The sequence below is a fragment of the Phalangium opilio genome, unplaced genomic scaffold, assembly GCF_054372755.1.
Source record: "Phalangium opilio isolate 3A_F unplaced genomic scaffold, DU_Popi_V2 ptg000043l_1, whole genome shotgun sequence".
Lineage (NCBI taxonomy): Eukaryota > Metazoa > Arthropoda > Arachnida > Opiliones > Phalangiidae > Phalangium > Phalangium opilio.
The window spans coordinates 5,473,789-5,539,347 of NW_028324167.1; the positions used below are offsets into that span (position 1 = coordinate 5,473,789).

At 40.4% G+C, this 65,559-nt stretch overlaps 2 protein-coding genes and 1 long non-coding RNA gene across 3 annotated transcripts; 2 read left to right on the forward strand and 1 right to left on the reverse strand.

Annotated features, from left to right (window-relative positions):
• The first annotated feature begins 5,503 nt into the window (after positions 1-5,503).
• On the forward strand, positions 5,504-6,120 carry LOC149677910 (uncharacterized). Its single transcript, XR_016366439.1, has 3 exons — positions 5,504-5,533; positions 5,605-5,712; positions 6,043-6,120. It is a non-coding gene; the product is annotated as an uncharacterized LOC149677910 (long non-coding RNA).
• Positions 6,121-10,260: 4,140 nt separating this feature from the next.
• On the reverse strand, positions 10,261-13,341 carry LOC149677911 (uncharacterized). The gene is made up of 2 exons (XM_089837407.1): positions 12,804-13,341; positions 10,261-11,248 (listed from the first exon to the last, which is right to left on the reverse strand). Exons 1-2 carry the CDS (start codon positions 13,339-13,341, stop codon positions 10,296-10,298), a joined length of 1,491 nt encoding a protein of 496 aa, XP_089693533.1. The 3' UTR covers positions 10,261-10,295.
• A 5,192-nt stretch (positions 13,342-18,533) lies between these two features.
• LOC149677912 (uncharacterized) lies at positions 18,534-21,193 on the forward strand. The gene is made up of 4 exons (XM_089837408.1): positions 18,534-18,689; positions 18,732-20,031; positions 20,257-20,418; positions 20,841-21,193. Exons 1-4 carry the CDS (start codon positions 18,534-18,536, stop codon positions 21,191-21,193), a joined length of 1,971 nt encoding a protein of 656 aa, XP_089693534.1.
• Positions 21,194-65,559: the final 44,366 nt, after the last annotated feature.

Here is a 65,559-nt window from a genome sequence, read left to right on the forward strand (position 1 = left end):
ATAACGGAATTTTTAACTATCACTACTGTTACCTATGCTTACGAAATAAATAAAGCATAAATTCATAGCATAATACAAAGCAGACTTCGAAGACAGAGGATATATGAGGAAACCAGGATGGGAAATAAGATTGACGGGCCTGGTGCACTATGAAAATTGTTTTGACCAAGGCTTAGAGAAATTAATTCACCATGCGCACCACGATTAGAAGCATTAAAAGGCAAAAACAACACACTGACTGCATACATTTTTAGTAAATAACATTTTTCACTACAGCTGTTTTCGGGGCTCAAGCGACCAAGGCTTAGCGCAATTTCACGGGTTTCACCGCCTTAAAAAAAGTGGCAAGTTTAGGAATAGATTGTGGGACAATAAAAAGGTGGAAAATTATGAAATTACGCTTATATTAAAGCTTGAAACCTACTTTATATTATATTTAAAATTCATCCATCAGCAAATCCTCAAAAAATATGAAAATGACAACGAAAAAGGATCCACTCTCAAATTTTTTCCCCTTAAAAAAATGGCGGCCACAAACGGGGTAATTTGTCACGGACTCACGGCGGCAATATTAAAGCAGTCACTACCGATAGGCCATTTCAACCAAAAGGCATTAAGAAAAAAACAATCGGATTAATATGACGCAACTAAACGCAAAAAAAGGCCAATTTTGGTCGCGCTGATATTTTCTAGTAAATCAGTCTATCCATGCTTAAATAACGCAGATTGGGGTAATTTTGAAAATTTAAAATTAAACATACTTAAACTTAAAATTAATCAATGAAAGCTGGAAAGCACAAATACTAAATATGAGGCTTTCATTTTACACCGTTTTCAAATCAAACAAACGTATAGTTATATCATGACGGCTACAACAAGATGGTTATCTGTAAAATATTTTCCCATGTTATTTCTATGGGAAAATTTCGAGGTTTTCGTCAAAATCTATGATTATTTTTATGGAAATGAAAACCACCCTTAGCAACTTTATTTTTTATAAGAAAAACTAATGGATGGATCTTTTTGAAATTTTAACCACATATTTAGGGCCCGAATTGTAGTTCTGTGGAATTTTTTCAAAGCAGTTAATACGATACAAAAAAAGTTATAACCAATCAAAAAACCATCCTTATACATTGAAGTCGGTATGAGGTCTTATCTAAGAGAGCTATCGCTCTCCTAGAAATAAAAGAATTCCAGCCATTTCCCTCCTAAAAGAGGAAGGTAGTCTCCTAAATATTTGGGGGAGATGCACTACCTCTTTCGGTTGTTTCTCAAACCAGTGCTACAACTATTTCCGGTAAGAACCTGTTATAGACCTCAATGGTCGATGTAACTAAGAGGGAAAGACACGGGGGTAAAACTTTGCCTTCCATTTCGCTTTTTGGCGCCTTCGATGTTATCTTTTTGTATCTTGAGAGTATGCAGAGACGGCAGCCCCCTTGTATGTCCCTATACTGATTGTTGCCTACCCCCTATTTTTTCCATCGAAAAGGTTTTATAGAAGGTGCTGTAACCACGCTTGCGATATTTATAAAGTCGCCCCAAGTGGCCATAAAAGCCTTGGCTATAACTAAGAATAACTACTACGGTTTCTTAGTTTAATTCATACTTTTATTAATCTAAATTAATTACTAAGTGATAATTAAATACCGACTTGTATTTACTACAACTAAAGAATTAAATAATAATTACTAATTAGGATGAAGTCCAATAATAGGGCAAAGCCCTTCGCTCGAGCGAACTACTACATCTTAGTAGTGAAGAAAGAAGACTGACTTAATTATGATAAACAGTCGACGTTTATATAGTACGGGAAAGGTCAGAGGTAACACAGGGTGTTAATCCTCTATGTAACCTTACACCCCTGGAGTAGAAACTCAGGACGTCCCTTAATTAATACGGAAGGTTACAGTGCCAACAATACTATTTTATCTTGCCTCAGGCTGGGATAAATCAAAGAGAGTATAGAGGGGAAGTGGAAAGTGGGGCGAAATTGTTGCCCTTTCTTTTTTATCGCGTAGTGCAGAGGAGTTTCAGTTTATGACGTCAATATTTAGGGCAACAATTATTTTATCATACTTGTGGAGGGTAGGAGCTTCCACTCCTCCCCTTTATTCTCTTTGGTTAAATCATGGATGAAGAAGGCGCCGGAGGAAATTTGTTTTCACGCTATAGGAGCAACTCCCTATCTCAAGGATGGCTTATTCTGTATATGGTCTGTTACAACATCGGTTGTCAGCACGCGCAAAGCTAGGTCTCTATGTAATCTAGCCTTGCGCGTGCTGACAAGAGACAAAAAAACGTCAGAATTTAAAGTATCCACAAGTTACTTTCAAATATGTGTGAAGTTGCCTACAGTCTACGAGCCTACTTCACTTATTTGAAACTAAAAGCCTAGAGGTCCGTGCACTCGAGCAAAAAATCTCGCGGATATTTTAAATCCTGATGTTTTTCATCTCTTGTCAGCACCCACAAAGCTAGGTTGCATAGAAACGTAGATTTTCGCGTGCTGACAACCGATACTGTAACAGAGTATAGGTAGCTAGCTGACAGAATAAGCTGTCGTTCTTTATCCATGCGGGCTACGTGTACAAACAGAAATAACTAATAACGATTTCATTAAACGAAGAAGACAAATTTTAATTTTAAAATAATGGGCGCAAATTAAAAATTATTTTTCCTAAAAACCCAAGGTCCACGTTTTATTCTACGACCCCCATTATTCCCTATTTCCGCTTCTTGGAATCCAACGTAAATTCCATCTGGAGCGGGATACTCTCTTCTTATGCCTAGAACGCAGCAGGCTGGTAAAGGGGTTCTGTTCCCAACACCTAACCTGCCATAGAGCCAAAGGCAAAGGTTTTGGTATCCTTGATACTTCATATTTATATTGGCGATATTGAGTTCTTCTATATCATTATAAATTTCATGACGAATTCGCATGACCAATACCAGCACTGCTGGTTCTAGAAAGAGTAGCCTATAAATTGGGCGGCGCACAATACAGTGGTCTCTGTATCCGCAACAGACATTTTCGGTGGCTGTGGGCATTTCCGCACAATGCCCACATACACACCAGTTTACGGGCGGTGGATTCGGGGGACTCGAACTAGGGGGGACCTCTTGCGGAATCTCCCATTCTGAACACGCGGCCATGGAATGGGTGGCCAGGGGGGTGTCAATTGGTTTGTCGATGTCGGGTTTTATTTTATTTGAAGGTTTGAAGGGGGTAGTTATGTGGTGTATTGATGACGGAAATTTAAATTTTTCCGGTTCTTCGGAAACGTCGTCCACCCTTTCAATCACTGTAAAATTATTTAAATTATTTTTCATCATTAATCGAACAATGGTAGCAATGTTCGAGAACGTTTGACCGAGGGCCTAATCACTGTCATAGTACGTGTACACCGATTACGTTTATTTATTTTAGCACTGTCAAGCGTACGAATCGCGGGTTGCTTACTACGAGTGATTGATCCCTCGGGTATATCGTTGTTATGGTCTCCCACATCCTTGTTAAAATAAAAATTCACTGTTTCATCTAACTCATTTCACTACAAAATATCCTCAAATGAAAGGTATCTGGCCCCTTGAACCCATCATTATAATTTCTTTTCACTCTACCTTCTTCTAAGAGGCCGTCCTGCTCAATCACACGCTGTGCGAGCGCAAACGCAAAGGTTTTTAATTTATCCATCGGCATTGTATTTATTTTATCCTTCAAATTAAAATAATGATTAAATTTAAGACCAGAAACTAAACCAGGCTTTGTACTTTATTTACCCAAAATTGTTCCCTTTTGGAACGCATTAGTCTCTCTGCTTGATCCTCAGAATGATTCAGCTCCTGAATCGCCATATTCATTCTGGGATCTCGCATAGCCATTTCTTTTACTTTTTTCAACTTTTTAGGGGCGGCGGGGCAGCTGACACATTCTTTTTCTTAATTATCTAGAATTGAACCATATTTTTAATCAAAATCGCAATTGATTCGTATATTGGGGGTGGGGTGGGGTTGTACTTACAGGCGTCAAGCTCTTTTTTTCGGTAACCACCGATTCTTCTTCTACACCTAATTCTATTGACGATTCTTCAGAATCGGTTTCCTCGGGCACACATTCAATTGGGGACAAATTAATTTTCGAGGTTTTTTTATGGTACCGCCTGCATTTTGGCATTCCAAAATTTTCCCCCCAAACAACTCCGCAGGAGCATAAATTGGAGCAAAATGCTGCAGCTTTCTTGCAGGGGCACCTGTTCGAATGGCATACAGACCTGCAAGAACAGCATTCGGCCCATGGTTTTTTATTCCTAATTTCTGCCGTAAAATCGAAATCGGACATTTTTAAACTTGAACTTTCTCAGTGAAAAATCAAACCAGGAATAGAATGTTTGGAGACTTGTAGCTATAGTTCAATGCCTATTTTCCAACCCTTTGCAATTGGGAAGACCCGCTTTTTGTACTTATGGGAAGGGGTGTGGCCAGTGTCAATCTCAGCTGCACCATCGCTAATCCTTCAGACTACTTCTCTCATCTTAGATAGATAAACATGGGATGTCAAATTTTGCCCCTCAATTTTGTAACGGCCGGCTACTTCACTCGGCGTATAGACGCTAAAAGCCCCGCATCTACATACTCTCCAACCCTCTATGCCTTTAGGGTGTCCTATTGTCATCTTAGCTGGGGTATTCCTCGTGACCCTGACCTCCCGGACTAGGATGCCATTAGGCACTAATTGGAGTTTCCAAGAATGTACCTAAATTTATGGCTTGATGACTTGGCGGAGAGATGTTAAGAAACTCTCTCCGAATGGTTTTATGACAGGGTTGACTTGGGGGATTCTGTTGTTCCGAATAATAAAAACGAAGAGTCACTCCTACATTCGCTACTTAAAATCGCGCTCGTAGAGAGACTTGCAACGTTACAATTTGACTAATGGTTTCTAATATAACATACTTTATAATAACACGAATATAAATATGTTGGCTTCACAAACAATATATAAATTTTATTTTTATGGAGGTATCAAGAACATTTTATATGCCCAGCTGTCGCGGAATATTGGGAAAATATGCAAAAAAACATGTTTCAAGAAATGGCAGGGAAGCAAGATCTCATAATTGCAGGAGATGGACGAAATGACTCTCCCGGCCATAGTGCCATGTACTGCACATACTCCCTAGCCAATTATGAAACTCGGAAAGTGCTAGCTTTTAACAATAGAGATGTCCGTCATGCTGATGGCAAAAGTCCAAACATGGAAGTTATTGCTTTAAAACTTGCTGCGCAAGAAATTCTTAATTACGGGGATGATTTTAAAATAAAAATTAAAGAACCAGTCACAGATGGGCATTCTTCAATTAAAAAGGAATTAAGTAAGTTGATAAGTCAATGGAATTTAGAATCCATTCTCAAACACCGGTGAAATTGTAGAGAATTGTTGCCAGCCAGGAGCCTTTTTTAATATAAATTGAAGCATTCCCATGACATATGGCACGGAGGAAAAAATATTTTAACAAAAATCATGGAAGTAAGTTAGTTAAAAATAAAATCAGGTTATTATGTTATTATCTAAGCAACGAAGTTCACCCATACTTTTAGGCCTCTCGACAAAAAGGATGTGAACATCTAGCGCATTGGGCACCCCATTTGAGAAACCATTTTTGGTATTCTGCTTTATCCTGTGAAGGCAACTCGCAATTTATGAAAGTATGAAATTATCAAATTCAAAGACTATATTGTTCTTAAAAACGAGGGGCTACTCACTGAGCGTAATCCGTGCACATGTTGTACGCTTGACTGTACGTGCAAGCATTAAAGCGCTTCCCTTAATGGAGATTTTCTAAACGCATTTCGAGAGTGATTAGCCTCTCGCCGAAAAAAAAAGAAAACTCGAGAAAAACATAAAAATATAAAGAGCGGGGGGGAATCCCTAGGGGACTAAAAGAACTTCGAAGTATTCGATGGCTTTTGAACATAAATCTATCACGATAAGTCTTCATCCACAGAAAGTTTTTAAATTTGCCAAAATTATCCTAGGAAATATGGGGAACTGCCTTATTCCATGTGACAAATGTTCACTTCTGGAACATTCCCAAAGCAGATCGATTTGGTTGTGACCATGATGATTTAACTGAGTATCAGTTATCCAGTCATCCATGGTTAAAACAAAAAAGCAATGCTCTTCGTTCCCTTAGAGGATGAGTTTTCAATGAAGAATTTACAAAGAAAATGACTTATTTTTGTAATTTCAGGTTTGTACAGTGTGATTTAATATTTTAATATTTATTTTTAACCAAATATTTGATGCTGTAGGCATACTGGGTTTATAGAAAATTTGCACAGTCTAATGATAATGTATTCACCAAAAAGAATATCCTTAGGGTAAGAAAGAGTGCCTACGAAGAATTAATGTCGTTCGGTTGTTCTTCAAAGTATTTGTTCTAGATTTCAGGGTTACTCTAAGAGAATAACACTTGCTGTAATAGACCACAATTTTCATGTTGGTAGGAAACAAGCAGTTTCGAAAGATGGAACCCTTCGGTTAGACTTCTTGAAGTGACTAATGAAACCTTCTTACTTAAAATTATTGATTTATAATTTTGATAGCGACACTCGACGCTTTAGCAAGCGATCCAAAGTGTGGCATACAGTAAAGGTACTGGAACGAAAAACCTATGGATATATGCCAGAACTTTTAGAGCGAATTTTCCAAAAAAGGGCTATTTTTAAAGTAAGAGTAGTATTATTACTAGTTTTCAGATTGGGGTCGTTCAATATACTTTTCTGTTAAAAGGATAATTTGAAGAAAAAGACTCCTCTTGGATCGGATGATCCGAAAAAAATTCATCCTCATCGAGGAATGGTAGATGCACCAAGCAAGGAGGAATTAAGAGAAAAACACACAAGTCGATTTCAATAAAACACACAGAAAATAATACTACCATAGGAAGCTAAACTTTGATAGTAGCAGTGCTTTATTGAATTTCCCTACATTCCCCTTCACCTGTGAGTGACTAGGGAGTTTGAGAGGAAGGGGCCCCATTGGCGCCATGAAAATTGAAAGAAACGTCTTATCTTATCATGATCTAGTCTTGTCCTTTGAAATATTTGAGGGAAACAACTCCTACTCTTTGGCTTAGCCTTTATTCCTTAGCTCTTGGCATTTCGAACACCCAAAGCCAAAACCCCTATTTTTAGCGACATAGATTGGGTCCAGCAAAAGCCTTTGGCAACACTTCCCAGAAAGGAAAAAAACTCATTTCTTTTGTAAAGCTTTGTGAAAGGCTGAGGGGAATGAGTTAGGAACGTTGGAAATGGGAAATTACCTTCCCAATTTTTTTGGGGGGGGGGGAGTGGAAGGTAGAATTTGTTTTTCTCTCAAAGAGAGATGTTTGGTCAAGATTCCCGACCCAAACATGTAAAAGGGTGACTGATTAGAGAGAACACTGTAAAGGTTTGTCTCATATTTGAATTTTCTGGATTTTTAGGACACAAGATTTGCAGAAGACCTCAGTAACAGTTGGTCTAATTATTTTTAATTCTTTCTTTGGTTGTTTGAGGGGGCTGCTGTTTTGCTAAAAAAAAATTAAACAGGGTTTCAGTTACTTCTTATTGGACTTTTTAGGAATGGTATAAAATCAGCGACAAACAGAAGGGGCGCTGTGTAGAGGCATGGTTACTTGTCTAATTTTTGTTATTTTTTTGCCCTCTAGTATCTTTTCTTCTTAGTTATTGGAGTTTTTAGGAACATGTTATGTTAGCGACGAACCGCATTGGCGCTATGTATAGGTACAGTCTCTTGTGTAATGATTGTTTTTGACCTCGGGTATTACCTTTTTAGTTGAAACTACTCATTAGCGACCAACCGCTCTCTCTCTCCTCTTTGATGAAGCAACCAATAAAACTGACAAATTGGACGGCCTACAAGAAACTGCTGCTACTCGAGGGGCAGTTCTTTTCTTCCATTAATTCTACAACATCGCCTTATTAAATCTGATTACCAATATTACTTTTCTTCCACTGTGTTGATTAAATCATGATCAAATGATTTGATTCTTAAATTCAGATTAATGATGCACTCGGGACCCAAGTGAATTGCCCCTCGGTGCTACTGTAAAGCGATCGTTATCTCGGACAAGTCAAGAGGGCATTCAGATGGATTTCTAAAGGGATTTAGATAGGTATTATTTCTATGGGCGCTGCCATAACCGGTTGGCGGCCTTTAGTTAGGGCCTGGGATTTCCTAGCCTTGACAGACCAACCCTCTGAAAAGAGAGCGAGGGCGGTAATGCCCAAGGTCGTTTAACTTAAATAATGTCCTTTAGTGTACCCAAATTCTCATCCCCCATTCCCTTCCCCTAATGTAATGCTAGAGAGGACTGGTTTGTACAGTGGAAGGCCCACGTTTTCCCAATCCCTTCAAAAATCCAGCGTTCGTGTGAAAGACTCAAACAGGTTGGGGGAGGGAGCTTCAACCACCTCTTCATTGGTGACATGCCATCCTTTTTTCTCGAGTGTTTGAAATTTTGAATCCAAACGGTCGCAAAGCCAACGCTCCTAGTCGCAGCTCGCGGGGTCCAGAATGCCTTTGTCTCATGAGGACAAATAGATGGGTGTATGGTAAGTATCGAATTCCAAATTTCTATTTTTTATATTTTTGAATTATATTTCTAACTCTGTATATACATTGATTTCTACAATATCCAAGTGCACAATTCATAAACAGTTGCCTTTTCTTCTTTGTTCTCCCGAGATTTGTGAAAATAGTGGCCCATTCCTCATAATAATAATTATTTGTTTTGGAGACTGTATTCTAGGAAAACAATACATCTCATTTGTGATGTGTGCTGCTAATTATAATATCTTTAGGGGAAACATCTTTGGGAGTGACCTTCTATGATTGCTGTGTGAGAGGGGTGAGATAGTGAGTGCTAGAGAGAGTGAATATATAAGCTAGATAGTAAGAGACCGACATTTCGCCATGATATGGTATGTTTTCCAACGGTTTTCCATTTTAATATTTTTTGAAACATGCATAAGGGTAAACATCTCTCATGTGTGGGAGACTGGGAGCATATGATTATTGTTCTAGTTTACCGAGAAGCATCTCTACCTCATCAGCTTGGCACAGCAGTGGCGCCGTGTAACGGTACGTAAATTATATAATATTTTTGAATTATTGTTCTAGTTTACGAGAAGCATCTGTACTCCTCGCCTTGGTACAGCAGTGGCGCCGTGTAACGGTACGTAAATTATATAATATTTTTGGATTATTGTTCTAGTTTACCGAGAAGCATCTCTACCATGTCTCTACCTCATCAGCTTGGCACAGCAGTGGCGCCGTGTAACGGTACGTAAATTATATAATATTTTGGAATTATTGTTCTAGTTTACCGAGAAGCATCTTTGAAGCGCTGCCTAGGAATTCCCTATGTCAGTAAGGAGACCACGCACTAAAATCAATAAATTGTGTATGGCCCCCATTGTTGTCTGTTGTGCAGTTATATTCTTTGTGATCCAATCATTTTTAAAATTATGTTAAATGTTTTTGTGAATAAAATATAACTTTCTGGGAAAAACAAATGTTTCCTTCATACTTAGGAACTGTTTCCTTTTGCCTTATTAATAAAGGCAGAAGTACTTCTGAGAAAGGGTATCATATTGTATTCTAAAGAATAATCCAAATAAAGTCGCCTAGTAGGAATTTAAATTTTCACCAAGTCAGAAATGCAACTAGGCCTATATGTCATTCTCAACCTATCCTAAAATATCCCTAATTTCCACAGACTTTATTGGATTGCTTTTAGTCACTGAGGCTGATGTATCAAAAGCTAAAGGTTTTACATTGTTAATGGGGCTCCACAAATATACATAATGAGAACAAAGCAAATACTGATAACATCTAGTTTGTACTCTTAATCTATTTGGTCATCACGCAACGTCAATTTATTATCTATACAGATGGCGCCACAGTGCAAAAATAACTTAGTATGAAGACTAATAACTACCATGGACTAACCAGTAATGCCAAAATCTAGCGCTTAGTCTTTGGAAATTGGAATGCCATTAGATAGCAGCACAATTTGGACCAATTTTTATGGGTGAAGGGTAGGGGTAGGGTTTTAGGGGCGCATTCCCCTTTTTAAGCCTTGGCCATATTTAGTAAACGTATTAAAATGATTGTTAGGCTTAGCTGAAATTCGATTGAGAAAAAGAAAACCTTTCAACAACAACGAGTATTGGATATTTAGTATAGAATGTTGCTATATTTATGGCGATAAACTCGCACACTAATTACATTTGAAGCGTTTTTCACCACTGTGAATACGTTGATGTGCGACTAAACTACTCTTCCACGTGCTTGCAAAGTCACACTGATCACATACGAAGGGTTTTTCACCGCCATGAATGCGTTGATGCGCGATCAAATTACCCTTCTGCGTGCTTGAAAAGTCACACTGATCACACTTGAACAGTTTTTCACTACCATGAATACGTTGATGAACGATCAAATTACTCTTCTGCGTGCTTGCATAGTCACACTGATCACACTTGAAGGGTTTTTCACCACTGTGAATACGTTGATGTGCGACTAAACTACTCTTCTGCGTGCTTGCATAGTCACACTGATCACATACGAAGGGTTTTTCACCTCTGTGAATGCGTTGATGCGCGATCAAATTACCCTTCTGCGTGCTTGAAAAGTCACACTGATCACATACGAAGGGTTTTTCACCACTGTGAATACGTTGATGCGCGATCAAATTACACTTCTGCGCGAATCCATAGTCACACTGATCACACTTGAACAGTTTTTCACCACTGTGAATACGTTGATGTGCGACTAAACTACTCTTCTGCGTGCTTGCATAGTCACACTGATCACATACGAAGGGTTTTTCACCTCTGTGAATGCGTTGATGCGCGATCAAATTACCCTTCTGCGTGCTTGAAAAGTCACACTGATCACATACGAAGGGTTTTTCACCACTGTGAATACGTTGATGCGCGATCAAATTACACTTCTGCGCGAATCCATAGTCACACTGATCACACTTGAACAGTTTTTCACCGCCATGAATGCGTTTATGTTTGATGAAATCGTTCTTATCCTTGCAAGAATAGCCACATTGTTCACATTTGAAGCCCTTTTCTTCTTTACCCATTCTAATACGACGTTGTAGAGCCTTTTTATATTCAGTTGAATATTTGAAGCCCTTTTTACGTTTCTTCTTCAATTTCCCTACAAAAAATATAAACCATAAACATCACCTTCTCAAAATAATTTTTGTTCAATCGTTTTAACTTATTGCGAGATCTAACTTATGTTTAAGAATGTAGGACTGATTTAATTACTAAAATAAGAGGTTCAAAATTTTTATGACATTTGTTGTAAGTTCCTCCATGTGGAGGTTAGACAGTTCCCGTAATCTTACCCCTAACGATTATAATGGAGTTGCAGACTTGCAGGCAATCATTTGATGATGAATAGCGAAATTCCGTGAACATTTAGCCCCCCCCTCCCCAAAAAATAATCCGTAAACCCTACCAAAAAATTGCAGTTAGCAACGTAAAATTCTGTAGCAATATATAAAAATTTTTAAACATCAAACAGTAAAATTTTGAAGAAAAAAATCAGATGGAGACAAGTAAAATGTTTCATGTTCTTTCGAAGGGAGTCCCAGTAGTGTGTTCTAAAAGCTAACCACAACTAAAAATAAACCTAAGACGAGTGAAAATCCTACATAATCGGTTCCGTAGTCTTTATACATAAAAGGTTGTATATCTTTAAAATACGAATAATTTCACGTTGACACAAATTTACTAATAGTTTTAAAGGTCTACACATTTTCCAATGAACCCATTATTCAATTTTTTATATTAAGTTCTTATAATAACTAGTTCGCCCAGATTTAGCCCCCCCCCCCAAATTTCAAACCCTAGCGACGCTACTGCTTTGCTCTCAAAATATTCAACGGGTTTTTAGGGAATCAAACGCTAGGTGACGCTGCATGATGACAAGTTACCCCTTTAATTCGTCCTCGCACCCCCTCTCTATTGTCAAAGTATTTTTGGCTGAAATAAGTACCAGCGATGATAAGAAAAGAGTGAAGACCCTTGGGAAAGTCTCATTATTCAAGAGGCTGAAAGGTCGTTAAGTGCTACAATTCAAATATACGTTACGTAGAATCTTAAAAATAACATAAAAAGTGTGAACGTTTTGTCCAACAAATTTAAATATGTTCCATATAGGACGTAAATGAAGTTTTTTTTTGGCTGTGTAGTCTTCAAATCCATTCTATTTACAGATGCTTTTACCAAGTCAAGAACGTTCATCCTAAGGCACATTGATGATCACGAACAAGGGTTTTTCCCCCCCATTTGTAAAGGGCTTGTTGTTTGACCAAATTAATTTTCAGTGTGCTTGCAAAGAAACACTAATCACAGTTGAAGATTTTTTTCCTGGTTCGCGTTTTAATGTGACGTTATGGATTTCATCCATACTATTTTGAATTAATATAACCCAAGATTAGTGTTCATCTAAGTTTAAAGCGGAATTAGATCCTAAAACTGAACACTGATTTTCCGGCAGGGAGTTCGTGTCTCCCACATTCGCGATTTTTGAAAGATGAAAAAAAAAAATACATTCGGATTTTACTAAGCAAATTGAGAGCGATCTCAGAGCATTCAAATGGAATACGCGACTAGACTTTATACCGAGAAGTCGGAAATAGTTGCTTAGAAATATGACTTCTCAATCTGGGTACTCAACACTATAAAAGCTTAAAATGACTTACCTGCATTTTCCGAAGGAGGCGATGAGGTTTTACCTTCTGGAATATTTGGAGCGACATCTTCTAATGTCTCCGAGTTGTACACCGAACAATTATTTTCAACTGCAATTGGAACTCCGGGTAAATCGCTTTCCATAGAGACGGAGGTCAATTCTGATAGTTCATTTGGGTTACGTTCTAGTTTAGGAACACACACTGGCACACACAATGAGCTCGGATCGACAAACAGTTCCACACTTTGATTTTGTCTATCACTATCCTTCGCATCTGTCAAGGCGATTTTGGCTTGGTTATCAAGATCGTTTTCTAGGACTCTTTCTAGTGAATCGCCTTCGACATTTGCATCAAGAGAAAGATCCAAATGTTTCTCGGTTTCAACATTCAATTCAGGAACACGAAATTTCTTCGATTGAGTTGAATTATCCTCAGTGTCCCCCTCTGTCGAGACACTTTGCGATTTATGATAAGAATCGTTAATGGTAATATTGTTTTCAAGAGGTTCCCGTGGCAAATCGCTTTCCGTGTTTGTGTCAGGAGACATTTCGAATGGGTTTTCAACCTTAATTTTAGGTGAAGGCGCACTTTGAGGCAAACTGTCACTGTATTTCAGTTTAAGGACGCATTAGGCCAGGACAGATAGGCCAAAAAAGGGCTTTACCTAGAACATTTGAACATAAAGATGAAAATTGGTACATGTGTTGTTTTTGACCCAAAAAAAATTATACTAAAAGTCCCCTGCTGTAGAGCGCGAGCTTTCGCCGCCATCTTGGAAAATGGCCGCCGGTAATGCTAGCTACAATGTATTCCACGTTCTTCTTCAAAAATTATAAAAATTGGTACACATTATGAGTGGAACCACATGAACATCATGGCAAAATTTTACAGCTCTGTGTTCAATAGTTTGGTCACCATATTGGAAAATGGCCGCCGTGAATGCTAGGTACAGTTTATTTCACCAAGTTGTTGGAAAATTATGAAAATTGATAGGCATTATAATCAGAGCTGTGCGAACCTCATAGTAAAATATTGAAGTCATTCATGAGGTAGTTTGGCCGCCATGTTGGAAAATGGCCACCGGGAATGTCATTTAGATACAGTATATTCTGTTAAAATGATAAAAATTGGTTGAAGACCGTCTAAACATCATACTTTAACATTGAAGACGTGCTACTGATAGTTTGGGCGCCATCTTGGAAAATGACTACTTGAAATGCCAAAAATATTACCGATATATAAATTTTTTCGATATTTCTTTATTGAGTAGATGATTTTCATGAACGTATTAAACGCCATAAAAATAACTATTTTCGAGTCTTAATTATCGACCCATCTTAAAAATGGTCGCTGAAATATTACTATCCTAAAATCTGGAAAAAACTGAAGGAAAGCCATATTACTCGGATTTTGGTTAGGGAAAACTGTTTCATATGAGGTATATACATTCTTGTGCCGTTAAGGATTAGATTTAAGACGCATTTTTTACATTTCGTTCATGTTGCTCGTCATCGTGAAGACTTTATATTACGGCTAATACCTTGACAATGCCCACACATTGCTCAACAAGCTATTACCGATCGTCTACATTCACAGTTCTTTATACAAAATGTTCTGTAGACTGCAGGTCCAAATAATGAGTCTTATAAGTTCATCTGGTGCCGGAATGAGAATGGTGTGAATGGGTCTTCGAATTTCACGATCGCGAACCTATCCCCACTGTTCGGGATTAAATCGTTTCCTAACTTTTGTTGGACTTGAAGATACGCTCCGAAAAAATGTAGTTTTGCGGCGTCGGTTGTTGGATGGAGCTTGGCGAGATCAAATGAGGACTTGACAGTATGTGTGGCAACGGTTCCATTATACGTGTAATATCTACATGGTTGAAGCGAGACGTGTCAATTATAACCCTAAAAAAAGTGAAAAGAAATCTCTCATCGGCAGCAGCTATGGCTTCCTTAGATGCAATATGGTCATTAAAAAAGCACAACGAGTTTGAAAGAGGTTGATTATCTGTCATTACTTTAAACCACGCATTATCATAACCACACCCAGTTAGAGCACGTAAATGAAAGAAGTGTTCTCTAAACCTTTCTATCTCAAAGGAATTGTGCGGACGGGGCCCCAGTTCGGTGTGACGGTTCGGGAGTTCCTTGGGTTCTCCCTTGCATCAGACCGTTCCTTGCCCCATTCCGTGAAGGTTTGGCTGGGCCGCTTCGCCCCCGCTAAGGTGTTGCCTTGGCTCGCCCCCGCTATTGGTAACCCTCTAGGGGTCGCGGATACACTATTTGCTTGGGCCCTATGGCAGTGTTGTGCTTGGAGAGAACTCCCCCGTCCCCTCGAGTCTTCTGCTGCCTTAAGCCTTCCCTGTCACGGACCACCTACTGACTGGGCTTGCCGCTGACGGTGTCCAGCTTCTGTCACCTGCTCAAGTGGCGTTTGTCGCTCCCACTGGCCGATCCCGTGTGCCATGACGCCGGTTCCGCAGGTTCAATTTAGAATATGATGGCGAGGGGCGCTGATAAGGCCCCAGCTATGTGTAGCGCCTAGTCAAGGATTGTGACATGGAATTATTATGAAAAATCTTCAGGATGACGATGAATATGTATGAAATGCTAGAGATCTGTCTAAATTCTAATCTTAAAAAACAGTAGAATGTATAAACCCCATATTAAATCATATTCTCTAATCAACATGTTGAGAATAACAGCTTAGAATAACTTTTCTTTCTTTCAGAATTTAGCACAATGATTTTCACGTGGCCATTTTTAAAGATGGCGTCGATAATTTCGACTTCGAGATATCAATTTTTTGTTGCTTATTACGTTAATGAAAATCATCTATTCCAAAAAGGAATTTCAAAGAGATATATATATATTTGAAATATATTTAGCATTTCCAGCAGACATTTTCGAAGATGGCGCCCAAACTATCAGTATCACGTCTTCAATATTCAATTGTGATGTTTAAACGGTCTTCAACATAATTATTACCAATTTTCATAATTATTGAACCATATACTGTATCTTTATGATATTGATGGCGACCATTTTCCAACATGGCGACCAAACTATCTGATTAATGGCTTCAATATTTTACTATGAGGTTCACACAGCTCCAATTGTAATACCTAGCAATTTTCATAATTTTCCAATAACATGGTGAAATATACTGTACCCAGCATTGACGGCGGCCATTTTCCAATATGGCGACCAAACTATTGAACACAGAGCTGAAAAATTTTGCCATGATGTTCATGTGGTTCCAATCGTAATGTGTACCAATTTTCATAATTTTTGAAGAAGAACGTGGAATAAATTGTAGCTGGCATTCCCGGCGGCCATTTTCCAAGATGGCGGCGAAAGCTCGCGCTCTACAGCAGGGGACTTTTAGTATATTTTTTGTTGGGTCAAAAACAACACATGTACCAATTTTGATCTTTATGGTCAAATGTTCTAGGTCAAACCCTAAAAGTCTTGGGCTATTTTCACCCTCTTCTGACAAAGCTTAAAAAGTACTTCAATACGTCAGAGTTAAGTCGAGATGCTATTTGCGAGGATGAAATTCAGAGGCCAAACGTGCAAGCTTTACTTTCAATTAAAAACGACAATTTTTGGAAATTTCTTTATTTCGGCGTAAAAAAAATAATTAAATTGAAGGAAAAAGGTCTTCAACGTCATATTAAAGTAGTTGCCCAAAATGAGACCCATTGGCGCTGATGCATGCCTGAGCCCGACGTCTAAAAGACCCTGGCACACTGTTTAGCATTTCCGGATTTGCTCGAATGTTCGCCGTAGCATGTTGAATGCGCTCCCAAAGAACGTCTCTTGTTGGCACGGTGAAAAGTAAACCATGGCTTTCATGGTTCCCCACAAGAAAAAATCCAGTGGATTTAATTCTGGAGAACGGGGAGGCTACAGCACTGGTCCAGCTCGTCCTATGCATCATCCTGGATATTGCTCGTTAAGAAATTCCTGAACCGCACGACTGTAGTGCGCAGGAGCACCATCCTGCAGGATCCACATGCGTGCTCGGGTAGCCAAAGGAACATCTTCCAATAGTAAAGGTGGATCTTGACGAAGAAATTCTAAATACGCCTCACCAGTTAGACGTGGTGGATGCATAAATGGACCAACAAGATTTCCTGTATTACTTGTTACGGGCATTTGGTTTCACCACTATTAAAGGATGCACATCGTGGGGGTACTCACTCACGTTTTCATTCGTGACACTATACTATAATTATGACAGAAGTAAAACAATTGAAGTAATCATTTTAAAACAGAGATAGTGCATCGAGGGGCTAACCACTCAATTTTTATGTACGCCTGTTTAGTACGGTACGATGTAGCTACCCTTGGGTCGTCTTGTATAAATAGTAATAGACGACTAATATTACCTATTGGAAGTTCATCGTCTTGTGTTACATTCTCGCTGTCTGATTCATCCAAATCTTTTTTTCGGCGAACGTACAAAATGTCTTTACCCCAGATTCGATGAATAACATCACCACTTAATTCGACTCCAGAAGACAAATTTGGGATAACTAAGGACGATCTGAAGATTTTAAAAACACGATTCTGACACTAAAAATGATTTTGAAGAAATAATTTTTAGATGAAACCTAAAATCAAGGAGTAATATTTTTTTTTGAGTTGCCCGGAATGTCAGGCAAAACTACACGGCAACAAACCTTTCGTAATAGATTTAGCAAGGGAAGTAGGAAGTGCCATACTCATTCAGTCTCACTGTCAGGAGCAGATGACAAAGGAGTCTCGGACGCTAGCTTCCACAATATAGAGGGCAATGGCACCCGCGTACGTCACAGCTGTAGCGGTATCGTTTGCCATAGACGCGCTATCAGACATTATAGCAGACGATGCTTTTGGTGGATTATATCTGGCACCAAAGTCTGCTGGGAATTTGTTTTGTAATAACGGACTAATGGTGGCTACTGAGGTTCGTCTTATCCGATCGCGACATAAATATACACAATATAATTACTTTATTCAAACAGCTGTAACCGTTGGTATTAAGATAAAAATTAAGACTAGGCCTACATTTTGTGACTTTAAACCTACTAAATAGTAAATTAAGTCCAAACTAGCCGAGAAACCCAGGTAAGCCAAGGCTTAATTAACAATTTGTGCCCACTGGAATGATTGGGCTTATAATAAACTTACGGTGCTTTCCCAAGAACTTGCCTCTACTAAGATGGTTGTTGATCCCCTTACAACCTCCGCTCCTGTGATAGCTGAAGACATTGCTGCCCTAAAGACAGAGCTTCAGCACCTGCAATCTACTATGCCTACCTTGTCTCGTCTTCAAGACCTAGAAGATTGCTGCAAGCAACTCCAAATAGAGCTTCACTCTATAAAGAATGATGAACCCACTGCTCCCCCCTTTCGAACGCTAATGACCAAATTGTGGAGGATATAGCATCTCTAAAAACATTCCATGAGATCCTTACAACACAACTACAAGCCCAGAGTGACGAAATTTTTAAGCTTCAATCTAGCCTGTCAACCAACAATGAGACCTCAGTCGAAGATCCTCATCTAACGACCCCTAAAGAACCTCACATTCATACCTCTCAGGCAAACTGGCCTAATAAACACTCCTCTCGTAACTCAAACAGCACCAACCCGCCTACTGGCACCTTCAACCACCAAGTGAATGGCCAGTCGGCCAAAAATTCCATTAAATACAATGCAATACTTTTTCACGTGCCCGACTACAATGACTATATGTATGATCGTGATTTTTCATATGAGACACTTCAATATCTCGATTTTACTTACACCCAGTGTGAGCGTATTGTCCTTAAAAGACTTGGTGAATTTCAACAAGGTCAAATCCGTCCCTTGCGTCTCACAATGCAATATGTCAGCCATCGTCAGTACTTTATTAAATACATCAATTACTATCGCCACCTAGGTGAATTTGAGTACCCAATCGCCCCTGTCCGCACGGTCGAACAGCGTGAGGCTCGAAGGCGACTCGTCGCTGAGCTACGTCACCGCCGCCATCAGGGTGAGACTGGCCTTTTTATCCGCCAGGGCAGGATTATCTGCGAGGAACCTCCTGGAAGCAATTCACAGTCGCAAAACTATCCCTCATCACAAACTTCTGCCCATCTCTCCTATCCAAATACAGTGCCACTCAATCCACCAAGGATGCTTCCAGCTCTCTCTTTACAAAAAAAAAGCTGCTCACCCAATCTCGTCCCATGTTGCTACGTCACTCCCAAACTCACATTTAAAAATCATCTATTTTAATGCCCAGAGTCTCTACGGTAAGCGCAAAGAACTTTGCTCCCTCTCTTCTAAATGGCAAGCTGACTGCATCTGTGTTACGGAAACTTGGGCAACTCCTACCCAAGATGACTCTATTTATAATCTCCCTGGCTACGTCTTGCTCCGTCAGGACAGACTGCTTAAACCCGGAGGCGGTGTTTTAATTTATCTTCGTCAACACTTTATTCATCACAAACTTGACTTTCAACCGCTCCATCCTGAATCGCTCTGGGTTGAATTTAAACCACCACACTCCCCTACTTGGATCACCTTGGGTTGTGTCTATCGCCCTCCCAATACCCCACTGGAAGCTACACACTGGTTACTTGAAGATATACAGTTGGTCAGTATTCGCTGCTCGGACGTTCTCGTTACTGGTGACTTTAACCTGCCTGCCATATGCTGGGAAACCTTGTCACCTGAACCTGGTTCCTCAGCATCCTATGCTGCCTTCTTAGACTCTATAAGCACCTCAGCTTTAAATCAGTGCGTCAATTTCCCAACTCGATACAGGCAACGACGTACATTGGGATTCAGTACTATCGACCTAGTTTTAACTAAAGCTAACGTCAAACCCCTTGTCACAGACCTACCTCCAGTGGGAGGCAGTGATCATGTAACCATTCAAGTCGAGTTTCCTCTGCCTGGGATACCACCCCCAAAACCAAAGTTAAACAATGACTTCAACTATTCCCGCGGAGACTACAACAAACTAAATTTCATGGTCACTGACGTAGATTGGTCACCCCTGACAAACCTCCCAATTAATAAAGCCTGGCATTACTTTAAATCCGCTCTATTCAAATGTGTGTCAGAGGCTGTCCCGCTCTACGACCACTCCGCTGACTGCAACAAATGTCCCTGGATCACTTCCTCAACTAAACGTGCCATTCGTAAGAAGGAACGGCTTTGGAAGAAACTCCAGCATGCCAACAACACTGGTAACCAGTTAGTGTATAACCACCTTCAACCTCTCTACAAGACTCAAGTCAAACTTGTGAAGTTACTTCTTTTCAAAGCTAAATCAGCCTCATACAGGCGTTAACTAAAACACTTAAAAACTAACCCGCGAGCCTTCCATCGTTTTGTCCGGAAAAACATTCGTGCTATACCAACTCGCCTAAATATTAAACTTGCGAACGGTCAAAAAACAAATTGTAACTTAGCCATGGCGAACGGTCAAAAAACAAATTGTAACTTAGCCATGGCGAACTGCTTCAATCAAACACTTGTTAAAAACTTTAATAATTCAGATCCGTATTTAGAAAACCTCCCTGATAGTCTTTCAGCTCCAATGGCTGAATTCAGGTCGCACCCTAATGAAATTCGTAAGATCCTGCGTAAATTAGACATAAAAAGTGCCTCAGGACCAGATGGGATCCCCAATCGTCTACTTGAAAACTGTGCCTCAAGCCTTTGTCTTCCCCTACATTACTTTCTTTGTTCCTCCCTAACCACTGGGTCCCTTCCGTATGGCTGGCGCGTAGCTCATGTTACCCCCATATATAAAGGGAAGGGAAGTAAATGTGACGCGATAAATTATCGCCCAATTAGTTTGACCTCGGCTGTGTGCAAAGTCTTCGAGAAATGTTTATACTCTTCACTATTAGCCCAAACGTAACCCCTGTCTTAGCAATTTCCAACATGGGTTTCTCAATGGCAAGTCTGTAGAATTTAATCTCCTATCAGCCCTTTTCACTTGGCTAGAAGCTTTAGACCAATCTCGATATTGCCAAGGCGTTTGACTCAGTTCCCCACCGTCGACTCCTTGCAAAACTTCAAGCTTACGGCGTCACAAATAATATTCTTCGGTGGCTAGAATCGTATCTTCTTGATCGTTCTCAAGCAGTCCGGGTTAGTGATTCCCTACCTGTTACCAGTGGCGTTCCTCAGGGAAGTGTTCTAGGCCCCTTACTTTTCCTCATACACATCAATGATCAGCCCTATGATCTAACATCCCCTCTTTGTTTATTTGCTGATGACCTTAAAATCTTCCGAGTGATAGACTCCTATACTGACGTGCTCACCCTACAATCTGATTTCCATAAGTTGAGGTTTGGTCGACACGTAACGGTCTTTTCTTTAACGAAACCAAATCATTAGTCCTAAGCTTACAAAATACCCCTTCAGACCTAGATTCGCCGTCCCCTTATTTTCTTTCCGGGCAAAATATAAAACGTGTTAATGAGTGTCGTGATCTGGGTGTTCAAATAAATCATAATCTAAAATTTCATTCCCATGTGAGAAAGACTTGTGGTCGCGCCAAAGGTTTACTGGCCACTATCAAAGCCAATTTCCCAGGCATCACCCCTGATTTTCTGACCGCATTTATAACTGCTACGTTCGCCCAGTCCTTGAATTTGGTTGCCAAATCTGGAGCCCTCACTCAGCTCTCGACATTCAGCAACTAGACAACATTCAGGGTTCCTTCTCTCGACTACCGCGTAACCTAAAATATCAACCTAGAGACAGTAGGCTATCTACCCTTGGTTTGGCCTTCTTTGACTACTCGTCGGTCTTACCTCGACCTAATCAGTTTATTCAAAATCTTAAATTGTCCCCACCAAAGATTTTTTTCCGCTGCTCCCTCGTCTATCCCCACCCGTGGTCACCATAGAAAATTATTTCATCAACAGGCCCGTGTAAATCAACTGAAGCACTCTTTTTTCCATCGGTTGGTCCCCATATGGAACTCCCTACCCCCTGAGATTATCTCCCTAAAGTCACTTTTGCAATTTAAAACCAAACTAAAACAACACTTAAACCTTTAATTACCTTAACAATTTTCAACCTAAGAAATCGTAGCTGTAAGGCTTCATTCAGCCCTAAATCGTATCCCCCCTCAGGAGCAAAAAAAAATTGCTTGGAGTAATTTTCTTGGATTGAGAACGTAATTCAGTTCAGAATTGCATTAAATCCATCTATTTCTAATTTAATGTTGCTCCATGGTGGCAGATTAATTGCTAGCTGCCAATGGAAAAAGGCATTGAAGATATAAATAGGCGTATGAAATATGCTGTCAATCCAAAAATTGTAATGTTTTTTTTTAGGTCAAAATTTCAAATTGGCGGGAGTTATCAGGCAAAGTTCAAGGGTTAAGAATTGGCTGGTTGACAATGTCCAAGCTAGCCGCATCCCTCATTACCTTCGGCATAAACCACGACACCTTCGTTTATCTACTCTTGGCTGGTCATCCCTTTCCTTCCTTCGTCCCTACCTAGATCTCGTCGGTCTCTTTAAAATTTTGTGCGTTCCCTCTCTGCCGTATTTCGAATTTAAATCGCATTCCCAGGGCAGTAGGGGCAGGGGTAAATAACGAAAGGAGTTAGAGACGCTAGCTTCCGTAGTGTAGAATACAGTGGGACTTTCAAACGTAGACACAGAAAAGAGAAAACGCCTCGGTCACGCCGCCTATAATTCAAAATAAGTATGATATTTTGCAACCAAAAGCGTGGCAGCAAAGATTCGAAAGGCATGCTGGGATATCGATTTTCTCCTGTCTGCTAGTATTCGTCTGCTTACGACTGAGTGACAATTAGGGTTAGAGTAAATTCCTTATTCGATAATGAAATGGAATTAAATGTCGTTTTAGTTGTTTTAATTTCTTTAGTCACAGATACAGTCGATGATCCTGATCCTACAGTTCCCACTAAGCCTTGGCTCACTGGGCCGACTCTGTAACCGCGCACTTACGGCAAAACAAGTTTGATCACATTTTGAGGATTTCCCCGGCTTCAAATTGCAAATTGTTGACTTATCTTTCTTCTTTAAATCGCTGTTTACTCGCGATTGAATATATTAATTATATTGGGTTGATTTATGAGACGACTTCACAACATCGACACCCGCCATTTTACTTTACCCAGAATACCTTGCGGCGCAAGATTTTAAGGCAAAACTTTTAAGGTTCTGCTCTAATTTACAATATAGTTCCAAAGATGGCACTACGTTAGTTACAAATTCTATGACGTTTCAAGGTCCCACTGTATTCTACACTACGGAAGCTAGCGTCTCTAACTCCTTTCGTTATTTACCCCTGGTAGAGGTCATAGTCGAAAACTCTTTCTTCCCCTTCGCGTACCAACGTCTTACGCTATTCCTTCTTCCGCAAAACTATTTCGTCTCACTCCGTTCGGTTGCACAATTTAAAGCTCAACTAAAAAGTTCCTGAAGTTATAAGCTATGGTAGCTCTGTTCCTATTAACTGAATTTATAGTCCATAATATTATGTATAATTATTCTACTACCATATTATTGTCTATTAGCATTGTATTTAATCTCTGAAATGTACATTAATTTTTCTTCATAAAGTTATCATACAACAATAACTTGGGCTATTTCTCTTGCACCCCTGTTCTCCCTCCTGAAAGATTAGCATTTTCGGGTTCACCAAATGAATGTGCCGCAGAGTTTCTCATTTCTTATGATTAATTTTCAAAGTTCCTTAAACTTACAGATAAAGAGAGTCTACCTGCTTTGCCTCTCTTGCTTAGAGGGCATGCCCTTTACTGATTTAGAAATCTAACCCTGAGATATGATTCGGTACGCCACACTAGACCGAACCATCCTAAGCTAACATGGAAAAGTTTTAAGAAATATTTTAAAGCTCAAATTAGGGACTCTGAAGCAGATTCAAAACTCAGATTAGAAAGTTCCCAGAGGAGACAGAAAGATAAAGAATCTGTTGAAGAATTTATAGGGGAAGTAACAAAATTAAATCTGGGAATGAATCTCCCGTTAACGGAAAAGGAATTAGTTAACATTATAAAAAGTAACCTTAAAAAAGAGTTGGAAGCTCCTCTCCTTTTTATGCCATTTACAACTCTTGAGCAGTTAAGAACAGCTTTAAAAACAGTAGAAAGAAACCTGCACAAGGAAGATAAGCCTACTGAGAAGAAAAAATCTCCTCCTAAGCAGTCGAATAGGGCTAGCGATTCCCGAAATAGCCTTACGCCATGAATTGGATCCCTCAACCTATGTATTATAATCAGAATACCCTACCTTGGGAATATCCTAATCAAAATATGGGAAACCAAAATAGGTCAATGATCCCAAATGTACAAGGAAATAACTCTCGACCTAATTCAAGGTCTAGGTATAGAACCAAATCCCCGGCTAGACAATCAACCCGCCTACTTGTTACATATGTCAGAAGACTGGTCATTACGCTACAGACTGCCCTGATAAACAACCCATCAAGTCGGGGGAAGCCAAAGCGGGAGAGATACCTCAGGGTCCCTCTCCCGATGCCCAATAAATAACCCTATCAAGAAGCGTGTCGCGTTCCCTTTGAGGATTGAATCCGTGAAGAAAGGTTCCATCCATAAAAGGGTTACTATTCCCGTTATATTTGAACACGCGACAGAACACGCAAAATTAGATAGCGGGGCAGATACTTCTTTTGTTAGCTTAGATCAATGACAAAAGATTTGTAAATTTAGAAATTCTTCAGAGCTACCTGAAGATGAACATTTAGATTGTGTAGTTTGGGGCGACAGCCGTTATACCTTTACCAAAGGTTCCCACGAACTAAACTTCTCTCTTAAAGATAATGGGAATGAAAAATATTTCAAACTTCGATTCTACATTGTTCCTTCCCTCACTAGTGACTTTATATTGGGACAAGATTTCCTTGAGGAATATAGGGTCAAATTAGATTTTCAATCTTCACATTGTTTAGTGGGTAATTTGAAGATCCCTTTTCAATTCCATCAGAAAAGGATCCAGTAAACCAGGAGATATTAGTTAACATCAGGGAAGCGGTTTCCGCAGCTCCTATTTCTAATGACCAACGTCTACAACTAGAATCCCTTTTGTTAAAATTCCCTGAATTGTTTTCGGATAAAGTAGGAAGAACAGGACTAGTCTTCCATGAGAGTCATACGGGAAATAGTCCGCCCATAAAATCTCAGCCTTATCGCGTTAATGACCGGAAAAAGAAAATAATTGAACAACATGTCAGGGAAATGTTAGATGACGGGATAATCAGACCCTCCGTATCTCCTTGGGCTTCGCCCGTAGTATTAGTTGATCAAACAAAACGGGGTAAACCCTATAGGTTTTGTATTGATTATAGAAAACTAAATCAGGTTACCATTAAAGACCCTTATCCTTTGGCTAATATAGAGGAAATGTTAGCTAGGGTCGGAAGACCGAAATACATTACAACACTTGACCTTAAATCAGGGTATTGGCAAGTGGAAATGCACCCTAAGAGCAGACCTAAAACTGCTTTTGTGACTCATATGGGAACGTACGAGTTCAATGTACTCCCTTTTGGGCTTTGTAACGCCCCTAACTCTCTCCAGCGTTTAATTGACGAAATTTTTAGAGATGCCGATTATTTCCAGCTAATTGACTATTTGGATGACTTAATCTCTCTTAGTGAGGATTGGGATCAGCATTTGACGTGTTTAGAATACGTCGTAAATAGGTTAAAGGAAGCGGGTCTCACCCTACAGTTGAAAAAAATGTCGTTTCGCTCAAAAAGAGGCTACCATATTTGGTCACAAAGTAAACGAAACAGGAGTGCTTCTAAGATAGAAGCTATTCAGAAGTTCCCTCCTGTTAAAATATCATACTGAAAACTGAACTGAACTGAACCCAACCCGAGCAACACTCTTTACCCATAATGTATCCATATATCTCTCGCCAGTCGCTACTAGATCACAGTAGAATAAAGAATAGCTAAACCATGTAACCCGATCTTAAACGTAAACTTGTATTATAACTTTCTATAAAGGTTATTAATAATAGACATTACGTCGCTACCTTCTTATATATCTTAAAGTAAGAAACATATCAAAACATGGTGTCAGAAGTGTGTTTAGCTGTTTTTTTTTTGCCTCGCTTCCCTCTCGCGCTTAAGCCTCGGTTCCCGCGTTGCACCTTGACTCTCTCCGTTCTCTCGCCGTCGCCGCCTCGCGCTTCTGCCCTAAGCCTCGGCTGCCTGGTGTTTTTTTTTCGTGTATCGCTCCTTGACGCGGTATTATGGCCTCCTCGATCCCGCCGCCGAGCCCGGTCTCGCTATCGTCGGGTGATTCGGCCGCGCAATGGAAATTGTTTCGCACCCAGTGGACCAACTATGAAATTGCTACAGGTTTGGCTGCTAAGGGTGCGCCCGTTCGTGCGGCTACCCTCCTCGCTATTATGGGGGAAGATTGTTTTAAACTGTTTCAAGACTTGCCTTTAACGGCAGAACAGCGCGCCAGTGCTACAGATATTCTGGACGCTATTGAACCTTATTTCACGCCTCTCACACTTGTTATCCATGATCTCATGATCTTCAACTCGGCGGTCCAAGAACACAATGAGACTATCGATCAGTTTGTGAACCGTTTACGCCGCCTTTCCGATACATGTGAATATAAAACCTTTCAGGAGGAACTTATTCGCGATCGCCACGTGGTTGGAAATAAGAATCTCACCACTCGCGCCCAGCTAAGTAAGGAACGCACTCTTACGTTAGCCTCTGCTGTCGATATATGTCGCGCAAATGAACTGGCGGAACGCCAATTTTCGGAGACTAAACCCGATCACGTTGAAGTACATCGTTTGGACCGCCATAATCGTGAACACTCTCGCAAATCGGCCTCTAAACCGCCCGTCGCGTTACTCGCACGCCCTTGCAATTTTTGCAACACGATTCACGCTCGCGATAGACACTCGTGCCCAGCTCTGGGTAAGACTTGTCGATAATGTGGCATGGAAAACCATTATTCCACCGTCTGCCGCCAGGGTCGAGATCCCGTCGCTACCACACGGCCTCCACCTCGAAATCAATCTAGTCATTCCCGTGGCCGTCGGAAACCGGGTTTTTCCCATCAGTTAGAACCTGCTGCGGCAGGGTCTGACGATGAAACTGACGAAATTTACGCCCTTGAAGAAACTCCCCAGGCCCGTTCTTCTCGGGGCAAGCAATGGTTTGTTACCCTACAAATACAGGGCGACAGCGCCGTTACTGACTTACGCTGTCAACTCGATAACGGCTCTACCTGCAACTGTCTCAGAGAGACTGATTTCGCCGCGTTACCCGCTAATAGCGCCACTTTCCGCACGGAGACCACGGTTCTCAGCTGTTACGATGGATCTACCCTAACCTCCACCGGAATCGCAACTTTGCATTGCCTGTATAAACAGTGCACGTACGATCTTGAGTTTCTTATCGTCCCAGGCACGAAACCCTCGCTGCTTTCAGGTGCCACCTGCGAAGCCCTTGGTTTGATGACTATGCATGTGCCTAGCTCAGCGGTACACGCAGTTACGGAATCTCCCACATCCCTTCCTAGTCCTCTAACCAAAGCCAAACTCTTGTCCGATTATCACGACGTTTTTGACGGTTTGGGATGCTTGCCGGGAGAAGGTCATCTCGTCCTAGACAAATCAGTGGAACCAGTACAGCATCGACCGCGAAATGTACCCGTTGCGTTACGTGACCCTCTCCAACGCAAACTGGCCGAGCTAGAGAAATTAGGCGTCATAGCAAAGGTGACGGAACCTACAAAATGGATTTCGAGTATGGTTCTCGTTAGAAAACCTAGGAAAACTCCTGACGAACAGACTATCTCCAACGCACAGCCGCCTCCGATCACGCCGGGTGATTTACGCATTTGTTTAGATCCGAAAGTTCTTAACCGAGCATTACAAATTGCCCGTTATCCACTCCCGACGATCGAGGATATACTTCCAACACTCAGCAACGCTAAAGTTTTTACGGTTCTCGACGCGAAAGATGGGTTCTGGCAAGTCAAGCTTGATCTCGAAAGTAGCTTCTTAACTACGTTCTGGACCCCTTTCGGACGTTTCCGTTGGCTACGTATGCCTTTCGGCATTTCTACCGCTGTGGCTGTTATTGCTGATGACAATATTATTTTTGGATGCGGGGATACTTTAGAATCCGCCATCATGGATCATGACAAAAAACTAATTGCTGTCCTTGAACGCGCCCGCAAACTCAATATGAAGATTAACAAAAATAAACTCCGTCTGCGTTTGCCCTCGGTGCCTTATATCGGTCATGTTCTCTCATCCTCGGGTGTCTCACCAGACCCGCGGAAAATCCATGCCGTTAAGAACATGTCCGCAACACAAACTGTACAGCAGTTACAAAGCTTTATCGGCTTCACGACTTATCTGGCTAAATTCTTACCGAAGCTTTCCCACTGTCCTGAGCCTCTGCGCCAGCTCGTCCATCAGGATGTTCCATGGTCTTGGACCCCTGAGCACCAACGTGTTTTTCACTCCATCAAAACCCTCGTAACCTGCGTCCCGGTGTTACGCTTTTATGATGTTCGCCTCCCAGTCACCCTCCAGTGTGACGCTAGTGATATGGGTTTAGGCGCCACGCTCCTTCAAGAGGGCCAACCCGTCGCTTTCGCTTCTCGCACTCTCACTCCCACCGAACGCCGATACGCGCAGATCGAGAAGGAGTGCTTGGCAATCGTTTTTGGTTGTACCCGATTCCACCAATATCTGGGTGGTCGCGATAACATCATTGTGGAGTCGGACCACAAACCGTTGGAAACAATTTGGAACAAACCCCTTCTATCAGCGCCAAAACGTTTGCAATGCATGATGCTTAAATTACAATATTATGCTCTCACGGTGCGTTACAAAAAAGGCTCTCAAATGTATATAGCGGATTGTCTGTCCCGTATATCAAGTATCAACCCCCTACCGGACACTGACCCGTATCGCGAACACACCGTCTATTCGACAACCTTACTCGCCGGTATTGATCACTCGGACTACCTTCGCATTCGGCAACCTCTACTCCACCGCATTCGGGAGGCCACCGCCGTCGATGGCCAGACAGGGATGGCCAGACAGAATCTCGAAGGTACCTCTCTCGATTCGTCCGTTCTGAACATTCCGCGATGAGCTTACGTTCGACCTGGGTTACCTCTACAAAGGCTACCGCGTTCTCATACCTACTGCTCTTCGGGACGATGTTATCTCCCAACTACATTCCAGCCACCTGGGAATACAGGCCTGCCTGAGAAAGGCAAGGGATTCGGTCTTTTGGCCTGGAATAACGAAGAACATACAAGCAGCAGTATCCACCTGTCATGCGTGTAACACGTATCACAGCTCACAACAACGTGAACCCCTGATTACCGTTTCTCTGCCGGACTTACCATGGCAAAAGATTGCTATGGATCTCTTCACCATCGAAGCACATCACCAAAAATATCTTATTTTAGTAGACTATTATTCGGATTTTTGGGAGATCGAACAACTCCACAACACTACCGCCGCCGCGATTATCCTTGCGTGTAAGAAGCATTTTGCACGATATGGTATTCCCGAGACAGTCATTACCGACAACGGCCCCCCATTTAATAGCTTCGAATTCCGCGAATTCTCGGATCTATGGGGTTTCACACACACAACGTCTTCGCCACATCACTCACAGGGCAACGGAAAAGCGGAATCCGCTGTAAAAATCGCTAAAACACTGTTAAAGAAACTACAGAGTACCAAGGAAGATTTTTACCTTGCTCTGCTGGATTGGAGAAACACCCCGACGGATTCCGTAAACGCTAGCCCAACACAACGCCTCATGGCACGCCGCACGCGTTCCATCTTACGGACCCCACCGAAACTACTTAACCCTCATGTCGTTCCGCACGTCAAGGCCACTCTTAGAAACAAACGAAGTCGCACAAAACAGACCTACGATCAACATGCCAAACCTTTGTGCGAACTTCGCGACAACGAACAGGTCTGGGTCAAAGTCACGCCCAACGACATCCATTCCCCTTGGATTATGGGCATCGTCGAGAAACAAGTCGCACCCAGATCGTATCTCGTGAAGGCCAAGGGCACCGTGTATCGCCGCAATCGCATTGCGTTACGACCCGCCCATCGGCTTTCCGTTCGACCCACAAACCCGGCACCGTCATCGTCGTCACCGAAGGCGTCCGTTTCCCCGACTCCTCCCACTCTGCCCATTATTTATCAACCACGTCCGCAAACGCCACCACCACCGACTACACTTACAACTAAACCTACGACTACACCTCCGCACTCCCGTTCAATCGCCGTGCCTACTCTGGGCGCTGTCACCTCGCCGCGCCCAACGTCTGTACTGCCCGACTCGCCGCCAGTCCCGCGTACAAGATCTGGCCGTCTCGTCACGCGACCGCGTCGTCTTGCCGATTATGTATAAGTTTTATTGTTTTGTTCTTTATTTTTCTTATTAGTTTTTTTGCTTTTGCTCTCGCAACCATTTGGACTCAACTCTAAAAATAACGGGATGTTAAAATATCATACTGAAAACTGAACTGAACTGAACCCAACCCGAGCAACACTCTTTACCCATAATGTATCCATACATCTCTCGCCAGTCGCTACTAGATCACAGTAGAATAAAGAATAGCTAAACCATGTATCCCGCTCTTAAACGTAAACTTGTATTATAACTTTCTATTATTAATAAAGGTTATTAATAATAGACCTTACGTCGCTACCTTCTTATATACCTTAAAGTAAGAAACATATCAAAACACCTCCTCTTAAAAATGTTAAGGAAGTCCAGAGATTTTTAGGGATGGCAGGATGGCATAATAGGTTTATTGGTCACTACTCCCAAATAGTAGCCCCTATTAACAAGCTTAAAAGGAAGGATCAAAAATTTATTTGGGGTATCGAACAGCAACAGGCGTTCGAAAAAATAAAGGAAGAAATCTGTAAGGCTCGTCCCTTAGCTTCCTTTAGAAGGGATTCCCCGTGCATTCTCACTACAGATGCTAGTGATGCAGGGTTAGGTGCCCTTCTGTAACAGTATTTTATAGACTATCCCTTTAAGCTGGCACTCCCCCTTTATTCTCCTAACCTGGCTGGTTTTATAAATTCTACCCATGCCGTCAATGATGAAGTCAGCGAAAAACCCAAAGACCATCAACATCGTGAAGATGGACCCACGAGTAGTCCACGCGTTTTTGCGCGAAAGAGAAACGCGCTCGCGCTATAAAAAGGGTAACCGACCTTTGTTAACCCTCTCTCTCTGACTTTCACCTTGGTCCTGCTTGGTCGCCGGTTTTTGTCGTTAAGTCTCCGGACTTAAAATTTACCAACGCGCCGGTTACCTGGACGATACTACATTTTCGCGCCGGACGCTTTTGTGCGGGTTTCAACGCATCAATTCGTAAATATGAACTGAACTATTTTTATTAAAATAAAACCCAGCCAGGGTTACGATTCTTTTTATTTTAATTAATACTATTTTTATGTTTAATTCAATGATGACAGTTTTACAATGTTTAAAAGCAGTAAGCTTTATTTTATCTTATTATTTCTATTATCCCCTAGACAATTAAACGAACCACTTTAATAAAGTATAAATATCTTAAGTTCATACTTATTTAATATATCTATGATCATTACTATTATTTATAAAAACTGTCTCACTTCTTTCCCAAATACAAGACAATTTAGAAGTTCCTATAGCCTATGCTAGTACAGGACTTAAAGATGCGGAGACTAGGTACTCCACTAGCCATTTGTTGGGCAGTTAAGAAGTTCAGGCCCTTTTAAGAAGGTCGTAAATTCACTGTCCTCACTGACCATCAGGCTCTACAATGGTTATTTAATATCATGGAACCAAATTCTCGTCTAGTTAAATGGGCAATGTACCTTCAAAGCTTTGACTTTTTTATTAAGCATAAAAAAGGAGTAGACAACGTAGTAGCAGACGCTTTGTCGAGGGCCCCGATAAACGTTTTAAGCATTAACTTTAGTTCCTCTACTTCTAATTCTACTAGTAACCAGGATCCAACTAGTAGTAGTACAAGTCAAAATTCTACCAGTAGTAGTAGTAGTTCAACTTCCTCTAGTGATTCTGTTGAAGGTCAGATTCGTCCTCCAGGTCCTAGAGCCTTATATTCAGTCTTTACGTTAGAAGACGTAAGAAAATCACAAAGGGAAGATCCGTTTGCTTCCCCTATTATTAATTCCTTGCAAGGACCTAACCCCGTTAGGCATAAACTATTTGAATTAAAAAACAATCTTCTCTATAGAAGGCCTTACAGGAACTATCCTGAAAAAATTTATTTACCTCCTCGTTTAAGGCTAGAAATAAGAAAAAGCCAGGGCTAATTCAACCTTCTGAAATAATAAGTCCTTGGGACCAAATTAGTGTCGACATAATGGGACCTTTCCCTCAAAGCAGACACCACTTTAAATATTTAATAGTTTTTGTCGTTTATATGACTAAATTCGTGGAAATGATTCCACTTAAAACTATTACAGCTAAGACATGTGTCCAGGCTTTCAAGTCTATTATTACTAGGTGGGGAGCACCGAAAGCTAATCTTAGTGATAGAGGGGTACAGTTTACTTCGAAACTTTGGCTGCAAACTTGCAGAGCTTTTAGAATTAATCCAAAGTTTACCACCCCCTACACACCTAAGGGAAATCCCACTGAAAGAGTAAATAGAGTAATAGGCGAGCTAATATCATTCTATGTAGGGAATCATCATGATAGATGGGATGAATCCCTTGACCTCCTTCAATTTGCTATTAATTCTGCACCCCATGAAACTACGGGAAGATCCCTCTTCTTTTTCAATTTAGGGTGGGAACCACGTCTCGCTTAAGATTTAGAAATTGAAGAACCCATTCAGGACCCTGATGACCCCAGTCGTAGTAAAGCTTTAAAGGTACTTAAGGAACAATTAGAATTCAGTAATGAATTATCTAAATTAGCAAAAGCGCACCAGAAGAAATACTATGACCTCCGTCACGACCCTCTAGAATTTGAGGTAGGAACTTTAGTATGGATGGAAACGCATACTTTATCAAGTACGACGGGTCAGCTTATGAAAAAGCTTAGTCCCAAATGGGCAGGTCCCTTTAAAATAGTAGCTAAACATTCTCCCGTAGTCTACGCTAACTTAGGACAGAATGTAGGGAAAGTTAACTTAGAGCATTTAAAACTCTACTGGACAAACGTAGCTAACTTCGATAATGCCGGAAATGCCCCCACTTCACAATCGAACGTTGCAGATGATCCTGAGCCTAGTCCCGCAACTAATGGTGGTACCATAGACCACCCTCTTACGGCGACTTCCTCAACTACGTCATCTGAATCATCATCATCTTCTACTTCACCGTCTCCGCCTCGGGACGGTCAGGAAGTCGATCAACAGATCGTTCCTGCTATTTCAGATGTCCCTCATACTTCGACATCAAGTACTCTAGAGGATCAAGCAGCGGATCAACAGATCCCTCATGCAATTCCAGATGATTCACATCAACCTACAGACTCTGATAGTGAACCGGGCATGGCCCTTTTCGTAGACCCTCCTCTCCTACTCAATACCTATCATGATATGAGGGCTTTTCAGCTCAATAATCCCACTAACGATAGTCCGCCTTCTGCGGCAGGGCAGGCTTCCCCGTCTGATCATGATAAATCAGTCCAGAAACCAGAGCTACATAAGTCAACTTCCAGTTTTACAGAAAAAATTCTAACGCCGGAACACAAATCAACGTCTTCTGAACAATCAATATCGGAACCGGCGTTACTCCATTCTCCTTCTTCTGGTTTATCGGAGGAGATTTTGGCTCCGGAACCGATTCCTCAATCGCAATCGCTGCGTGCGTCTGATAGTTCTTTGACCACGTTATCGGAGTCTATGAGAACTCCTCGTTTAAATAGGGCTACATTACCCGATATTTATTTAGAACCTTTTAAATTGGGATGGCGACGAGAGGTGTGTAAGAGGGCGACGGTTCAGCCCGGAGGTAATGAAGTTGATATCTATTATCGACCTCCTGATAATAAACGATTACGGTCGAAGTACGAGGTCCAAGTTTACCTCCAAAATAATAACGTCCCGAACCTAACAAGGGAACATTTCTTTTTTTCCCGAGAGCCAATCTCTTTTTTCCAATGGGAGTTTATCTCCCAAGCCAAAAAGAGACAATATTAATATTGTATACTTGCAGATGGCTTCTAATTGGAAATTCGACCTTCCAAAAGAATTGAAAACGACTAAGAGGAATCAAAAAGTACTGAGCAAGACGGAGCAATCCGTAAGGATATTGCCCGAAGGAACAAGAACAAATCCCTCAATGTCGCAATTGCAATGACCGTGGCCATGTCGCAAACGATTGCTATATGCCCAACAAATATATGAATTCGACTAATTCATGCTCAAGATGCTATACACCGGGACATATTGCTAATTCTTGTCCGTTCAAAGAAGATGACGAGGATATTCTAGTGTTAGAAGATTCCAGAGAGGAAATGGAACGAATAACAGTTCCTCAGTCGGTCCCGGACCAGTCCCCGGGGTTTTACCCAATTACACCTCCCCCTTTAATTCAGGGCAAAAATGACCCTTGTCGTTAACACCGTTTCTTTTACATCCTCCTCAACACACGGAAGTAAAAAAGCCTATAACAGTGTTTCACAAATTCAAAGCAGCCATCCTCGAGGAGGAACCCGCCTCGAAAACAGACAAATTACCACGACAATGGATCCCCCTGGATGATTCCGATGATGACGATAATGAGGATAGAATGCGTTGGGAGCGCTTTGGATCGATGGGGTGGACACCGAAAAACCCTCCAAAAAAAACTGACGCGAAACACCCTCTAGTTTGGACCACTTCTATTTGCTGGCGTTGTCGCAAAGTAGGTCATAACGTTGTTTCCGACTGCCCTGGCAAAAGGAGTAAAGCCGCATTAGAGAGGAGGGAAGCTCGTCGATTGGCCCGTTTGGCAAATAAGAGAAATGATGACGAACAAAGAAAGGACATCGCTCCAGAATAACAAAGAAAAAAAAGAGAGACATTTTTCTTTTTTTGTGATACTATATACCTACCCCTGCCAATAATAGCAAGGTTTCTCGGGGTAACATTTCTGTTTTGTTTTTGAATTTTTCAATATAATCAAAGTTCCTAACAAGGGGGGGGATATAGCATGGCTGCCAGATTCCTGGAGTTTCTACTCCTTGGATCTGGCAGGGTGTTATGCCTCCATGCTACAAACTCCTCCTCCCCTTTACTTACTGCAACATTTTTGCAAGTTAGAGTTAGTTACTGTTGGCTTCGGAAGAGAGCAGTTCTCTCCTTTTTGATTTAACCTCTCCAAGGAACGAGTTTTGTATTATCGTAGTAGTTTGCGGGATCTTTATCCCTTAGTTATTTGATTAAATCAATAAAGTCTAGAAGATATTCTTCTATTTTTGGATTATTAAGAGTGTTGTCTTTAATTCCTTTTTATGGCCCTCGGGAGATTCTTCCGTAGTTAAATTATTTGATTGAGGGTTACAATATAATGACGGAATGTGTTGGAGAAATTCTCACACAACCAAAACGTACAAAGACATCATCAAATTGTACTGCGATATTAGACCTGGATTTGAAAAAGCAGGTAGTATGGAGTTTCAAAGGCATGTTTACACTCTTAAAAATCGTTCGAATGGCCCATATCCTGTATTAATTCACTACAAAGGTGATGAAACAGTAAGGGTTGAAAGACCGTATGGAAATTCAAAACAAAACAATAAAGTTCCTTGGTATCAGTCCACGTTAAATAACGTATAATCTAAAGTGAAAGGTCAAAAGAATGACCCAAAAGAAACTTATAGAGAAATAACCGCCGAGATGAAAGTTGACTTAAAAAATCTGGAAAAAGAGGTCCAGCAACCGAAAGTTAGCGACATCGAACCAATGGCACTGCCAAGGAATACAAAACAGGCAGCTAACATAAAGTATTTGGCAATAAGAGCAAATAAGATTTGTCCTGATTCAGTTTACTCGATAATTGCCTTGAAGGAGACCAAATTTAAGGACATTATCAGAGTAATAAACTTGGACAACGACAGTTTAACAATAGTCTTTGGTGAACTGGAAGCGGTGACTTTAGGTAAGCGACTTCTGAGCCAAACGTTAAGAGATGGCACAAATATTGAACAGTGCATAACTTACGATACAACTTTCAATATGGGTAATTTTTACAGTCTTAATGCGTGATACGGAACTAGTCAAAGACCCTATTTTCCCTGTCTTATTCATGATACACCAAAATAAATTCGGAGCAATTCATAAGAGCTTTTTTTCACGTCTAGTGCTGGAACTGGATTTAAAAACCTTTGGCAAAAATGTTCCCGTCGTTATCGATAGAGAAAAGGTATCATCAAAGCTGTTAAACAAAGCTTTTCCGTGGCGTCCGATAATTTATTGTTTCGTCACAACCACATCAAAAACGATGAAAAATATTGGTTGCGTAGAAATGGTGGTACTACTTCAGACATTAAAGGATATCGGATTCATTTGGGTGCCCTTTTGTGAAAACGAGGAGCAGTTTGAATAGTCCAGGAGACAGAGGCTGGTTTCGAGCATAACCGTCGGTATAACTAGGGTTTTTTGATCGATTCTTATATTTTTGAGAGCGCTGATCACGAATCTACCGGGTGCCAGGTTGAGAAACTTGAGCATTTTCGGTTATGACATCATCAAGATGGCCGCCGGTCATCTAACATAAAATTAGTGTTATCTCAATAATTATTTGTCATAAAAAATGTGTTTCTGGTATCGTTTAATAGATTTGGCCTTATCAAGAACAATATGTTATTAAACTTATAATATCTGGCAATAGGGGGCGCTGTCATAAGTTCAATTTTATCATCAGCGATTTTTACAAACAATAAAGCCTTTTAATATAACATTTAAAAGCATTTCGAGCTCTTATATTAATTAAACAAAAATGTTTATGACCTTCTATTTCCTTTACTAGTTGATTTTTCAGTATATGGTGGGAACTCGGGGCATAAAGCGCCGATGACTCACGTGTCCCTGTGTTTTTTTTTCGCGTTGAAAATTTAAAGCGTGTACAAACGCCTTTATTGCCAAGTCGATTTTAAAGCAGTCTCATTTCAGTGAGCATAGTAAGCCTGTGTAAAATGACTTTCACTTGAACGTTTTTAAAGAACTGGATCGAAATGTCAGAAAGTGATGTTAAGAAATGTTTTTTTGAGTGTTAACAAAGAGGGTAGGAAGAGGGGGAGTTGAAGATAGCAGCTTTGGCAAGGCATATTGCGTGTTCTCGCTATTCTTTTTTATTTATTTGTTATTTTTTACTCCTAATATCCGGTTCACCGTATTTCAACCAATAAGAGAGCAGAGAAAGATGCGCGCGCACACCGGAAGCTTAGAGGAAAACTTTCAAAGCGAGAACACTCCAGCCCAGCCTTCTACTCCCCCACTTTATACCCTCTTTGGTGTGAAAAGACGGGTAAGCTAATTAGTGCAAGATTATTAGCTATCTTCTTTAACTCCACGGAGAAGGAGCAAAAACGTATAATCAAGTTACAGCGGACGATACAGACATTTTTCTACTCCTGATTTACTTTGCTTGGAAGTACAAGATAAAGACAACTGTCTCCATGAATCAGTTTGATGAACGGGTAATTGATATAAATAAAACTGTTTCCAATCTAGGTGACAGAGCAGGGTCGATTTTGCCATTTCATGACCTAACTGGGTGCGATTCAGTTTCTTATCCTTTTGCGAAGGGTAAAGTTATTGCCTTAAAAACGTTCTTTAAAAGAAACATTGACCTCTCCTTAATCTTTGACGAGGACGCCTCAGAAGAAACTTATATGAATTCGGGAAAAGCTTTCATGATAAGTTTATATGGAGGTAGCAAAGAGACAGATATGACCGCATTAAGGTTTGAAACTTTTAGCAGAAGGAAGGACCCACCAAAAATTAAATCTCTTCCACCCACCAATGAAGCCATAATTCAGCATATTAAACGTGCTCGCCTTCGAGTAATGACTTGGTGTGCTGCTGACAAGCCTGGACCTCCAAAATTAGAGATTAGAAGTTACGGATGGCAAATTGACAAAGGAGCTCCTGTACCGTTTTTTGGAACATCAGCTGTAGCCCCTGAAGGATTACATAAAGTAGTTGCTTGCTCTTGCCACTATAAGAATATGTGTGAAGGAAAACGATGCAACGGTAATTCCTCAGGTTTATCGTGTACATCATACTGAAAATGTGAAGGCAGTGATAACTGTAAAAATCCAAAATCAACGAGCAACCCCGTTATAGAATTTGATGAGGTTAACGGTAATAGTTAGTATAGGGCGCTGTCGGTTAGCTGTGGCATAGGGGCTAGCCACACCCCTCTATGCATTGTAAAGGCGTTAGATAAGTGGCAATAAGTCGCAAGATGACTTGGTCCAATTAGCTAGCTGAACTTTAGCTAGCTGAAGGTGATGATGAATAAAAAATATTATTCGAATTAACTTATAATAATTGAAGTTGTTATTACTAAGTGTGTCCTGAAGAAAGTTTAAATTGGTTTATTTTGCTAAATGTATTTAAAGCCTGGTGCTCGTTTATTATCGAGAGTTTCATACACACGCCTCATTAGAAACATTGGCGCGTAAGCTTTCATTAATTATTAAGCTTAGGTCATAAATACACAGTTTTATTAAAATAAAATCTCGAAATGATATTATATGTTGTATTATAAGCCTATGATAAATTGAAACTTATGACAGCGCCCTCTAGTGTCAGATATTGTTAGATTAATAATATTTTGTTGTTGATAAGGCCAAAATCTATCAAAAGATGCCAGAAACACATTTTTATGACAAATAATTATTGAGATAATACAAATTTTAGGTTAGTTGACCAGCGGCCATCTTGATGACGTCATAACTGAAAATGCTCAGGTTTCTCGACCTAGCACCCGGCAGATTCGTCATCAGCACCCTCGAAAATATAAAAATCGATCAAAAAACCCTAGTCATACCGAATCCGACGGTACACCTCTCTGTCTCCTGGACTACGTATTCTATTTGTGAACGTTTTCAGATGGGGTTTACCGTTTACCATTTCAGATGTTTGTCAACCTGCATTCTTACCTTTTATTATTGCTGTTATTCTGAGAGAGCGATAGCTCTCTTAGATAAGACTTCATACTGCTCTTAATGTATAAGGAGAGTTTTTTGTTTGGATGTAGTTTTTTTTTGTATTGTATTAACTGTTTTGAAATAATTCCACAGAACTACAATTCGGGCCCTTAATATGTGGTTAAAATTTCAAAGAGATCCATACATTAGTTTATTTTATAAAAAATAAAGTTGCTAAATGTGGTTTTCATTTCCATAAAATTAATCACACCTTTTGATGAAAAACAGGAATTTTTCCCATAGAAATAACATGGGAAATTTTTCGAAAAAAAAACAAATCGGTTACTCGCGATTTAGAAAAACTATACGTTGGTTAGTTTTGGGAACGGTCTTAAATTAATTTTTAAACTATAATCTAGGACCATTTTTCTTGTTATTAAGAAAAATTAATTTTAAGTATGTTTAATTAAAAATTTTAAAATCTATCAAAATCTGCGATATTTTAGCATGGATACACTGTTTTATTAGTAAATATCAGCGCGACCAATATTGGCCTTTTTTTACGTATAGTTGCCTCATAATAATCCGATTGTTTCTTCTTAATGCCTTTTGGTTGAAATGGCCTATCGATAGTGAGATAAGACTGCTTTAATATTGCCGCCGTGACAAATTACCCCGTTTTGGCCGCCATTTTTTTAAGGGGAAAAAATTTGAGAGTGGGTCCTTTTTCGTTGTCATTTTCATATTTTTTGAGGATTTGCTGATGGATGGATTTTAAATATAATATAAAGTAAGTTTAAAGCTTTAATATAAGCCTAATTTCATAATTTTCCACCTTTTAATTGTCTCACAATCTATTTCTAAACTTGGCACTTTTTTGCCGTTTAAAAAAATGTTTACCTCTCGTTGCCCGTTACTACTTCGCCTTCTCGTATCGTCGTACTTTTAAAGTTTAGACTTTGAAAGTAGTGCTTTGTTTTCTTAAATATTACTTAATTGTATAAAATTTCAATATTATAATTGCATAAAACGAATTCAATGTTGTTTGTTGATGGGACGCGCCTTGCATTTGAATTTCGTTCCCTCGAAACTACCCCCCCCCCCCGAAGAATTTTTTTTATCGCCGTCTTTCGGTGCTTCAGCCCCGAAAACAGCTGTAGTGGGAATTTAGAAAATTTATTTACTAAAAATGTATGCGCTCAGTGTGTTGTTGTGTTTGCATTTTAATGCTTCTAGAAAATCGTGGTGCGCGTCGAGGTTTACGAATCCAACGTTTGTTGCGAAATGTAATCAAGGATGGATACTATATGATCTATGCTTTAAAAGGAATTTGACAGCGCCAGTTAATCAAAATGGTATTAGGCCTTGCCAAAAGTGACTGATATGATATAAGAAATTGACCCTCGGATATCCTGTGACTAGGAGATGCTTACAAAGTTACTAACCCTTGATTTTGGAGGTAGATACTGTCTAGTGACACTTAAAGTAACGATTTAATCTTATAAACAGACTACCATCATAAGCCCATATCGTAAATTAAACGATGTTGATATCAAAGCTTAATTGAAATACCAATACCAATTTTTTTTAACTCCATGAATCTTAAATATCAACATCAAAAATTATCTACTGAAAGAGATATCTACTTATATTCCATTCAAATTTCTCGCAACATTTCAAATTAACGAATAGAAATGTGCAAATGAAGTTCAAACTGATTAATTGGGAAAATTGCTATATTGGTCACCATTACCGATCACAGATAGATTTGCGTCCTTCAGTAGTGTTTATTATGCTTGTAAAATGGTAAGCGAAATCTGTGATTAAAGTTTAAAATAAGCATGAGCAAAAAGGGCTTTATTCATATCAATTCGATTACCGAATATCTAAATTTGACCAAAATTAACAAAATATTCTCTTCATGATTAAAAATCTTGTTTGAAGCAGCAAGCCATCTAATCCTTATTCACCTTATTTTGAAAAAAATAGGTTGATACCTCTTTCAGTAGATGATTGATTGATATTTCAGTTTCATTGAGTTTAAAAAAATTGATTCCACCATTGGTTAATTTACAATATTGACCAATCGACAATCACAAATTTTAATAACTAAATTACAAAAACCGGTTCAAAAACTTATTAGTTTTGAAACGATTAAATTCTAATATTAAACATATGTACTAGTTAATTCCTCGTAGGTGATTAATTTATTGACTTAGTGAAATTAACGCTGATTTTTATATACACAAAATAAATAATAAATTAACTTCTAAAATTCAAATGTAAAAATGTGTGCATTATTTCCCAATTAATAAAAGATATCCACCTATTTTTCATTCAAATCAATTTCCCACTTAATAATAATTAGGCCTAATGAGCTTAAACTCTCAAATTAAGATGTTTCTTAATTTTAAAAAATTAATACAATCTAACATGCATAAATCCATGGCTTAAAAACATTATACTTTTATATTAAACGCTGCAAAAGAATTGAGCAATAAGCAGTAAGTAAAATTACGTAATGAAAGAGGAAGTGACGTACATTTGGTTTGGATAAAGGTTTGGCGGGAAATTCAAATGTCGATTTGGATTTGGGTTAGAGAATACGGTTTTAAGCGCCCTATCCAAATGGAACCGATCCAAACGTTTAGATTTGGATTCTCATCCAAATGATTTAGATCCATAGAGAATAGGGTCCCAGATAGCATTACTGCTTAACATCATTAATTGACAGCTTTATTTTACTAATTCCACCGAGCTTGTTTTGTTTGGCAAACGTCCGTAAAATAACGTTCATAAGGCGTTTCGATGGAAATTTTAATTGAAGTCCAAGGTGATTATGCGGTTAATCACAGTTGGGTTTTTTAGAGTTACGAGTGAAGTACTTGAGGTTTAATCGGGTGGTGAAGGAGGGGGGATTTGGGGTATTTCACCAGCCGCGGACACGGGGTAGTCAGTTCCTGTAGGGTAGGCAAGTTGACAAGTCCCTTATTCCCTCAAAACTTTGTCGCCCAGAAGCTTGGCTTACAGGAGTGCGCCCAAACTCCCAACATAGTAAAGTACATAATTTTAGTAACAAACCATTGCTGTTCTAAATTTTAATAACGTTGAAGCAACTTTTGTTCAAAAAAGGTTTTTTTAGCGAATTCATATCTGTTATGAACTTCTATTGTGTTGATGAACTTGAAGGCAAGGCTTGCCAAGCCGTTTTATAATTATGCAGGGAAACCAAATAATTGACATGTATTGTTTGGCCTTGGTACAGCTTGACGTTCTATAGACACTCGCTCAACCAATACGAAGGTTATTTCTTTGATATCTTTGCTTTTTTTAATCCAAAGTGGCTCTCATTCTTTGAACACGCCAGTCTAAAGTGTCTGTTGTTTCGGCATAGAAGTTGAATATTTTTATTTCTTGATCTGTCTATCGAAGTCTTGTTGTGTTGTTTTTTATAATGTTGATGATCATATTTTTTAGCTGTGTAGTTTTAACCTTTTATAATGGCTATGATGAATTATCTTTCTGTTGAAGCTAAGCAGCTGGCACGTGTTGATACAATCCGCTTGTAGTTGTACGAAAATAGTCTTTAAATTGTATGTTTCAAAGTTGAAAGTATGCACTGCTTGTAGCATTTATGTCGAAATAATTTTGTTCTTCGTTATAATAATTATGTAAAGGGGCGGGGGTTGAAAGAAAACTTTACAATTTACTGGCAAATATATGTTCATTTAAATATAAGATTTTGAGGGTCTATTTTTAAAATTTTGTCAGGCAACTCTTAGCTTTAAGTTTGGAAACAGTGCTGCTAGAACATTTCAATTATTTTTTGGGCGTGGGTTATCAACTCTTAGCTTTAAGTTTGGAAACAGTGCTGCTAGAACATTTCAATTATTTTTTGGGCGTGGGTTATCAAAGGGACAATGAAAAGGTTTTTAAATTTTGGAAAAAAAAATATTCCAGAAAGCTTTGCAAATTGTAGCCCTGTTGGTTTTACGCAATGCCACCTGTCACGTAGACTACCCCAGCTGGTGAGAAACACAGAGAATATGCGAAACCTCCTGGAATATTAATTGAAAAAATGTTTTAGTTGTTTTAATATATCTTGGTAACCACAATTTGGGAAATACTTTTGACACTTTATAAAAACTAATTGTCCAACAATAGTAGGATATTAGTTAGTGGGACAAATTAAAAATTTCATATGACTTTTTTTAAGCCTAACTATTAAATAGTTTAAAAAATCAATTTTTGTAAGTGGTATCAGTGGTGAAAATTTGGTGATTTCTTCTCGCGGCCAACATTCCCTTCTTTGACGCAGAGGGCGACACCGCTAAATCCCGCTTCACCTTCTAAGAAGCTGTTTCAAAAATTTTCTTTATTCCCCTGCCCGTCCAAGAGTTGGAAGTGTAAGATAAAAGAAGGGGTGAGTAACTCAGAGAGGCGGACGGTTTGGGGTTGGAAGTGGGGGTCTCGCTCCTCAACTGTGAGGTTTCCCTCCATAGAAGATACTTTTTTTTTCTTTGTTAAAGAAGGTACTTGTCTCTGAAGGAGAGTTTACCTTCTTTAGATGGAATTCTACTAGAGTTAGAGGGAATATAACTAGAGAGGCAAGAGTGCATTCTTTTTCGAGAAGATTTCCTTCTTCGGAATCCAATCTCCCTTCTTTTTTATGGAGGGCTAATGTTAAAAAAGGTAGAGGAAAGAAGAATATCAGCCACGTCAATTTTTAAACATAAAATCTTAATTAATCGGAGATGATAAATCATAATTTTTGAGTGTGAAATAATTTATAATAAAGATTAAAAATATATAATTTGCATGAAGTTAAATAGCAAATTTGTCTAAGAGATGTACAGTTTCACGGTTTGCGTAAAGGTGGCGCGCATGATCATGGCATCCAACTTCCAAAATTCCAATACACGGTGGTAGAAAGTTTTAAATTGGCGCGTATGATTTTAATTAAATTCGCATGGAGTTCAGCGCATAAAACAATATCAAAAATATAATTAACAACATGCCACCGGTATTTACTAGAATTACATAACTAACTATGCTCTATTGGCCCTTAGACTTATGAAAATTAACAAATTTCTCCAGCAATGGTTCACGATTACAGGGTTGCCACAGGTCAGGGAAAACATGGAAATTTCAGGTAATTTCAAAACGAACCAAAAAGGCCAGGGAAAAGTCAAGGAATTCCGTAAAGTGGCTAATATATTATAAACCTGCTATTCAACCATTTAGCTGCAATGGGTGACGTTTTAAACATCGTTTTACAAGACACCGAAATCGCGGAACTCTCTTCGTAATGTTTTACATTTCGTGGAAATTCTGGATTATTAGCCCAACCGGGTTTTTTATCGGGGAGGGTAATAGCTTTGCCGCCGCTGGGTCATTTAATAAGGTGCAAATGACAGTCTTAATCTTAATAGCCTTAAGAGGGAATGAATGCCACAGAGAGAGTTTGATTATCATGTCAAGTAGATTAGATCGCCATAAATACTGGTAATCACGAAAAATAAGGAAATGCGTCAGTGGACAACCGAATTTACATAATAGTTCAGTATTGGGAAATGTTTTGTCAAAATAAATCATTAACACCGCCTTGAGAACATTATGAAAATAACGTCAGTATATACTTGCTTTTGCTTTCAAAATTCCCCTCGATTTCTTTGAATGTTGAAATAGGGGAGCGGGATTGAAATCGTGAAATTCTTATTGTCGACAACGATGGGTGACAGTAATTTTATAGGGAGTAGGAAACCTCCCATTTAATTTAAGGCAATGCCATTACCATAATCCACTCTCTCGCCTTAAATACATCGAGTAAACGTTAAACACAATTCACAATGCTTAACCCTAGTAGTACAATTAAATGCAATGCTTAAACTTCCTATTATAATCCCCTTCATTTTTAGCCACATCGTATATATACGGTTAGCTTTGTGAATTGTGGTTTACGTTTCCTCGATTTATATAAAGCTAGAGAGAGAGACGATTTTAGTATTTCCCAAATTAAAATGGAAGGTTTAATACTTCCTTCAAAATTCCGGTCACCCGTGGACAATAGAGTTTCACGCTTTCATTATTCAAAGAAATCGAGGGGAATTTAAAAAAAAACAAAAGCAAGTATTTACCGACGTTATATTTTGAATGGTATTAAGACGGTGTTTATTATTATAATTTACGTGTATTTCTCCTCAAACCAAGAAGAATTTTAAGCAAAAAGAAAGTACTAGTTTCTAGCCCCGGATATTACAATTATAACATAAGTAAATTTATTGAAGTAAGGATTAGGGGGTTATAATTTTTTGATAGGGCGTCGAGGGGCTATTCACTGTGATTATCTGTACTTATTTTAATGGGTATTTCTTTTTACCACTGTTAAAGGTTGCGCATCCTGGGTTACTCACTCACGTTTTCCGTTCGTGTCACACTATAACTATAATTATAACTGAAGTAAAAAAAATTCACAAATAATTTTAAAATAGTAGCTCATCGAGGGGCTATTCACTCACGTTTTCCGTTCGTGTCACACTATAATTATAACTGAAGTAAAAACATTTCAGTAATAATTATAAAATAGTAGCGGATCGAGGGGCTATTCACTAAAATTTTCTGTACTTCTGTTAAGTATGGAACGATGTGGCTGCTATTACGAGCTCTTGGTTCATCTTGTTTTAAAGAAATGCACGAACGAAAAATATCACGTCACCACCACAATCCAGAGAATCCTCTCCCATTCACTGATTTCACTCTCCCTTTGACGATCGAAAACTTTGATACTGCCAAAGGCGGTAGTCTGACACGTCGCAAGGCCAACGGTCAACGACAACAATAACAGCAGTGCAGGTCAAACTTGATACCCACATCGTAGATGTACATCAAACGATGTGGGTAAAAATTGATGCTCAGCAATCTTTAACGATTTTGTGTAGAAAACGCTTACACTACGGTTAGCCAATAGCCATTGAGCTTAGTTTCCAAGTTAAAAACGTTCTCGCCTCTAGGAATGTTCCAGAGGCATGATTAGCCCCTCTGAGTTTCGGGAGGAATTTTGATTTGAAGGGGAGGGTTTTTTTCCGAAATGCATATTTTGCAACACCTTTAATCATTGTTCGACTCGAGATAGGAAGCAGGAACATTGAACAAAAACTGAAAGGGTGAGACACTTGGCTGAAATCTCAGGCAGCCTGGCTTTTGGAAAAGATTTTAACCGGAGGGTCATTCCATATGGTTTCAACTAGGCATGCCACCATGTGTCGGCCGATCCTAATAAAAGTTGGCACACTTGCAGCTATGCTTAAATAACTACGATTTCCAGATTTTCAGGTGAAACTAAAAATAAATTAATTTTTATAAAGGTTTTGAGTAAACCCCCGCGATTTCTGCAGAGTCCGCGAAACATTTTTGGGCCCTGGCAAAAGTAACGATACCCGTACAAAAATTTTAAGCTGTAATTCATCTGCATACGTGCTTTTATCGCTACCACGCTGTAATAGGTATAAATTAAGGCTACATTTTCTGCAGCTCGAAAAACGCGAAAATTTCACAGAAATTCCAGAACTGCAAATTGTCTGCCGTTTCTACATTTTCTGTTTATTATCTGTTAATTGTCTGTATTGGCAGAAATATGCAGCGCAATTCTGCAAACGCGATGCAAAAGTAGAAATAACAGCTGCTGGTTTAAAACTGTAATTTGACCACAGTTATAGACATGTTACAGTTCTGCAAAAGTGATGGAAAAGTAGAAATCCAGCTGCCAATTTAAAACTGTAATTTGACCATATTTATAGACATGTTACAAGTCTGAAAAAGCGATGGAAAAGTAGAAATCCAGCTGCCTATTTAAAACTGTAATTTGACCATATTTATAGACATGTTACAAGTCTGAAAAAGCGATAAAAAAGTAGAAATCCAGCTGCCTATTTAAAACTGTAATTTGACCATTTATATAGACATGTTACAGGTCTGCAAAAGTGATGGAAAAGTAGATATTCAGCTGCCAATTTAAAACTGTAATTTGACCATTTTTATAGACATGTTACAGGTGTGCAAAAGCGATAGAAAAGTAGAAATACCAGATGCTAGTTTAAAACTGTAATTTGACTACATGTATAGACATGTTACAAGTCTGAAAAAGTGATGGAAAAGTAGAAATCCAGCTGCCAATTTAAAACTGCAATTTGACCATATTTATAGACATGTTACAAGTCTGAAAAAGTGATGGAAAAGTAGAAATCCAGCTGCCAATTTAAAACTGTAATTTGACCATATTTATAGACATGTTACAAGTCTGAAAAAGCGATGGAAAAGTAGAAATCCAGCTGCCTATTTAAAACTGTAATTTGACCATTTATATAGACATGTTACAGGTCTGCAAAAGTGATGGAAAAGTAGATATCCAGCTGCCAATTTAAAACTGCAATTTGACCACATTTATACACATGTTACAGGTCTGCAAAAGTTATGGGAAAGTTGAAATCTAGCTTCCAATTTAAAACTGTAACTATTCAACATTTATAGACATATTGCAGGTATTCAAAAGTAGAATTTCCTACTTTTGAATACCTGCAATATCTCTCTAAATGTGGTTAATATACAGTTTAAAATTGGCAGCTGAATTTCTACTTTTCCATCACTTTTGCAGACCTGTAACATGTCTATAAAAATGGTCAATTTAGGTCAAATTAAAATTTTAAATTGGCAGCTGTATTTCTACTGTTCCATCACTTTTGCAGACCTGTATCATATCTATAAAAACGGTCAAATTACAGTTTTAAACTAACAGCTGGTATTTCTACTTTTGCTTAGCGTTTGCAGAATTGCGCTGCATATTTCTGCCAGGCTAGACAGTTAACAGTTAACAAACAGAAAATGAAGAAACGGCAGTCAATTTGCAGTTCTAGAATTGCTGTGAAATTTTCCCGTTTTTTGAGCTGCAGAAATGTAGCCTTAATGTATACCTATTACAGCGTGGTAGCGATAAAAAAAGCGCGTATGCAGATGAATTACAGCTTAACATTTTTGTACGGGAAGTCAACTTCGAGCGCACCCTAAATTTTTATCTGCTTCTGTTAGGCATTAATATTACTGCTTTTATTTTTCTAAAATTTGAATAAAGAATTGGTTAGGCCTAAAAAGGCATCTTAAAAAAGCTTTACTCATTCATCTTAATAAAATCTTTCGATCTAATACTGTCACGTCTCGATCCTAAAAACCAGCAGTCTTTAACCCCTGCTACCGCCAATGTCTCCAGCACCCCTCCTTCCGTTACGGATGTGCTGACCAATATCATGGCCCAGTTGACCCAGCAAGCGGCTAAACAAACACAGTTAGAAACCATGTTACTCCAAGTATTAGCCAGTCAGACCCAAAATTTGAGTAATGTAGGTACCCCTCCAGGGTTAGCACAAACAACACCTATGTCAAATTCGGTTAGTAATGCAGGCACCTCTCCAGGGTTAACACAAACGACGCTTATGTCAAATGCAAATAATGTAGGTCCCTCTACAGGATTAGTGCAAACGCCACTAACGACAAATCTAGTAGGTTCCCCTACAGGGTTGGTGCAAACACCAAACCCGCCAATTTCAAATAATGTAGGCCCCCCTACAGGGTTAACGCCATCTATGCTGCAGCCTACCCCGGCCAATTTAAACTGCCCCACGAATGTAGTACCCTCTACAGTGCTAATGCAACCTTCAACTGGTTTTCAACCAGCAAACACAATGGGCACCCCAAGTTCAATGGCCACCTGGTCCCCTAACGTTTCCGTGAATGGGCCTCCACCGTCCCAAATGTTCCCTACGGTCCCAATGGCGCCCCCCAGTTTGCAATCGGTGAACGCCGCAGGTAGCAACTTCACAACCGGCCCAATTATGTACGCCACCCCCTTTCAAACGGCTCCCTACTCTGGAAACCCTACGGACCCCGGTCCAAAGGATTTTCTGAAACGCGCCCTGCAGATGCGTCTCGCTCATAACGTCCCTGACGCGGATTTTCTTAATCGCGTGTTGCCAACCATGCTTCTTGGTCCAGCCCTTGATTTTTATCTCGATAACCGCCCCTTTAACACGTGGGAAGCCTTTGAGAGAGGGTTGCGATCTCGCTTTGAGCGAGCCGGTAATGACGAAAGAGTTCATACCAAAATTAGGGAACGCATCCAAAAACCGCAAGAAAGCGTTTGTGAGTTCGTGGAGCAAATCCAAAAATTATTTAGACAACTGAACACCCCCGTATCAGAATTAGAACAGACAGCTACTATCAGAAGTAATCTCCGAAATGAGATTAAAAAGTATCTCATGACCAAATCCTACACAAATAGCAGAGATTTACAGGATGATGCCATGGGTATTGAACAGGTGGTTCGTAGCGAAAAACGGGAAGAAGCCGCTAGTACAGGGGCCAATAAGAAAGTTAATAACATGCCCCCAGCTCGTACTTATAGCAACGCTCCTAATAATAGTAATCGCCAGAATAATACTTATGGGAATAGCGGTCGACCAAATTCTCAGACCTACCGGCCACCACAAAATAATAGTTTTCCTCGTAGAAACAATGGTCAGTTTAATCAGGCCACTTCGCACCCTCCTAATTCACGCTCATGGGCGGAGAATACTTATTTTAACCCCAACCTCACATGCAGCAACTGTCAAAAGGTGGGACACATTCGCCCTTATTGCCCCGAGGTGACACCGAAGTCAGTTTCGGGAAACGGAGAGGGGGGCGACGAAAGTCAGGGGGGTCGTCTTCCAACGGAAGCGCCCCAAACGCACTAACACCCCCAAATATGAGCGCGGGAATTTCGCCACCAGGGAACCCTCTACTTTTAGGGAAACAAGACTTTCTTGAAATTTTTATTGGCGCCACCCGCTGCTTAGCTTTAATCGACCCTGGATCGACACATACCCTTATTCACAGTAACTTGAAATCTCATTTAGAGCAATTAGGATATTCAACCCGTCATAAAAACTTAGCGCTAGAGCAACCAGATTCAACGCTTCTTTCCACTCAGGGAGTAGTGACTGTCCCATTCGGCCTACCAAGAAAACTAGTTAACTTTGAAGCCGCATATGTAGATAACCTTCGTTATGCTTGCATCTTGGGAAGAGATATTTTAAATCACGTGGGCATGACTATAGATTATGGGAAGGGCCATTTTAGTTTTGCAGACACCGATATTGAAAAGATTCCTTTTTACTCCCCCACTACGCTCGGAGGCAGTGTTTCTACGTTAAGGCCCTGTCAAAACCCCATAGATATTGAAGGTATAAAGTCAGCCCTAGCAACGTCACCTTTGGAACCCACCAAGCAATCGCAACTAGAAACATTGGTCTGGAAGTATCAGACTATATTTTCCTTAGTGCCAGGGAGAACCCATCGAGTGGAGCATTACCTAGATGTGGGGAATAATTTACCTATCGCTAGCGCCCCCTATCGCGTCTCCCCAGTTAAGCGCGAAATCATGAACCAATTGATAGACGATATGTTGGCCCAAGATGTTATTGAGCCTTCCAGCGGTCCCTGGGCTGCCCCTGTAATTTTGATTCCTAAAAAGGAGCCAGGCGAATACCGCATGTGTATAGATTATCGCAAAACCAATGCAGTTACACGGAAGGATGCATACCCCCTTCCCCGTATCGATGACATTTTGGAATCGATACGTAAACCAAAGTTTATCACCACGCTGGATATGCGGAGTGGTTACCACCAGGTGCCGCTACACGAGCCCCACCGTGACATTGCGGCGTTCGTCACTCATCGAGGTCTGTTTCGACCTAAAGTTTTAATGTTTGGGTTGACAAACGCGCCCGCCACCTTCCAGCGCATGGTGAATAATATGTTATTGGATTTAAATGGGTCAGGAGTTTGCGCTTACCTTGACGATATTATTATCGCGTCGCCTAGTTTTGAAGAACATCTATCCACACTAGAGGAAGTTTTTAAGCGCTTCTTAAACGCGGGTCTTACCGTTAAGGCGTCTAAGACGCAGTTTTGCCAACAAGAGTGTAGAATTTTAGGGCATATAGTTAATTATGACGGAATAAAGGTGGATCCCGACAAGACCGACTCCATGCAAAACTTTCCAACCCCTAAAAGCATACGTCAACTACGACGCTTCTTGGGCATGGCTGCCTACTACAGGCGCTTCATTAAGGACTTCTCGAAACTCGCGCAGCCCTTGAACAACCTCTTACATAAAGACGTTAAATGGAGTTGGACGGAGAGCCAGGAGTCTGCCTTTAATCACCTCAAGCACCTTTTGTCTACAGCCCCTATTCTACGAGCCCCCGATTATAACCATAAGTTTATAATTCACGCGGATGCCTCCAACTGTGGGTTAGGTGGGGTTCTCTCCCAAATCATTGATGGAAAAAAGCACGTAGTGCAATATGCTAGTAGGTCCCTTAGTACAGCGGAGCAAAAATACTCCACGACGGAAAGAGAATGCCTTGGTATTCTCTTTGCCGTAGAGAAGTTCCGTCCCTATATAGAAGGAACTCATTTCGAGATATATACGGACCACAGCGCCCTCCGTTGGTTGAAAAACGCACCCGACCCGACAGGAAAGCTCTCGCGCTGGAACAGTCGCCTACAGGCCTTTGATTTCGAAATTAAACACATTCCTGGGAAAGATAACGTGGTAGCAGACGCTCTGTCCCGTATACCCGAAACTGACACCTGCGAGTTAGGCCGGGTGACAGCCATTTCTGTCACAAATCCCGCTAATTCTCCAGTCCGCCTGTACGATAACGCTGAATTGGTGGAAACCCAAGCGAGTGATCCCAAATTAGGCCCTTTAATCGCTTATCTAATGGATAATGAATCACCTAGTGACCCGAAATTACGTGCGTGGGTTGAACGTAACGCCCCCCTATGCGAATTTCGCCAGGGCATACTCTATAAGGATTCTGGGAAAATGGGTCGTACCTCTTCTGACCCATACAAAATCTTGGTTCCCGATGACCTTAAAGCCCGCATTCTACATTTAAGCCACGACCTTCAGTCGGCCGGGCATTTGGGGTCCAAGAAAACAATCAAACGCATCCAAAGCCAATTCGTTTGGGACGGAATGACTTTGGACATCCTGAAGTACTGTAACTCTTGCGCTGTGTGCCAAAAACACAAAGTCCCGCGTCAATTACCCGCAGGGTTAATGAACAGTTCAGAGGTAGCGAACCCATGGGATGTCATATCCATTGACTTGAAGGGGCCATTTCCAAGGAGCAAAAGAGGGTTCAAATTTATATTGGTAGTTTCCGATTACCTCACTAAGTGGGTGGAAGTTTTCCCCCTACGCGCGGCAACCACCGCCCCAATAGTCCGTCACTTAATTGACGATGTATTCTCCCGATTTGGTTTGCCGTCTGCAATAGTCAGCGACAACGGCCGCCAATTTGTAGGAAAAGTATTTTCTGGGGTTTGCCAGAGACTGGGCATTAAACAACGTTTTGCTTCCCTGTACCATGCTCAAGAGAATCTGACAGAACGATATAACCAAATCTTGGGCACGATGATAGCATCTTATGTCACCGACAATCACCAAGATTGGGACATGGGCCTCCTGCAATACGCAATGGCCATCCGGAGCGCGATTCATGATTCAACAGGTTTTAGTCCCGCGGAACTTATGTTCGGTAGAGAAATCCGTACTATTGCTAGCGCAGTTTCCCCCGCTGACCCCTCTCACTATGTCTCTGATGAGATTGAGCGTAGCTTTGGCCTTCATCTTATTCCAAAGGTACAAAACGCCTTGGAAGAGGGGTATAAGAGTCTGAAAAAAGCCCAACTTCGCCAGAAAACCCATTACGATAGGAGACATAGGGATTTTGAGATGGAGGAGGGAGAACTGGCGCTCAAGCGTACGCACCAGCTTTCTCAAGCTGCGGATAATTTTGCCGCAAAACTGGCGCCCAAATATGAAGGTCCCTTTAGGATAAGCAAAAAGATTAGTCCTCGGACTTATAGGTTAGAGAATGTCGATTCCAAGAAGCTACTTTTCGGTACCTATCACATCTCGCAGTTAAAACCATATGTTGAGCGAACCAATCTTCACCTTCAGATTAACGATTTAGAAACGTCCCCTGCTGCCCCAGATATGGGTCAGAATGATTAGGCGGACGAGGTACCAATCCCATACGGAGGAAGGACACTCCGTCCCAGAAATACCCTCACGGGAAAAGTCATTGATCCACAGTAATTTTTTGTTGTGTCACGGCGTTATTAATGCAGTGACATCTAAATTTGTTAGGGAGGAGCAAGGTGCACCCATGCCTGTTTTTCTGTTGAGACATTTTGATTTTTCTTTTCTTATTTTTTATTACGTAATTTAGTTTGCCCTTTGGTATTCTATTCAGGCCTGTTGTTTCTTTTCATGTATATAGTGTTATTACCATTGCTTAACCTTTTTTTTGACATGTCATTCCCCAGTATTACTCAAGTTTACTTGATGACCTTGTACAGTTTTTTTTATATTTGTAAGTTTGACATGTTCGCGAATCTCAGTTTTGTTTACAAGTGTTAAATTCTTATGTTTAAGTTTTAGTTAGTTGTAATTTTTTTATTTGTTGAGGGTTTGGTCGCCCGAGGACGTTCGACGTTAAGTCCGGGGGAGTTGTAACGCCAAATTTTAATAATTTAAATAATTCCCGCCAAAATCAGCAAATTTAAATAATTCCCCCCAAAATCAAGTTCCCGCCAAATCAAGAACACTTATAAAAATACCCTAAACATCCAAAAAGAAAATACTTTTTAAAACCCAGCGTGTGGTATGCGAGCTCGGTACCAGGCCGCATGCACTTCACGCTTTTCAATGGTAAGGTCGGGGACGACCCGCTGGCCAGGTCACGCACCTGCCTTGCCATTCTTCAATATTTTTCGACCTCAATCCCTCTTTAGAATATCTCTCGACCAAGCCCTGACCTCTTAGTGCACGTGCACGTGTCTTGTCCTAAGTCAACACGTTTTTTTTAAGTTGTATTAAGCATTTGATTGGCTGAAGTCGAATTCGTTGCGAGTAAACTATTGGTGCGCCTGAAGTCACCAAAAAGGGATAAAAGCCTGGCCCACACAAAAGAAATCAGAGTTATCAACCGGACCGTTAGGCTGGAGGGTTAGACTCTCTCGCCCGGCCGAAAAACTTTAAAATTACCCGGGATAACTTAACACGGATCTACCGTGGTGCGCGACGAGAAACGTCAATAATCCATTCTCGTGGGCCCAAAAGGACTTAACTTCGCGACGCTAAATTAACCGTTCGCGAGTGCCCGAAAGTATAGGCAATCTAACGCAAAAGACTGGACGCGCGGGAAACTAAAATAAAAAATTGGTACATGGGTTGCTTTTGCCTAACAAAAAATATACTAAAAGTCCCCTGCTGTACAGTACGAGCTTTCACCACCATCTTGGAAAATGGGCGTTTTTTGCCATCTTGGAAAATTGCTACAGGAAATGACAAATATATTATTGATAATTAAATTTTTCCGATAGTTCTATATTGAGTAGATAATTTTCATGAACACATTAAACAACATAAAAATAACTATTTCTGACTCTAAATTACCGACCCCATCTTTAAAAATGGTCGCTGAAAAATTACTCTCGTAAAATCTGAAAGAAAGGAAAGTTATTGAAAGTTGCAATTCTCAAAATGTTGATTAGGGAATGTAATTTAATGTGGGGGTTTATTCACTCTAGTGTTTTTAAAGATAAAATTTAAGACAAATCTCTAACATTTCGTTTATATTATAGCTGCCAATTTAAAACTGTAATTTGACCATTTTTATAGACATGTTACAGGTGTGCAAAAGCGATAGAAAAGTAGAAATACCAGATGCTAGTTTAAAACTGTAATTTGACTACATGTATAGACATGTTACAAGTCTGAAAAAGTGATGGAAAAGTAGAAATCCAGCTGCCAATTTAAAACTGCAATTTGACCATATTTATAGACATGTTACAAGTCTGAAAAAGTGATGGAAAAGTAGAAATCCAGCTGCCAATTTAAAACTGTAATTTGACCATATTTATAGACATGTTACAAGTCTGAAAAAGCGATGGAAAAGTAGAAATCCAGCTGCCTATTTAAAACTGTAATTTGACCATTTATATAGACATGTTACAGGTCTGCAAAAGTGATGGAAAAGTAGATATCCAGCTGCCAATTTAAAACTGCAATTTGACCACATTTATACACATGTTACAGGTCTGCAAAAGTTATGGGAAAGTTGAAATCTAGCTTCCAATTTAAAACTGTAACTATTCAACATTTATAGACATATTGCAGGTATTCAAAAGTAGAATTTCCTACTTTTGAATACCTGCAATATCTCTCTAAATGTGGTTAATATACAGTTTAAAATTGGCAGCTGAATTTCTACTTTTCCATCACTTTTGCAGACCTGTAACATGTCTATAAAAATGGTCAATTTAGGTCAAATTAAAATTTTAAATTGGCAGCTGTATTTCTACTGTTCCATCACTTTTGCAGACCTGTATCATATCTATAAAAACGGTCAAATTACAGTTTTAAACTAACAGCTGGTATTTCTACTTTTGCTTAGCGTTTGCAGAATTGCGCTGCATATTTCTGCCAGGCTAGACAGTTAACAGTTAACAAACAGAAAATGAAGAAACGGCAGTCAATTTGCAGTTCTAGAATTGCTGTGAAATTTTCCCGTTTTTTGAGCTGCAGAAATGTAGCCTTAATGTATACCTATTACAGCGTGGTAGCGATAAAAAAAGCGCGTATGCAGATGAATTACAGCTTAACATTTTTGTACGGGAAGTCAACTTCGAGCGCACCCTAAATTTTTATCTGCTTCTGTTAGGCATTAATATTACTGCTTTTATTTTTCTAAAATTTGAATAAAGAATTGGTTAGGCCTAAAAAGGCATCTTAAAAAAGCTTTACTCATTCATCTTAATAAAATCTTTCGATCTAATACTGTCACGTCTCGATCCTAAAAACCAGCAGTCTTTAACCCCTGCTACCGCCAATGTCTCCAGCACCCCTCCTTCCGTTACGGATGTGCTGACCAATATCATGGCCCAGTTGACCCAGCAAGCGGCTAAACAAACACAGTTAGAAACCATGTTACTCCAAGTATTAGCCAGTCAGACCCAAAATTTGAGTAATGTAGGTACCCCTCCAGGGTTAGCACAAACAACACCTATGTCAAATTCGGTTAGTAATGCAGGCACCTCTCCAGGGTTAACACAAACGACGCTTATGTCAAATGCAAATAATGTAGGTCCCTCTACAGGATTAGTGCAAACGCCACTAACGACAAATCTAGTAGGTTCCCCTACAGGGTTGGTGCAAACACCAAACCCGCCAATTTCAAATAATGTAGGCCCCCCTACAGGGTTAACGCCATCTATGCTGCAGCCTACCCCGGCCAATTTAAACTGCCCCACGAATGTAGTACCCTCTACAGTGCTAATGCAACCTTCAACTGGTTTTCAACCAGCAAACACAATGGGCACCCCAAGTTCAATGGCCACCTGGTCCCCTAACGTTTCCGTGAATGGGCCTCCACCGTCCCAAATGTTCCCTACGGTCCCAATGGCGCCCCCCAGTTTGCAATCGGTGAACGCCGCAGGTAGCAACTTCACAACCGGCCCAATTATGTACGCCACCCCCTTTCAAACGGCTCCCTACTCTGGAAACCCTACGGACCCCGGTCCAAAGGATTTTCTGAAACGCGCCCTGCAGATGCGTCTCGCTCATAACGTCCCTGACGCGGATTTTCTTAATCGCGTGTTGCCAACCATGCTTCTTGGTCCAGCCCTTGATTTTTATCTCGATAACCGCCCCTTTAACACGTGGGAAGCCTTTGAGAGAGGGTTGCGATCTCGCTTTGAGCGAGCCGGTAATGACGAAAGAGTTCATACCAAAATTAGGGAACGCATCCAAAAACCGCAAGAAAGCGTTTGTGAGTTCGTGGAGCAAATCCAAAAATTATTTAGACAACTGAACACCCCCGTATCAGAATTAGAACAGACAGCTACTATCAGAAGTAATCTCCGAAATGAGATTAAAAAGTATCTCATGACCAAATCCTACACAAATAGCAGAGATTTACAGGATGATGCCATGGGTATTGAACAGGTGGTTCGTAGCGAAAAACGGGAAGAAGCCGCTAGTACAGGGGCCAATAAGAAAGTTAATAACATGCCCCCAGCTCGTACTTATAGCAACGCTCCTAATAATAGTAATCGCCAGAATAATACTTATGGGAATAGCGGTCGACCAAATTCTCAGACCTACCGGCCACCACAAAATAATAGTTTTCCTCGTAGAAACAATGGTCAGTTTAATCAGGCCACTTCGCACCCTCCTAATTCACGCTCATGGGCGGAGAATACTTATTTTAACCCCAACCTCACATGCAGCAACTGTCAAAAGGTGGGACACATTCGCCCTTATTGCCCCGAGGTGACACCGAAGTCAGTTTCGGGAAACGGAGAGGGGGGCGACGAAAGTCAGGGGGGTCGTCTTCCAACGGAAGCGCCCCAAACGCACTAACACCCCCAAATATGAGCGCGGGAATTTCGCCACCAGGGAACCCTCTACTTTTAGGGAAACAAGACTTTCTTGAAATTTTTATTGGCGCCACCCGCTGCTTAGCTTTAATCGACCCTGGATCGACACATACCCTTATTCACAGTAACTTGAAATCTCATTTAGAGCAATTAGGATATTCAACCCGTCATAAAAACTTAGCGCTAGAGCAACCAGATTCAACGCTTCTTTCCACTCAGGGAGTAGTGACTGTCCCATTCGGCCTACCAAGAAAACTAGTTAACTTTGAAGCCGCATATGTAGATAACCTTCGTTATGCTTGCATCTTGGGAAGAGATATTTTAAATCACGTGGGCATGACTATAGATTATGGGAAGGGCCATTTTAGTTTTGCAGACACCGATATTGAAAAGATTCCTTTTTACTCCCCCACTACGCTCGGAGGCAGTGTTTCTACGTTAAGGCCCTGTCAAAACCCCATAGATATTGAAGGTATAAAGTCAGCCCTAGCAACGTCACCTTTGGAACCCACCAAGCAATCGCAACTAGAAACATTGGTCTGGAAGTATCAGACTATATTTTCCTTAGTGCCAGGGAGAACCCATCGAGTGGAGCATTACCTAGATGTGGGGAATAATTTACCTATCGCTAGCGCCCCCTATCGCGTCTCCCCAGTTAAGCGCGAAATCATGAACCAATTGATAGACGATATGTTGGCCCAAGATGTTATTGAGCCTTCCAGCGGTCCCTGGGCTGCCCCTGTAATTTTGATTCCTAAAAAGGAGCCAGGCGAATACCGCATGTGTATAGATTATCGCAAAACCAATGCAGTTACACGGAAGGATGCATACCCCCTTCCCCGTATCGATGACATTTTGGAATCGATACGTAAACCAAAGTTTATCACCACGCTGGATATGCGGAGTGGTTACCACCAGGTGCCGCTACACGAGCCCCACCGTGACATTGCGGCGTTCGTCACTCATCGAGGTCTGTTTCGACCTAAAGTTTTAATGTTTGGGTTGACAAACGCGCCCGCCACCTTCCAGCGCATGGTGAATAATATGTTATTGGATTTAAATGGGTCAGGAGTTTGCGCTTACCTTGACGATATTATTATCGCGTCGCCTAGTTTTGAAGAACATCTATCCACACTAGAGGAAGTTTTTAAGCGCTTCTTAAACGCGGGTCTTACCGTTAAGGCGTCTAAGACGCAGTTTTGCCAACAAGAGTGTAGAATTTTAGGGCATATAGTTAATTATGACGGAATAAAGGTGGATCCCGACAAGACCGACTCCATGCAAAACTTTCCAACCCCTAAAAGCATACGTCAACTACGACGCTTCTTGGGCATGGCTGCCTACTACAGGCGCTTCATTAAGGACTTCTCGAAACTCGCGCAGCCCTTGAACAACCTCTTACATAAAGACGTTAAATGGAGTTGGACGGAGAGCCAGGAGTCTGCCTTTAATCACCTCAAGCACCTTTTGTCTACAGCCCCTATTCTACGAGCCCCCGATTATAACCATAAGTTTATAATTCACGCGGATGCCTCCAACTGTGGGTTAGGTGGGGTTCTCTCCCAAATCATTGATGGAAAAAAGCACGTAGTGCAATATGCTAGTAGGTCCCTTAGTACAGCGGAGCAAAAATACTCCACGACGGAAAGAGAATGCCTTGGTATTCTCTTTGCCGTAGAGAAGTTCCGTCCCTATATAGAAGGAACTCATTTCGAGATATATACGGACCACAGCGCCCTCCGTTGGTTGAAAAACGCACCCGACCCGACAGGAAAGCTCTCGCGCTGGAACAGTCGCCTACAGGCCTTTGATTTCGAAATTAAACACATTCCTGGGAAAGATAACGTGGTAGCAGACGCTCTGTCCCGTATACCCGAAACTGACACCTGCGAGTTAGGCCGGGTGACAGCCATTTCTGTCACAAATCCCGCTAATTCTCCAGTCCGCCTGTACGATAACGCTGAATTGGTGGAAACCCAAGCGAGTGATCCCAAATTAGGCCCTTTAATCGCTTATCTAATGGATAATGAATCACCTAGTGACCCGAAATTACGTGCGTGGGTTGAACGTAACGCCCCCCTATGCGAATTTCGCCAGGGCATACTCTATAAGGATTCTGGGAAAATGGGTCGTACCTCTTCTGACCCATACAAAATCTTGGTTCCCGATGACCTTAAAGCCCGCATTCTACATTTAAGCCACGACCTTCAGTCGGCCGGGCATTTGGGGTCCAAGAAAACAATCAAACGCATCCAAAGCCAATTCGTTTGGGACGGAATGACTTTGGACATCCTGAAGTACTGTAACTCTTGCGCTGTGTGCCAAAAACACAAAGTCCCGCGTCAATTACCCGCAGGGTTAATGAACAGTTCAGAGGTAGCGAACCCATGGGATGTCATATCCATTGACTTGAAGGGGCCATTTCCAAGGAGCAAAAGAGGGTTCAAATTTATATTGGTAGTTTCCGATTACCTCACTAAGTGGGTGGAAGTTTTCCCCCTACGCGCGGCAACCACCGCCCCAATAGTCCGTCACTTAATTGACGATGTATTCTCCCGATTTGGTTTGCCGTCTGCAATAGTCAGCGACAACGGCCGCCAATTTGTAGGAAAAGTATTTTCTGGGGTTTGCCAGAGACTGGGCATTAAACAACGTTTTGCTTCCCTGTACCATGCTCAAGAGAATCTGACAGAACGATATAACCAAATCTTGGGCACGATGATAGCATCTTATGTCACCGACAATCACCAAGATTGGGACATGGGCCTCCTGCAATACGCAATGGCCATCCGGAGCGCGATTCATGATTCAACAGGTTTTAGTCCCGCGGAACTTATGTTCGGTAGAGAAATCCGTACTATTGCTAGCGCAGTTTCCCCCGCTGACCCCTCTCACTATGTCTCTGATGAGATTGAGCGTAGCTTTGGCCTTCATCTTATTCCAAAGGTACAAAACGCCTTGGAAGAGGGGTATAAGAGTCTGAAAAAAGCCCAACTTCGCCAGAAAACCCATTACGATAGGAGACATAGGGATTTTGAGATGGAGGAGGGAGAACTGGCGCTCAAGCGTACGCACCAGCTTTCTCAAGCTGCGGATAATTTTGCCGCAAAACTGGCGCCCAAATATGAAGGTCCCTTTAGGATAAGCAAAAAGATTAGTCCTCGGACTTATAGGTTAGAGAATGTCGATTCCAAGAAGCTACTTTTCGGTACCTATCACATCTCGCAGTTAAAACCATATGTTGAGCGAACCAATCTTCACCTTCAGATTAACGATTTAGAAACGTCCCCTGCTGCCCCAGATATGGGTCAGAATGATTAGGCGGACGAGGTACCAATCCCATACGGAGGAAGGACACTCCGTCCCAGAAATACCCTCACGGGAAAAGTCATTGATCCACAGTAATTTTTTGTTGTGTCACGGCGTTATTAATGCAGTGACATCTAAATTTGTTAGGGAGGAGCAAGGTGCACCCATGCCTGTTTTTCTGTTGAGACATTTTGATTTTTCTTTTCTTATTTTTTATTACGTAATTTAGTTTGCCCTTTGGTATTCTATTCAGGCCTGTTGTTTCTTTTCATGTATATAGTGTTATTACCATTGCTTAACCTTTTTTTTGACATGTCATTCCCCAGTATTACTCAAGTTTACTTGATGACCTTGTACAGTTTTTTTTATATTTGTAAGTTTGACATGTTCGCGAATCTCAGTTTTGTTTACAAGTGTTAAATTCTTATGTTTAAGTTTTAGTTAGTTGTAATTTTTTTATTTGTTGAGGGTTTGGTCGCCCGAGGACGTTCGACGTTAAGTCCGGGGGAGTTGTAACGCCAAATTTTAATAATTTAAATAATTCCCGCCAAAATCAGCAAATTTAAATAATTCCCCCCAAAATCAAGTTCCCGCCAAATCAAGAACACTTATAAAAATACCCTAAACATCCAAAAAGAAAATACTTTTTAAAACCCAGCGTGTGGTATGCGAGCTCGGTACCAGGCCGCATGCACTTCACGCTTTTCAATGGTAAGGTCGGGGACGACCCGCTGGCCAGGTCACGCACCTGCCTTGCCATTCTTCAATATTTTTCGACCTCAATCCCTCTTTAGAATATCTCTCGACCAAGCCCTGACCTCTTAGTGCACGTGCACGTGTCTTGTCCTAAGTCAACACGTTTTTTTTAAGTTGTATTAAGCATTTGATTGGCTGAAGTCGAATTCGTTGCGAGTAAACTATTGGTGCGCCTGAAGTCACCAAAAAGGGATAAAAGCCTGGCCCACACAAAAGAAATCAGAGTTATCAACCGGACCGTTAGGCTGGAGGGTTAGACTCTCTCGCCCGGCCGAAAAACTTTAAAATTACCCGGGATAACTTAACACGGATCTACCGTGGTGCGCGACGAGAAACGTCAATAATCCATTCTCGTGGGCCCAAAAGGACTTAACTTCGCGACGCTAAATTAACCGTTCGCGAGTGCCCGAAAGTATAGGCAATCTAACGCAAAAGACTGGACGCGCGGGAAACTAAAATAAAAAATTGGTACATGGGTTGCTTTTGCCTAACAAAAAATATACTAAAAGTCCCCTGCTGTACAGTACGAGCTTTCACCACCATCTTGGAAAATGGGCGTTTTTTGCCATCTTGGAAAATTGCTACAGGAAATGACAAATATATTATTGATAATTAAATTTTTCCGATAGTTCTATATTGAGTAGATAATTTTCATGAACACATTAAACAACATAAAAATAACTATTTCTGACTCTAAATTACCGACCCCATCTTTAAAAATGGTCGCTGAAAAATTACTCTCGTAAAATCTGAAAGAAAGGAAAGTTATTGAAAGTTGCAATTCTCAAAATGTTGATTAGGGAATGTAATTTAATGTGGGGGTTTATTCACTCTAGTGTTTTTAAAGATAAAATTTAAGACAAATCTCTAACATTTCGTTTATATTCATCCTCAGCCTGAAAATCTTTTTATAAAATTGCAGCTAGTACCGCGACAATGTACACGCACTGCTCAGCAAACAAACTCGGATCGTCTACATTCACAGTTCTTTTCACAAGAGGTTCCGCAGTCACAGGTAATGAGTATTAAAAGTTGGTATAGTGCAGGAGAGGGGTGGTGTGAATGGGTCTTGGACTTTGGACCTCGAACCTACTCCCATGTTTAAATAGTTTCCTGGCCATTGTAGTCGCGGAATATCATAGTTATTTTGCTAGACTATCACATCCGAATTGAAAGTTTGAAACATCTTCATTATTAAACCGGAAACCAAGATTACACCAAGCAAGAATCTGAAATCGAGAAATTTGAGAAAAAAAGATTAAGAAAACAGTTCTTTCAGCTACATGCTGTAACTGGGTGTGGTTATGATAATCTATTGAAAGATAATCAACATATTAGAAATCAGGTGAGTGTTTTGAATGATCATACTGTTTCTATAGCTGCTACCGAAGAGAGTTTTCTTGTCGCTTTTTAGAGTGATAATTCACACGTCACTATTGAACTATGCTGATATTACACGTATAATAGAACCATTGCCACACTTACTGTCAAGTAGACGTTTGATCTCGCTAAGCTTCTTTCAACCAACAACCGACGCGACAAAACTATATTCTTTCCGTAGCGTATCTTCAAGACCAACAGTGGCTAGGGAAAGATTCAATCCCCGAACAATGGAAATCGAAGACCCATTAACACCAATAAAATATAGTATTGCAAAATCGGATTAGATAAGATTGCTGGTTTTTTTATCAAATTATATACACCTACTTTAATTACAGATTAAACTATCCGGTAACAATATTATGTGTAAATAAAAAAACGTATTTAATTGACGTTAAAAATTATTATTTGATTATCTTATCTGTTAAATAATGTTCTTGAAAGGTACGCAAAAGATAATGTCAATTCCTTTACGAATCCAAAATTACGCTACGTAATCATGAACGAATAAAATTACACATTTATGGTTTTGGTTTCGAATAAGGTTTTTGGAAAATATATATAGGCGTAAATTATTTGAATGGATAGATCTGATTGATATTCAAGAGATCGTACCTAAGCAACAAAAGTTATACAAATTCTGACCTCTACCGGGTCCTCCAATCATTGAGCGAGGCTCGTCAACACGTGTTTTTATCATATACTAGTATTTTTACAGGTTACATTGGGGTCAGGAGTTGTAACGCCAAATTTAAATAATTTAAATAATTCCCGCCAAAATCAGCAAATTTAAATAATTCCCGCCAAAATCAAGTTCCCGCCAAATCAAGAACACTTATAAAAATACCCTAAAACATCCAAAGAGAAAATACTTTTTAAAACCCAGCGTGTGGTATGCGAGCTCGCTACCAGGCCGCATGCACTTCACGCTTTTCAATGGTAAGGTCGGGGACGACCCGCTGGCCAGGTCACGCACCTGCCTTGCCATTCTTCAATATTTTTCGACCTCAATCCCTCTTTAGAATATCTCTCGACCAAGCCCTGACCTCTTAGTGCACGTGCACGTGTCTTGTCCTAAGTCAACACGTTTTTTTTAAGTTGTATTAAGCATTTGATTGGCTGAAGTCGAATTCGTTGCGAGTAAACTATTGGTGCGCCTGAAGTCACCAAAAAGGGATAAAAGCCTGGCCCACACAAAAGAAATCAGAGTTATCAACCGGACCGTTAGGCTGGAGGGTTAGACTCTCTCGCCCGGCCGAAAAACTTTAAAATTACCCGGGATAACTTAACACGGATCTACCGTGGTGCGCGACGAGAAACGTCAATAATCCATTCTCGTGGGCCCAAAAGGACTTAACTTCGCGACGCTAAATTAACCGTTCGCGAGTGCCCGAAAGTATAGGCAGTCTAACGCAAAAGACTGGACGCGCGGGAAACTAAAATAATTCATTCTCGTGGGCCCGAAAAGGACTTAACTTCGCGACGCCATTTAACCGTTCGCGAGTACCCAATACTTCTAACCGGAGAATTAATAATCGTTCGCGGGTGCGCGAAAAGAAGATCTCGTCTAAAGCCCGTCGCCACATCTCGCAACCCGCTACGCCGTTACAACGAAGGACGTAACGCAAGCCCGTCGCCATACTTCGACAGAATAGCCACCGTACCTCGCCAAACGCCACGACAAAGGGCGAACGTAAAGCCCGTCGCCACATCTCGTAAAACGCTACGACGCCACGACGAAGGACGTAACGTTAAGCCCGTCGCCACATCTCGACGAACTACTAACCGCGGACTCACCGTATCGCCGCTTCCACAACACAGTATCGTTGACCGTATTTCTTTTTATTTTATTTTGATTTATTTTCAAAAGGGTCATAGTACCCCTAAAACATTTGTTTTCAATCTCGTCATTAAACTTGCAACTACTGTTATATACTGAGAGCTGTTCTATTTATTTATCCAAATCATACCCCTAGACACCTAACGATTACTAACTTAAGAACCATCCCCCAATAGTGAAAGGATAGGTAAAACCCGGGACGGCCATACAAACTTTAAATTAAAGTAACCGGAAATTTAATTAACTAAATTAACTAATTATTTCCACGTTACAAAAATATAGTATTGCAAAATCGGATTAGATAAGATTGCTGGTTTTTTTATCAAATTATATACACCTACTTTAATTACAGATTAAACTATCCGGTAACAATATTATGTGTAAATAAAAAAACGTATTTAATTGACGTTAAAAATTATTATTTGATTATCTTATCTGTTAAATAATGTTCTTGAAAGGTACGCAAAAGATAATGTCAATTCCTTTACGAATCCAAAATTACGCTACGTAATCATGAACGAATAAAATTACACATTTATGGTTTTGGTTTCGAATAAGGTTTTTGGAAAATATATATAGGCGTAAATTATTTGAATGGATAGATCTGATTGATATTCAAGAGATCGTACCTAAGCAACAAAAGTTATACAAATTCTGACCTCTACCTTTGGGTTTTAAGTAGAATCTACAAATTACACATTCGTGACTTGATAAAATTCTTTTTACAATAAAGCCACCGATGTAAGTAACTACATTTGA

Coding starts and splice junctions, on each gene's coding strand:
- LOC149677911 (XM_089837407.1), bottom strand. CDS start 13,341: ATGTCTCCTGACACAAACACGGAAAGCGATTTGCCACGGGAACCTCTT. Junction 11,249..12,803: donor GCCTCCTTCGGAAAATGCAG/GTAAGTCATTTT, acceptor TATTTTTTGTAG/GGAAATTGAAGAAGAAACGT.
- LOC149677912 (XM_089837408.1), top strand. CDS start 18,534: ATGACTATATGTATGATCGTGATTTTTCATATGAGACACTTCAATATC. Junction 18,690..18,731: donor AATGCAATATGTCAGCCATC/GTCAGTACTTTA, acceptor ATCGCCACCTAG/GTGAATTTGAGTACCCAATC. Junction 20,419..20,840: donor GTCGCACCCTAATGAAATTC/GTAAGATCCTGC, acceptor CGTTTGACTCAG/TTCCCCACCGTCGACTCCTT.